The sequence below is a fragment of the Rosa chinensis genome, chromosome 4 (assembly GCF_002994745.2).
Source record: "Rosa chinensis cultivar Old Blush chromosome 4, RchiOBHm-V2, whole genome shotgun sequence".
NCBI classification, from domain to species: domain Eukaryota; kingdom Viridiplantae; phylum Streptophyta; class Magnoliopsida; order Rosales; family Rosaceae; genus Rosa; species Rosa chinensis.
The window spans coordinates 6,414,419-6,486,507 of NC_037091.1; the positions used below are offsets into that span (position 1 = coordinate 6,414,419).

The window sequence follows — 72,089 nt, forward strand, 5'->3', positions numbered from 1 at the left end:
TCTTTGCATTTTACCTATAATTTGTTTTTTTATCCTTTTGTTTTAACTTTTCCTTAACCAATTTAAGCTTAGTATTGAAATCCAAATCCTTTTTTTTCCTTTACTTTCTTTGACTCTGATGCAACCTAAGTTTATTCGTTTATTTATGGAACTTGAATTAATTGCACGATGATTTGATTCAGATGGGGGAATGTTGTTGCAGGGGACATTGCAAACTTGATGGTCCAATCTTTCGGTGATGGAAGTAGGGATGACCAAGCAATTGCTGGTGTCAAGCAACCTTTAACAGGAAAGGACACACCAGCTGCAGAAACAAATATGGAGTCTGACGTGGCAGATAGTGGGTTTGAGAGAATGAGATGCCCAGATACTGTTTCAAAATTGCATGTTAAAGATGCATCAAATGAAATGGAGGCAACTGCAACTAGGGTAGACATACTTGATAACAAAAAGCCCTTAAAGAGAAAGAAAACTCATGTGGCAGATAGTGGGTTTGGGAAGATGAGTTTCTCAGATGGCGTTTCAAAATTGCATGTTGAAGATGCATCAAATGAAATGGAGGCAACTACAACAAGGGTAGACATACTTGATAACACTAAGCCCGTAAAGAGAAAGAAAACTCATGAAGACATAGTGTTAAATTCAATGAACTCTGATACATTAGAAGCTGCACTTTTGGACTTGGAGGAACTTGTAAACCGGATTAAATGGATGAAGGGTATCTTGGAGATTGGATTACCTTTGACTGGTGCGATGCGACCCCGTTGGAAATTTCTTGGAGATCATTCCTCGTCCGCCCCAAAGTAAGGGTTTTCACTCACAGTAAGTCACATGGTATATTACAGTTTGTTATAACATGCTAAACCTCTGAATGGCATTCAGATTGCTTCTAATCCACACAGATCCATATCTAACTGCCTATCTTTATAGGCACTTATTTGTTGACCACTGATCATGCTGTAAAGCAATCACATATTGACAGGCAATGACAGCAAGGTTAAACTTTATGCAGAACTTTGGTTAACACTTCTCTTGTACACATATTTCTGCGTAAATAGTTTAACTTGAGTAGAAGCTCCGTACTATATGTCTAGGGAATCCACTTTTTGAATTTCAAAGTCTAGAGTTGCAGAAGAAATTTGAGTTTTGTGACTGTTAAATTTATGTGTAAAGAGATTTGTTTGTGATGCCTGACACATAATGAAGTGTGGAAATGAGTTTAGGGGAATTGCCAGTTTGCAAAGCTTATAATATTTTGAAATCTGGGAAGAGGGGGGGAGTTAACTTTTGTTAAAAAGCTGTCTACTGTTGGCAAATAAGATTAGTCACATTATAACAGTTGTCTGAACAAGGCATTGAGGTCATATGCTACTTCTGTGGTGTGATGCCAATGCAATAACAAGGGTTTCTGCTGTGATAGAATTGAAATCTTTCACCATTTGGTTTTGATCATGCAAATGATAAATCTTTAATGGCATTCATATTGGTTATGTTGACTAGGTAGGAAGGCAGGAGCAAATTTGACTACTACTCATCTCTGTTCATCATAGCAACTTTTTGTTGCATGTACAGTTTTTTTTTGGATGGATTGTAGATATTGATGAGTAAGTTGTTACACCCTATTATTCCACTCAACTATCATAAGTGATAAAACTTTGACTGCTTATACCTGACCCTAAACATGTTTTCTTTCTGTTGACTCGGTCTTTTGTTGGAGATTGATGGACACTTTTATCATTCTGGTCAAGATGTAGAACCACAGAAGCAGCAAAATTACCTGGATTGGGTGATCATATTTGTTTTTTTTTGCACACAACTGTTACATGCTTGCCTTATTCTTGATGTAGATTTCAAGTGCTACTGTTCATATTTGAAGTTCTAAACTGTCGCCTGATTTGAAGTGACAAGGGCCAGGTTTACACAAGAAGCAAACTTGTATACTGATTCCATGTCCATATTAGTAAAGAGTTCATCATCTCAAGTCGCTAATTTTCTTCCATGTAAATCTAGTACTGAAACTTGATGTTGGATTCATTCATACTGTTGCAGGATTAAAAAAAAAAAAAAAAAAAGAAGAAAAAAAAGGGTGTTGCAGGATTCATAGGATCAATCTCACTTGGGAGGTTGAGACAATGTTGGAAACATGACAGTGTATCAATATAAATGAAGTTGAAACCACATTGAAAACAAATGATCGATGTTCAGTTCATTTGAAAAAGTCTTGCAGAGGATTTTTGTAGAACCAAATTTGAGGATGCTTATGAGAACTGAGGCTAGACATGGAAAAGTATAGGTTCGGTGGTTGTGCCATGGGAGTATGTGACACATGACCACCTACAATGTTCAAACTCTAACCTATCTCTCATTGTCGAGAAAAAAATCAAGTACACCATATCCTATTCATGTATTTGCTTGTGTTCAATAGATTGAACATGTCATGTGACACGACTAATAATGATGAATGTAAACAGTTTGGAGAAGAATCTGTAAAATTAGCACATTATTGCGACAAGGCAAACAAAGAGCTCAACTCTGTACTTGTAACCTACACTTCATACTTCACGGTAAATATGCCGAATTTTAATTGATTGAAAAACTATACTATTAATATAATAAATGGAACCGGGCGTGGAGTTGAGCCTTCCAGCTAGACTGGGTTCCAAATCCCTTTCAAAAAAAAAAAAAAAAAAAAAACCTACACTTCATACTTTCATAGTCTTCATTGATCAAAATCTCCACTTATTTACAAGCCTTGTAAGTGAAAAACTCAAAATTACCCAAGTCCCAAACCTTATAACAAAGAACTACTCGGGGGCAATTTCGTCAACGCCGAATATCTAATCAATAAATAGGCTTTACCTAATCCATTATTTCCCTCTGAAACCCATTTCAAAATTCAAACTCTTTCAAAAATGGAGCCTTTATCTCTCAAGCTCGAGATGCTCAAAGGCCCCCGGGAGGGAGAGACCCTAGAGTACCGACCCGGATCCAAGGTCCGAATCGGTCGGGTCGTCCGCGGCAACAACCTCCCCATCAAAGACTCCGGCATTTCCACCAACCACCTCATCATCGACTCCGACGAATCGGGTCAATGGATGATCCGAGACCTCGACTCCTCCAACGGAACCATCGTAAACGGCACCAAGCTCAAGCCGGACATGCCGTTGGAGCTGAGCGACGGCGACGAGATAAAGATCGGGGAGTACACGTCCATCTCCGTCAAGATCGAAGGCCATGAAGGGGACAGGTTGAGAAGGAATCCGAGGCGCGGCGCGGCGGGGAAGGTGGGGACGGTTGAGGAGAGTCGGGGCCGGAGAGGGAGGGTTAAGAAGGAGAATGAGGTCGAAGTGAAATTGGAGGTGGAGATTGAGAATGATGAGGAAATTAATGTAGCAGCACCGGTCGCTGAGAATCGGGGCCGGAGAGGTAGGCCTGCGAAGAAGAAGGAAGAGAATTCTGAATTGGAGAAAGAGGGAGAGGAAATTGAGGTGGTGGAGAAGCCGAAGAGGGGCCGGGGCCGGCCGGGGAAAGCTAGGGTTTTGAAGAGTGTGGATTTGGTGGAGGAGGTTGCTGTGCCGGAAGTGAGTTTGAGAGCAACTCAAAGGTGTAAGGATGTGGAAGCTGTGGTTCCGGATTCGGAGAATTGCAGTGTAGAGTGTGAACAAGTGAAGATTGAACCTAAGAGGCGTGGTGGGGGTAGGAAGAGGAAGAATGTGCAAGAAGTGCCGCGGGTGTGTGAGGAAGGTAATGTTGCGGCGGAGAAAAATTTGGGAGAAATTGGTCCAGTTGGTGTTAATGGTGATAACGATGATAAAGGGGATGTTCCGGAGCAGAAGGATTCGGGGGGAATAGGTCCAGTTGATATCAAGGAGAATGGCGTGTATGATGATGATGCTAAAGGGTTGAATTTGGGGGATGAAGAGGCAGCAGTCGGTTTTGATGTGGCAGAGAGTGGCAATGATAATGAGAAGGCAAAAGGGTCCGATTTGGGCCATGAAGAGGCAGCCATTGACTGTAATGTTGGAGAGAGTGGCGATAAGGTTGGAAGTGGTAGTTGGAACTGTTTTGGTGTTAATGGTGCTAAGGATGTTGATAAAAAGGGGACTGACTCTGGTGTTAAAGAAGGTTTGAGTTGGCAGGAGCCAGATTTGGAGAAGATGACTTTGGACGATTGGTTTGATTATGTGGAAGATTCTTTGCCGAAAGCGGTTAATAATGAGATTGACAAGATTTGTTCCGGAATGAGAGAGAAGGCTAAGCTAGTCCAGGAGTATATAGCACAATACAAGAAGGAGAAGTGTCAAAGTTAACAGAAGGAGTGCCTTGTGTTTTGTCGTAGGTAATTGCAGCTTACTTTCTCTGTTTTCATATCAATTACTTACCTGGCCAATTTATGTATATGTCATTACTTATTTTTGCTACATGTAGTTGGTCTTTGATTATAAATCTTGGAATTGAATATGAAGCTGGACATACTTATCTGATGCGAATCATCCCCCTGAATCTAACGGCTATTGTCTGTTACTTGGAACTCAAAATTTCGTGATATGCTTCCATTTGTTGGATGTTTTGAAATTGGGTTTCTTAGTTATGTTGATGATTTCAACTTAGAAGATAAAGTTTTCCCATTTAGAACTTGTTTGTATCATTTATGACTCTTCCTCTTTTTTCTTTACTCTTCTTAGGAGTTCATGTTTTGGATTTCTGGATATACACCATTTCACTATGATATGTATAAGAGTTAATGAGGTCATTTTCTTTAGTTGAATTGATTTATCTTATGCTCATGTGGAATTTAATGTTCAAACTCCTTGGTATTTTGTCTTTTTGATAATTTCTTTTCTTTCTTATTACTTATGTTTAGTTATAAATGGTTTCCATGGTATTATGTTCAAACCATGTTTAGTTATAACTGTTTGCATTGTCAGAATGGTTTCTTTCCAAAGGGATTTGGTGTTGGATGACTTCTGCATATCTTTCATCTCAGTCCAAAGGTTGTTGTCTTCCTGTTTATTTTTGGTTTGGTTGGATAATCTGTGGGAGGTTAGGGATTTTTTTTTTTTTTTTTGTTGGTATTTTATCAATTGAGGAGTTGTTATTGATAAATTTCAATTTCTGCCAACTGATATCTCTTTCCCCCTTTCTTTTTGTCATAGCTTTCTTTCCTTTTTGTATGTGTATCTTGGTAAGCTCTTACTAGGTGTTTCCTTGGTACTTATTATGTATTACATTACAAATAGATGAATATGGAGTATCATCTTAGTTCCATTTTACCATAAATTCATTCCATGTCGTTAGCATATATTGAACTTCATTGGTAGTTGTGTTTTATTTTATATTCTTTTTTCTATTTTGTTTGTGATTAGTGCTGTTTGCAATTGTAAATGTCCGCAATCTCTCCTCTTCTATTTTGGCCAGTTGTGGTTCTTGGGTGGTTGTAGTGATGCTCTTTGTTTTACTTGATTGATCTTATTCTTGAATGATATTATTCACAAACCATTGTGGTTAATGTCTTTTCTACAATTAAGAGCCAGACTCCCCATTAAGTAGAATAAATTGGAGCTGGGGAAATGCAACCAAGCTTTCCTCCTAGAGTTATTGGCGAGTATTGTTTTATCACTTCGAGAAGCCTAGACTGGGCCTGTAATCGATTCCTCTGTTAGTGATGTATGTTAAGCATGAAGCCTTTATCCTTAATATAGGAAGTCCTTTTTACTAGCATGTGTGGTCCTCCTACTTCAACTTTTCTAAGGATGTTTTCCTCTTGTCTTCTTGTCATTAGTGGCTATATAAGATGGTTGAAAACTATGGTGGAGGGTTAAGTGTGCTAAACAGTTAGTAGTTGTGATAATCAATCATGTTGAGGGAGCTTGATTAAGTTTGCAATTCTTTCAAGTTCATTGCCTATTATATATTACTGATGGCAATTAGACTTGACTTTATGCAGCCTTTCCTCTGTAGGGTAGGTTGATTGTGTGTTGATTTATATGTTTGAAGTCGGTTTTTGCCTTCCTCTATTAATGATAAAAGGACTGATCTATATATAGAATAGAAGAAACAGTTTATGATTTAGGTAGTCTAAAGTCAATGGCTTGTGCTTGTCTGTTCATTGTGTTATGAAAGAAATAACCAGCTTCTCTATCGCATTTTCACTAGGAAAGCCTATAGAACTTTGAACATTGTTCTATCGTGTCTATGCAAATGAAGTCAACGGAATATTCCCTCCCTTCTCTGTCTGTGCAATCTAATGTTGAATGGAAACAATTGAAAGCATTCAGTAGATATAAGCAGTGAATCAGATACACATCCAATAGTGGATTTATTTGTTCTACTTAAGGTTTCTGATTTGGTACTGGTGGAGATTCAGGAGAATTTCAGTTGATATAAGCAGTGAGATTAATATAAGTGCTGAGTAGATATAAGCAGCAAGTCAGTAGAACTCATGATTTCTGATAAGAAGGCCTCTAGAACTCACATTCTTCTTGTGTGCCTATACAAGGGAGACACTGATATCTCTTCCATCTATCCATGCAATCTAAAGTTGACTGGAAACCAAAGCATTCAGTACATATAAGAATTGCGTCTAGCTTATCTAAACAACCAATTTGTGGATTTTCTCCTTTAGCCTTCTACATGGCTTGCTTTAAATTTTATCAACTTCATCTATAGAGAACTAGGAATCATGGGACTTGCATGTTTGACTGTCTTGCTTTAAATCATGTCAACTTCATCTCTATAAACCAAGGATTCGTGGGAGTTACTTGTTTGACTGTTTGATTTTATTAAATAGATTTTTGGGTGTCGTAAAAATTTGTCCTCCTGGAATCATTTCCCAATTATTGGTTCAACTTCCACTCCTTGACCAAAAGTCGAATTCCTGTGCAACACTTTCAGTAATCTGAAGTTGATTTCATATATTATTTTAGTTCGTCCAAATGTGAAAGTCTTGGTCATCCACTACTTTCCATGGCCCTTGAATTACTGGTTTGTAGCGGTGTTTACATTTGAACCAAATGGATTGTTCAGGTGGCCGAGTGTAAATCACTCTAGGACATAAATCCTGGATCTGCATTTCTTGTTTCTATATCTTTTGCTTGGACTAAAGGGACTCCTTTATACCTCACTATTTTTCTCAACTCTCTTTGTTTTCCAGGATTTGGTGCATGCATGCTATTGACCCCTAGCTTCAAAACTACCCTCAATCTTTTACATGGGACATTACTCGTCTCTCTATTCATACAGGAGAAGATACTTAGGGTTGTTTTTAGTAGTGCAGGCTTTGTCAATTATCAAGGTGATTATGTGATACAAGCATTTATGTTATACTGAAAGTAAGAACCTAATATCATGGTGGCTCTTCCTCATCCAACAAGTAGAGCAACCCCCGGTCTCATCTGGACTGAATCAGATAGACCGAATGCATTCTAGTTGTTTTGACCAATGGTTATTAGGTGCTTTCCTTCTAATGTTGGTGGATCCACTACACCCCATCAAGAAAAGAACAAGACAGAAGCCTAAATGATTTTGTGAGTTGAATTTGATGTGGCTCAAGATTTCGGGACTAACCACCGCGGCTCTTCCTCATCCGTATAATGTACAGCTCTGAGGAGTATCACATCAGAGAATTGATTGGGAAGTTACAGGTATCAGATTTTAGGGAGGTAGACCCAATGGGTAGATGCTTGCTTTAATGGGCTTTTGAGAGATAATGTTGGTGGACTCACAAACCCATTTGTAGGTCAGAATATAGATCGAGATAATGGTCGGAAAATTCAGACATAAACGCGACCTAATTAATCTCAAATTCAACTAGTCTATTAAACGAGTCATTCAACCTGACCAGCCTAACGGGTTTAGTAAACTTAACTAGTCATGCCTGCGCATTCTAGCTATGTAAATGTGTTCAAAAGAATCATCATTGTTTACATATGATATGCACTAAAAGCCATAAAAAGGTCAAATTATAAAAAGAAGATTATTTAATTTTTACATGTCTAATGCAGATTACCTAACTTGACAAGTTGATCATAAACTCACAGTTTATGAATCATGTTTTGATCGGTTAACCAATAATTGATGTATATTTTAATCATGCAAGAGCAACCTAATTTATTTCGCATGGGTTTCTACTTTCTAGCGGTAGTGGAATTAATGGTCCTAGTTCAAAGTTGTACATAACGTTATTTAGTTTTGCTTAAAAACATTCATTTCAAGTTGTCTGATCATATAACCTCCTATTTATACTGCATATAATTTTCATATCACACATTTTTTTAAAGGATTTCTATTTAACATAACTTTAATCGCCTCTCTTTCTTTTTGAAAGGATGTTTAAGCCTCTTATGTAAACTAGATTAAACATAGCCCCTTCTTATAATTAGATGAGGACCATTATCAGAGCTCTCCCTAAATCATAGCGAACTTTCGCCACTCAATATATGCAAGAGAGAGCCTCAAAAAGGTCGTGAGATCATTTCGTTGGGAACCTAAACTATCCTATCCTCTTCCCTTACCGGCCTCTTAATACTTTTCCAAACCAATCATTCTTACTGATCCTTTCCACCCTATATTCAGTCGTTGATCAGATTGAATGCTGGATTAGGACATCCTCTAAAGGCTGAGCCATAAAAACAATACAAACAAGAATCACATCAAATCATGAACACGTACTCCATCGTAAGACTGCTGGATTAATGAACTTCAATTTGAATTCAAACATTTTGTAGTAATTGTGTAGACTGTTTGAACCCAAAATTAACATTTTTTCCCGACAAGGGGGACTCGAAGAAAACCGGGCTAATATTCGTGGCCCAAGCTATATATTTTCGACAAGTTCAAAATATATTGGTTAGAGGCTAAACAAAGCCTATTTGGAGATATATAGAATTAAGTTAATCCTTAAGGGATGCCTCAACTCTCCCCAAACCCTAGCCTCTGGAGCTCTGCGCTCCATCAATGGCGGTCGGCGTCGGCCTCCCTCCTAAGCCATTTATTGATGGCCCTCCAACGCCGATCTTATGCGGCGACCACCAAATCAAGCCTGCAAAGTTTCATCACGATATTTGCTTCACGTCGGAGTAAAATAGCTGATGTCGAGAAGATTTTTCGGGGGTCTAATCTGATGACACCAAGGCTAGTTGGGTGCGAGAATGAGTTTTGTCGATTCGCCCGTGTAGGGCGCGGCTCAAATCGGATATGATCTTGGTTGGAGGAGCGCATAATGGATCAGCGGGGGCCAGCTAACCTCTTCTCCGATCTAATTCTGACAGCTGCGGGGAACTGCGGTGCTGATCCGGGTGGTCTGAAAGCCATGGGTGGCCAGTGGAGAAAATTTTCCGGCCCCCATACCAATGTGACGGGCGTCGTTGCGCTCCAACCTATAAGTGTGACCGGTGGGGTGGTTGTACCGATCGGAACTGTGCACATTAGAGGAGCAAAAGGTGTCCGATACGCAAACGAGATGGCGGAAACCTCCCATTCAATGGCTGAGGTAGCGAGTGGATTTATTTGTGCAGTGATTGATCCTTCTATGTCTCAATCAAACCCGGAGCTGGCGAAGTTGAAGGCAAGGATCGATGTTGCAGCCGGTGGTGGGGTGCTCAAATTTGGTTGGGTGCCTAGATCAGCCGTGTGGCCCAAATCACTTTGGTGGCCCAATTATGTTAGGGTGCCCAATTCCTTTTGGGTGCCCAAACAAATTTGCAAAAACTTAATTCGGATTTGAAGCTCAAAGATTTGGGATTTGGATCTATGGGGTTTCAAATTTGGGATCCAGGAGGCTGGACCCAGTCAAATCTCCTAGCCTTAACTTGGATGGCAAGGAGAGATTTTAGTTTTTTGTTGAACTATGCCTATGTACTGTGTTCTAGTTTTGTCATAGTTATAGGCTTGTTTTCATTTGTAAGCACTGATTGTCTAATGAGTGGTGCTAGCATGCCACGTCCTAAACTTGCCCATAGATGGTAAGGGAAGGTATGTATCCGTGCCATTCTGGCTTGCGTTTGAATGAAAGTCGTCTTTGAATAAAAAAAAAGAAAAACCTATTTGGAGATCAAGCAATCTTGAGGCAAATCTGAATATTCATTAATTTACTATTTAATTATCAAGATATTTGATAATTAATGGTGATTTGCTTGGTTGCCAAGACTGTGCGAGACGGGAAGATTATGCAAGCCATCAAGAGCGCGAACAGTATGGGTAGGAATCAACCATCTTGATTGCAATCATCAAGGAAAGTATGATTTTATATATATATATATATATATATATATATATATATATATATATATATAGTTGCCCATGCAATTAAGTCCTATGCCCATGTCATGCAAGCAATCAAGTCTCCCATGCGAATAAGGATTCATGGATGTGGTACAATTCAAGAAGCATGCAATCATGCTTAATTGCAATAAACAAGGCTTTCTGATTGCATGTCACTATGCTACAGAGTCCTCGCTAAGATATATATGCAATTAAGACGTGCATATCCTACCAGATTAATTAACCTTGCCTAGAAGATTGCTACGACATAGTTAATCTATTACTTACAATATAATATCAAAACTATTAAGAGTTTTGATTTGATTCAAAGGCCAATAACTGTGGCCTAAAATATAGTATTTCATTTCTATTTGGAAGGTGAATCTGCAGCAGCCTATATATAGAGGCTAAAGACGATATAGAAAATACAACTCTTCAATCAACTAATCTCAACGATTATCAAAGTCTCTCCGGAGCAAACCTACTTGCAACCTAGTTGCAAACCAGCGAAGCAAGGGTAACGCCCTCGCAACCCAGCGAAGCTAAAGTCACGCTTTAGCAAACCCTTGCTTTCTCCAAACTTCCCAATGATTGCTCTGCTTAACCTACAACGTTAAGTATCGATTCGGTGAACGCAAAAAATCACAACCAAAGCCCTTACCCGTAAGGCAAAAAGTCATTTTCCGAAAGGCATAGAAAAGAACCTGGTGACGAGGTTGGTGCTCTCCTCGTCCACATCGTTTGAGAAGAAGTCAAGTCAAGGGACTCCCCGACGACTGTACCCCTCGGTGCTGGCACGCTCGAGCACTCAAAAGAGACAATTTGCAACCAGACTGGTTTTGGAGCAAAACATAGACATTGTCGGAATGTTCTTGGAAACCAGCTTCAACAATTTACCTTGCTTCGCAAGATAATTGACTAAAAAAGGCTTCAGGTTTGGGCAGCACGCATGCAATGACACGAATTGTATTCGTTGAAACTGCCAATCAACAAAGTCTTCAGAATTTTATTACCGTACCACTGTCTTTTTGACTAGAAATGTCAGAAAGGTTGAAGATCATATGAGACGTACTCGACTATCCCAAGCAAGGTCGGGAACTGCCTGTGACCAATTTTGAAACGTAAGGCATTGAATATTAACATAAAGACAAAGGCTGCTATACTTATTAATATAACATCTATACAGTTAGAAACTGAGCACTTGTAATACTATACGGTGTATTACTATGGCACATAACCTTGACTAAATTAAAGTTTAACACTTAACACGTGTATGACTTCTTCTAAAAAAACACGTGTATCACTGTAAATTCGGAGGCAATATGACATATGTAGAAATTTACATTCTGAAAACATGCATGTTTTAACTTTTAACCTTAACCTAAGTGGAAGTCATCTGCAAATGATTTATTCAAAAAACAAATTATTGACGTTAATGTGCTGGGATTATACTGCAGAGAGATTATTCAAAGCACCGCCGTGCACTTGCACTAACATAAATGAATGGTTAGATTGCATTAAATACACTTTTTATTTATTAAAAATAAAGTTCATAATAAATATCAAGGGTTGAGATTATTTTATAAGAGTTTGGTCACTTACACCGTCGGTGCATAGAATAATTTCCATATACTGCAAATGGAATCAAGTTGACCGCGGCTTGCTTTGTCGAATTCCAAGACAAATACCCCTTTATATTTCCATAATGAAAACATATAGGACATAATTTAACTCCAGATTTCCATAATGAAATCATATAAGATATTTACTCCAGATTTCCTTGACTTTCTAGCTCTTTGGAGGCTAGCATGAAGCTCCTTTATAAGGAGTGAAGAAGAGAGGTAGCCACCAAGCTCAAATCACAAAAAATAGTTAGAGAAGCTATGGATCAGAGTTCTAATGCCCCCATGCATCTCTGCCATGTCAACAAGCTCACAATCTTCATTAATCGAACGTATACAGTCATATACTCCGTCGCTTTATCATTCTTGCTTTACTATAGAGCCTCTTTCTTCTTCCATGACACCAAAACACCCATCTTACCATCTCTTATTGTCTTTGTGGCCGAGCTCCTCTCTTCCTTCGAGTGGCTTCTAACCCAGGCATATCGGTGGAGGCCCGTCTCTCGAACTGTGTTCCCGGAGAGATTGCCGGAAGATGACAAACTTCCTGCAGTCGATGTGTTCATTTGCACCGCTGATCCGGAGAAGGAGCCACCCGTGGAGGTGATGAACACTGTAATATCAGCCATGGCACTCGACTATCCACCCAAGAAGCTTCACGTGTATTTGTCAGATGATGGCGGTGCTGATGTGACTCTGAATGGTATGAGAGAGGCTTGGACATTTGCAAAGCGGTGGATTCCATTTTGTAAGAGGTATAAGATCAAGTGCAGGTCTCCAAAAGCCTATTTCTCAGCAGCAGAGGATGAGAATGAAGATGCTGCTTTGGGGGTTACTGATTTCATACGAGAGAGGCAAATTATTCAGGTTATAAACATGACTCGAATTAATTTTGTGACAGTAGACATGCAATTTAGTGAATATTTGAGTTAATAGGGTTGCTTAATTTGGTTACAGGAAAAATATGAGGTGTTTAAGGAAAGAGTGATAGAATACGCAAGGCATAGTGACACTGGGAGCAGTAAGCGTCGAGGTCATTCTGCAGTGATTGAGGTATTATAATAGAGAAGCAATAATATAAAAACATTCTGCCATACATAATTTAACATTAATTTGTCATTAAAAATTATTCCAATATTTTCCCCATATTGTACTTAAATTTGATACTTACACATACCTAAATACCTACCTACCATTCCAATGGTTCAAATTTCATTCACTCTTCTACCAGAGACTTTTATAATTAACTAACATTTCATCTACTCATATTGCATAGTGCGCGCTAATCGAAAAAGTTAAATTGAACTGCCCACATAACATGTCAAAAGAAATAAAGAAAAAAAAATTACCCATTCCAAACAGAAATCCATGATATGATATAATTTGGAGGTGTTGCATGCAGGTGATACAAGATAGTTCTAGTAATCATGCATTTGAAGAAAATGAGGCAAAAAACATGCCTCTCCTTGTTTATGTCTCTCGCGAGAAAAGACCTTCTCATGCCCATCATTTCAAGGCTGGAGCTCTCAATGTTCTGGTATGCACATCTCTCCCTTTCCACTTATGTATAACATACATGTATTTATGTTAAATACCTGGCCTGACATGAACACAAAACACAATTTGCAGCTTCGAGTATCCGGTGTGATTAGTAATTCTCCCTTCATATTAGGGCTTGATTGTGACATGTATTGCAATGATCCAAGTTCAGCTCGGCAAGCAATGTGTTTCCACCTTGATCCCAAGCTCTCACCTACGCTAGCACTTGTGCAATTCCCTCAGAAATTCCACAACATCAGTAAGAAGGACATCTACGACAGTCAGTTGAGAGAGACGTTTACGGTATGGATACAAAAACAAAACTATTCCTCAGACATATGCATGTAGTATTTGTATTTGTATCATTCATCTTTGACAAGTAAGTTGGTGTTGAACGTTTAGGTGCTATGGCAAGGTTTTGATGGACTTCAAGGGCCATGCGTGTCCGGTACTGGCTATTACATCAAGAGGTTATCCTTGTATGGAAAATCCCTAAAGGAGGGTATGTATATTAATGGATTGTGTACAAATCAGTCATTATCCTTGTTTAAGAACCGCAGGCCACTCAATAAATATTAATCACACCATTGTTTTCTTGGTCAATAACCAAACCGTGTTGTTACTTTCCGTTATATGAAGGGTGCCAACTTATGCAATATTGCAATGTGAAGTTTTTCCTATATTGTACAAGTGATTATCTTTTTAACTTGAGTGCATGTTGGTTCTATGTTCTATGTTACTCACTTTGCTTTGTTTGACAAAATTTTGTGTAGATCATAAGGATCTTATGGAACTTAGAACATCTGTTGGTCCATCAAGTGAGTTCATAAAATCCCTGCTTGGAAACTACAATCCTAATATGAAAATGGCACAGCTAGCTGAGACCCAACAACTAGCCTCCTGTACCTATGAAGATGGGACAAAATGGGGTGAAGAGGTAAGTCCAACAACTGATGAAAGCTGAGAAAACCTTTTATCAAAGAAGTATAACTAACAGACCAGTTTCTCAAATCTATGGCAGGCTGGTTTCTTATACGCGTCTGTAGTGGAAGATTATTTCACAGGGTTCGCTAGCTTGCATTGCAAGGGTTGGAATTCAGTGTATTGCAATCCACCAAGGCCTCAGTTCTTGGGCAGTGGCACCACTAATTTGAATGACTTTTTGGTCCAAGGGACAAGATGGAGTTCTGGGTTGGTTGATGTTGCCATCTCCAAATACTGCCCTCTTATATATGGTCTTACTAAAATGTCTTTCCTTGAAAGTATGTGCTATGGATGGCTAGCAATTTTCCCTATTTGCCGGTTCTTCTCACTCTGGTGCCTTGCAACTATACCTCAGCTTTGCCTAGTCAACCGCATTTCCCTGTACCCTGAGGTAAATATTTATGTTCTTTTATGTAGAGGACCTTTTAAAAATATACGCATTATAAATTTAAAATATTGAGGACTTATAGAAACTATGAAAATTTTACCGCATGAATGGGTCCGAGCACTACTAAATACTAATTAAGAGTTGGAACATTACTCAAGAGGGTTCGAGCAGTACTGCTCCAGGAGTAGAGTGGCTAAATATGTTCTAACATGTTGGTCATTTTCCTAATGTTTTCGCAGGTCTCAAATTCGTATTTTTGGATATTTTCTTTTGTATTCCTCTCGTCTGTTTTGAGACATTTATACGAAGTCCTCACAACGGAAGCATCATTACAACATTGGATATACGAACAAAGAATATGGATGATGAAAGCAGTTACATCTCACTTATATGGTAGTCTTGATGCTTTTATGAAGAAATTTGGTTTGAGGGAAGCAAGCTTCTTCCCGACAAATAAAGTTGATGACGTTGAGCAACTCAAGCGGTACAACGCGGGGGTATTTGATTTTCAAACCTCAGCACTTTTTCTTGTTCCATTGGCTTCACTGGTTATCTTGAACATGGCCTCCCTTTGTGTGGGCATTGCCAGAGTGATCTTTCTGGGGGAATTGGAGAAGTTGTTTATACAAGGCTTCGTACCATTTTATGTGGTGGTGGTCAATTACCCTATTATAGAAGGAATGCTAATAAGGAAAGACAATGGTCGCATTCCACCATCTGTCACCCTATTGTCTGCTATAGCTTCAATCATTTTCTGCATTTTGGGTTCAATTATTTTCATGTAGCAAGGTTATTTAACCTGCCTATATATTGTTTTTTCAGAGTCAATAATATATGTTACTTAACTTCTTTCTTCAACTTTTTGGGGGAGAATGTATTGGTGGCTTCTTTCAATATACATGTGTACTAATCAAAGTCATACTAGTCTGACTTTTGTCGCCACATTTTATTCGCTCACCTAGAGTTATTTCCAAGAATAAAAGAAAAAAAAGGAAAAACATTAGAGTTACTAGTACTCTTGCATGTTCCATTTTTATGCATTTTAATTTTTTTTTTGAATTTCCTAGTCATGCATGCTAGTCAGCTTGTCTCATTCATATAAATCTTGTTCATATCAATATAGCGTACCCTCTGTTCTAAAACTCAGCCGCCCAGGCCGCCTAAGCGCTCGGTGGTGCCTCTCCGCCTCGACTAATGAAGAATCAGTGATTCTGGGCATTTGGATTTTAGTCGGGCGCCCAGGCGGCTAGGCGGTAGGCGGGCTTCCAGGCAGCCTAGGCAGATTAGGCGGGCGCTTAGGTGGCTAGGCGGTAGGCACTGCGCTTGGGCGTTTTTTATTATTATTTTTTATTTTTTGTATATTTGTATGCTTATTACTTAACATTCACTCCCTATTTTGATTCTAGAGGACTCTTTTGAAATTTGAATATTCTAGATGCAATTTTATTACTCTTCAAGCCTTATATATTTTTAATTATATAAACAAAAGCTATAAAAATAAAATAAAAATTACAAAAATACAAAACCGCCTAGGCACCTGCCTAGGTGCCTGGGCGATAGTCCCTTGGCCACCGCCTGACTAGCGCCTAGCGATTTTTCGAACTTGCATATATGTTAGAGAAGGAGGATGCTTCTTTTCTTCTTTGGAGGGGTAAATTAGTTTTGTTTTCCACCCTCTGGTTACACATATGAGATATTGGAGGTAACCTAAACATCGAATCAGGGACGGAACCAAAAAATCATACTGAGGGGGCTAATCAACCTTATGTTGTTAAGTTCTTCCTCATGTTCTTCTTCTTTTTTCTTTTACTGTTCTAATACGTATATTATTGAAATGGGTAGGAATTCTTATGTATTGCTCACTATGAAGGTAATTGAAGTTTGGCTATTCAAAACTTCCAAAAGAGTGACTACGACAATTACATTGATTGATTAGTTAATTACATTAGAAGCATGAATCACATGATCCACAGTTAGAGCCTCATCAGGTTCTTGATTTCGATAAGTTAGTTGCTGCTAGTTTGTCATAGTTTGGCTCTCATCTTTGCTAAAGTTAATATTAATGGTTGAGTTGACAGGCTTAATTTGAGGAATTTGATATATATATATATATATATATATATATATATATATATATATTATCCAGAGCGGATCTCCGCTTTGAAATTAATGTGTGAAGTTCGAGTTTTTGGTCACTTTTCGGTCGCATATCCACACCTCGATCATTCAGTTTTTAGGTACTAGTGTATAGATCATCTCTGCAAATTTTCAGCCAAATTGATGATCGTTAAGGTATCTAACTCGCTTAAACCAATAGACGGATTGAATCTGTCAACCTGAACCATACTAGCTTTAAGACAATTATCAATGTCTTAACGATTATCATTTTTTCCTTCAAAAAATTGGGGTAGGCTGCAGCACAAACTTGCCCCACCCTAGTTCCATGCCTGAATTGAATATAACTTAAACTTGCCCCACCTGATTTTTTTGAATCTTTTTTTTTTTTTTTTTGGAATGAAGGTAATAGTTTCATTTATGGGAAGCTCAGGCCAGAATGACACCATACATAGTTCCCACCAGGGGTGATAGGTGCCATCAAACTTAAAAAATTCCGCTCCTTTTCCGGAGCCTAGCAGAACAACATAATTCTATTCTAAAATAATAGCAGACAAAGTTCCCTGTGCCAATGTGCTCAATTGCGGTACACCAAAGAACTTTGCACCTAAATGTGTAGAATCACCGATCAATCTGTAGGCTGAGTACAAAGCATAGGTCCCTAAAAACTTAGGGAATTATTCAAAGTAAACTAGCTACTAATATAGGATCCCGAAAATAGGAGAATAATATGGGCCTAGGGCACAAAACCCCAGCCCCAATACCTAAGTCCAAGAAGCAGCCCGAAGAAAAAACAATGGGCTCAAAACCCAGCAGATCGGCCCAACAGGCCCCACCCCAATCCTTTGTACAGCAGCCATACATGCACAACTGAGCACCGCCACCGCCGAACTGCCGAACTAGCACCACCAGAACCACGTCGCACCACCTGAAACATGTCATTGCCGATCTCAGATGCCGTCAAAGGAGCGTCACCACCCATCAAGATCCCCAAAATTGGAAACCCAGCAAACCCGACAAGGGTTCACCCAAACAACTAGATCGAAGCCACCGAGAAGAGGTCGGCAACACCACTTGGAAGGAAAGCAAATTGGGATCCATCTGCCTCCCATCCCAATCCATCACCCACATCACCAAAATTGGAACATCGGCCACCGTAAGTGAAAGGAAGAGGGACAAAAAAACCACCTAATCATCTGCCAAGCCTTGAGTAGCCAGAGCCCCTAGGAAGCTGCCTCAAGCCTTAATCACATCACCTGTCTGACAGCGGAACAAACGACAGGAAGGCCAGAGGCCAGTCCAGCCTCCGCGCGCGGCCGAACGAGCATGATAGAAACAGGGAAAAAAATCTTCTGTAGTTAGGGGCGCGTGTAGCGCGTACTAGAGACTTGGTAGAGCTGAAATTCTTTTGTACCCCTAATTGAACTCACGGAAAAGTAGTGATTTTTTTGAATCTTAGTTTGTTTCTACATTAATGTAATTAAAATGAAATTTAATCGAAAATAGTAGAAGTTGAAAAACTCTTATAGTATGTAGGTAAAAACCACAAAACATGTAATCGATCCAATTGACAATTATGGTTCAATCTAGATCTTGACGATTGTATTCCGATTCAGATATTAATGAGTATATCCTGATCTTGACAACATTTTGTTCTCGACATTTTCGCTAAAAAAAGAGGAAGCCAAAACCAACCATTGTATATGGGCTTTAATTTTGGTCAGGTCATGATATACATATTAAAAAACTATAAAATAAAAAAATAAGCCATTCAACTTTGTTTTATCTGTTTAAAAAGGTCCTCATAATTTTTTTTTTTGATACAAAGGTCCATAATTAATAGGAGCCTCATAACAACATTAGATAAACAAGGAGAGAATATGGATGATGAAGTCTATTACTTATATAGCAACCCTCGTTGCTTTTATGAAGTAATTAAATTGGCATAAGAGCAACAAGCTTCGTATCAACAAATTAACAATTTTGGGGACATCGAACAACTGAACCATTACTTTGCTTTCCAAACATTAACGCCTTTTCTTGCGCCACTGACTTCACTAACCATCTTGTTCATGGTTTCGTTTGTCGTTCTTTTATCTTGCAGTAGCAACTAGCAAGGTTATATCATACCTTTGACTTCACTAGCGTTACTTTTGCTGTAATGATACAAGGCGTCACTGTAGATCACGTGATTGGCACGTGATAACTAATTGTAAAGTTGGAACCGGCTGCTCCCAGGCTTTGTATTAAGCTTCTTCAAGATTATTCTACCTGGTTGCAGCACTAAGCATTTAGTAATCAATTTTCGTGCATTTTCTTAAATTTTGTTAAAGATTAAATACTAGTTACTCTTTATACTTTGCTCCCTATAATAGTTCGGTTATTCACATTTGAAATTGAAAAGAATCCTCAATTTCTCACCCAATAAATCCAAAATATCTATTATATCCTTCACTTTTTTTTTTCCTGCTTACCAATATATAAAGAGAAGCATCATATACTTTATATATACATATAATAAAAATATTTTTTTACTTCAATAGTAAAAATCAGTGGATGTATAATATATGCATTAAAAAGTATTAAAATGTAATTTACATGCAACATATATATAGGGAAAAAAAATTAGGAAGTGAGAGGTATAATAGAAATTTAGACATATATTTAGTCATGTTTACTCATTGTTTATAATACGTTGCAGTGATACACATCTTGATAATATGTTGCAACGATACACATCCGATAGAGAATCGAGTTACCGCTTACTCATTGGTAAGCATTTGTCTTGTACTATGCATTGTCCTAAATCTTAATCACGTGTTAGCTAGATAGTTCTCATATATTGTTATTATTTATTCTAACATATAGGGGCTAGATCAAGATTGAACCTGATCGGTTAAATTAATAACCAACTATTTTCCTACTACGTACCAATTATGAATGTCACTTGTAGTTAAGGAAAGTTGGGTCTCCCACAGAGGATTATTGGATCTAAATGTTTCAGAAAAGATTTGATTTTGGATTGGTTTTGAAAACAAATAATTAAGAATAAGAATTAAAGAAATATCAAAATATGTTATAAGAAATCAATGAGAGAAAAGAGCTAGGGAATGTCTACACCTCTAAACAATCAATCAATGGCAATTCACTTAACTCAATTTCATGCAATTGGATGACTATCTCCACGATTAAACCTAGGGTTTTAAGGTCAAAACCATATTAGATACTCTCTTAGTTGGCATGTTATTATGTGAAGGGTGTTATCACACCATAACTTGATATGCAACAAAATGGTAAAGAAGGGCGTTATCAGTACGTAAGATGCAGCACTCATTAAGGAAGAAAAGTATACGAACATAACAAGATATCTAATGAAGGGTGGTATAACTAGGTTACCTAGAAATTGGCTTCCACGAAGAGGGTTAAGTTCCTTGGTTGTTTCTTATTAAACATGCATTGATTAGGTGGTCATCTACATGCTTAAAACAATAGACCCTAGAACATGCTTCTATGTTGGCCTCCATAGAAAACATATACAAAAATCATCAATGAGAAACCAGAAAACCAAGATGCATCCAATTTTCCTTCAAAAATTGGGGTGGGCTGCAGCACAAACTTGCCCCACCCTAGTTCCATGCCTGTATTGAATGTAACTTAAACTTGCCCCACCTTATTTTTTTGAATCTTTTTTTTTTTTTTTTGAATGAAGATAATAGTTTCATTTATGGGAAGCTCAGGCCAGAATGACATGATACATAATTCCCACCAGGGGTGATAGGTGCCATTACACTTCAAAAATTATGCTCCTAATCTGGAGCCTAGCAGAACAACATAATTCTATACTAAAATAATAGCAGACAAAGTTCCCGGTGCCAATGCGCTCAATTGCGGTACACTAAAGAACTTTGCACCTAGATGTGTAGAATCACTGATCATTCTGTAGGCTGAGTACAAAGCATAGGCCCCTAAAAACTTAGGGAATTATTGAAAGTAAACTAGCTACTAATATAGGATCTCGAAAAATGAGAATAATATGGGCCTAGGGCACAAAACCCAAGCCCCAGTACCTAAGTCCAAGAAGCAGCCCGAAGAAAAAACAATGGGCTCAAAACCCAGCAGATCGGCCCAACAGGCCCCGCCCCAATCCTTTGTACAACAGCCATACGTGCACAACCGAGCGCAGCCACCGCCGAACTAGCACCGCCAGAACCACGTCGCACCACCCGAAACACATCATTGCCGATCTCAGATGCCGTCAACGGAGCGTCACCACCTATCAAGAGCCCCAAAACTGGAAACCCAGCAAACCCGGTTCACCCAAACAACTAGATCAAAGCCACCGAGAAGAGGTCGGCAACACTGCTTGGAAGGAAAGCAGATTGGGATCCATCTACCTCCCATCCCAATCCATCACCCACATCACCAAAATTGGAACACCGGCCATTGTAAGTGAAAGGAAGAGGGACAGAAAAACCACTTAACCATCTGCCAAGCCTTGAGTAGCTAGAGCCCCTAGGAAGCTGCCTCAAGCCTTAATCTCATCACCCGTCCGGTAGCGGAATAGACGACATGAAGGCTAGAGGCCAGTCCAGCCCTGCGCGCGGCCGGACGAGCACGATAGAAACAGGGAAAAAAACCTTCTGTAGTTAGGGGCGAGTGTAGCGCGTACTAGAGACTTGGTAGAGCCGAAATTCTTTTGTACCCCTAATTGAACTCACGGAAAAGTAGTGATTTTTTTGAATCTTAGTTTGTTTCTACATTAATGTAATTAAAATGAAATTTAATCGAAAATAGTAGAAGTTGAAAAACTCTTATAGTATGTAGGTAACAACCACAAAACATGTAATCGATCCAATTGACAATTATGGTTCAATCTAGATCTTGACGATTGTATTCTGATTCAGATATTAATGAGTATATCCTGATCTTGACAACATTTTGTTCTCGACATTTTCGCTAAAAAAAGATGAAGACAAAACCAACCATTGTATATGGGCTTTAATTTTGGTCAGGTCATGATATACATATTAAAAAACTATAAAATAAAAAATAAGCCATTCAACTTTGTTTTATCTATTTAAAAAGGTCCTCATAATTTTTTTTTTTTTTGATACAAAGGTCCATAATTAATAGGAGCCTCATAACAACATTAGATAAACAAGGAGAGAATATGGATGATGAAGTCTATTACCTATATAGCAACCCTCGTTGCTTTTATGAAGTAATTAAATTGGCATAAGAGCAACAAGCTTCGTATCAACAAATTAACAATTTTGGGGACATCGAACAACTGAACCATTGTAACGCCTTTTATTGCGCCACTGACTTTACTGACCATCTTGTTCATGCTTTCGTTTGTCGTTCTTTTATCTTGCACTAGCAACTAGCAAGGTTATATCATACCTTTGACTTCACTAGCGTTACTTTTGCTGTAATGATACAACACGTCACTGTAGATCACGTGATTGGCACGTGATAACTCGTTGGAAAGATGGAACCGGCTGCCCTCAGGCTTTGTATTAAGCTTCTTCATGATTATTCTACCTGGCTGCAGCACTAAGCATTTAGTAATCAATTTTCGTGCATTTTCTTAAATTTTGGTTAAAAATTAAATATTAGTTACTTCTTATACTTTGCTCCTTATAATAGTTCAGTCATTCACATTCAAAATTAAAAAGAATCCTCAATTTCTCACCTAATAAGTCCAAAATATCTATTATATCCTTCATTTTTTTTTCCTGCCAACCAATAAATAAAGAGAGGCGTCATATACTTTATATATATACATATAATAAAAATATTTGTGCCTTCGTCAAAACGACTGACAGAGAGGGAATCAAGGAATCAGTGAATACCATCAATCAGCGCAATTATGGATCAATCATCATTTAGTATCATTAATGTAATCGATATTTCCGTTGTAATTCTATCCCTATATAAAGGGACTATGAAATGAAATGAGTAGACCAATTCCAATTGTCATTTTACTTTAACACGTTATCAGCACGCTCAGAGCCAATAGTCAATTTCTAGTTTCGTTCTTCTTCCTTCCGAAAAAAAAAAAAAAAAAAAAAAACTCAAACCCTAGAAAAGAAAAAACTCTATTCCTTTTCTTTCTGTCACCACCAAATATAAAAAAAAAATATTCCCCAGACCGGCCTCATCTCTGCCTCTCTGGCCGAGCATCCGGCCAAGCACCACAGTGCCTAGCCCAGCACACGGGCCTCCACCCCAACCCACCTGCACGCGGCATCCCCCAGCAGTCCAACGCCTGCAATAGCAGCATCCCCGTGCGGCCGTGAAACCTCATCGATCCCAGGCAAGAGCAATTTGCTCTTCGCACCCAGCCCAGAGCAATTTGCTCTCTGCACCCAGCCCAGAGCAATTTGCTCTCTGCACCCATCTTCCTCTAGCGAACACACTGCAACCCATCCCCTCGCTCATCCACCTGCTGCTGTTCGGTCTCCAGCCTAGCCTGCACAGCTCGTGCGACCTCCCTGCCTACACCGACCTCTCCCCTTCACCTGCAGCAAAAGTTCCACGGTCGATCAGACCGAGCCCTGCATCTGCCAGCACAAACCGAGCCCTGCATCTACCCGCACAGACCAGAGCCTCATCTGCAGTACCGATCCTAACCTCCTGCAGCACTGCCTCCGCCTTGCACCAGAGCCTCACCTGCTCCCCTTCACCGGAGCGTCATCTGCAGCACCGATCCCACAGATCCGCACACACGCCTAGCCTCCATCCTCTGGCCTAGAAGAAGAATAGAGAACCAAAAGAAGAAGAAGAAGAAGACGAGGAGAAGAGAGAGAGAGAGAAAGAGAAAAGAAAAAAGAAAAGAGAAAAGACAAAAAGAACAGAAAAAACTGGGACCCGGCCCAAAGTAAAGAGCTGGTCCGAAAGAAAAGAAACAGGCCTGAGGCCCAAGAAAAAAAAAGAGAAGCAACGAAAAAAAAAAGGCCCAGAACAAAGAAAAAAAAACAAGAACAAGGCCCACTGCTGAAAAGAAAGAGGAAGCGGCTCTATTTTCTCAAGTCCAAAAACATCGCTACGCACGCCTGCATCAACACGCCCGTGCGCTATTTTTTTTTTTTACAGTCGTATCTACTGTGATAAGAAAGCGCTCTTAGTTCAGTTCGGTAGAACGTGGGTCTCCAAAACCCGATGTCGTAGGTTCAAATCCTACAGAGCGTGATTCCGTTCTTGTTAGGTTAAGATCATGAAAGAGGCGATCAGAATGGTACTCAAATTGGTCGATGGTGTGAAAACACTTCCTGATGTCGAATTCCAAAAACCAGCGAGAGGTTCCCCCTGGGATTTTAGTTCAATCGGTCAGAGCACCGCCCTGTCAAGGCGGAAGGACCAACCCAACCGGCGATTTTTTACAAGTCTTTCTTCTTTTTTAGAGCAAGAAGCGGAACTACACGTTAAATCTGTAATGGAGGACGGGAAAGTCTAAGACCTTGGATTGTTTTATTTTTTTTCAAAATCAAGTATGTTTTCTTTATTTTTATTTTACTATTTTAACCAAGCATGTGAATTTTATTTATGTTTTCTATTTTTAAGCATGTTTTATACTTTATTGTTTATGCTTATAGTTTGTTATTAAGCATGTTTAGTTAGATAATTTTGATCATTTTAAGCATGCCTTATTATTTATGTTTTATATGATTTATAATTATGTTTAAGCATGCTTTATGTTTTATTGCTTATTTGAGCATGTTTTATTTTATTTACGCTTATATAAATTATGTCTACGCATGCTTTATATTATGCTATTGTTTACATTTTATTTTACGCATGATATATTCCTGCTATTATTATGTGTAACATATATTTTGGTGTATATTTGTGAATTTTTGAGCATGCCATGTACTTTATATATATTTTTTTATATATGTTATGTTTTATTTATTATTACATGTGTTATGGTTAATTTTAGAATGCAACATATAAATTCCGCTTTGCCATGATAATGAAAATTCATGAGCATTATATATACATACTTACTGTGATAAAGCATTTTCATATAGCATCGAAAGAAAGAAAAAATGTGACCATTACGAATCTTGGTCTTGAAATCTAATTTATATTTTTGGAAAATAATTCACGTGGATGTCTTTATGACTGCGTAATTTATTTCTTCTCTCTTGTTTATGTAGATGGCTGATCCAACTCGACCTGAATTTGACATTTTGGACTCAGACGGACTTGAGTACCACCGTTGGGTTTCGATGTAGAAACTGCCTTTGTGGCAAGATATTACACTGCCACCATTACCGATCCTAAAGACAATGGACCGTCTGACAAGGTGAAAGCAAATGCCTTAATGTTTCTGAGGCGACATATTGATCCTAGCCTCCGCTGGGAATACCTTCAGTTGAAGACACCCAAAGAACTGTGGGATGCCCTTAAGGGACGTTTTGGGAACATTCATGACACATTGCTCCTAGAACTAACCGTTCAGTGGAATGAAATCCGCTTGCTTGACTATAAAAGGGTAAATGACTTCAACAAGGATATGTTGCGCCTAAAAGCACATCTAAATTTCTGTGGAACGGAACTTACAGAAGATGATATGATCCAGAAGACTCTTTCCACTTTTCCTACTTCAGCAATTATACTAGCGAACTAGTATAGGCTGGAGTATGATAACAAAAGAATCACAACCTTCAACAAGCTGATCAACTTACTGCAAGTGGCTGAGAGGCATAATGAGGTTCTTTTGAACAACAATGCCAGGCCGGTTGGGACAAAGAAAATTCCTGAGGCTAATTATGGCAAAGTGAAAGGTGGAAAGAACCCCAATGCAAAGGGGGTTAGACGTGTTGATCCCTACCCACGTGGCAACAATGCACCACGTGGCAAGGGACATGGGGGTCGTGATATGGGCCATGGAGGCCCTCCCAATGTATGGCGCAGAGATGGTGGTGCTGGCCTTAGTGGTCATGGAAAAAAGATGCAAAGGGCACCTAAGAACCCTTCAGTCAAACAGAATAGAGTTGGCAATGAACCATGCTATAGGTGTGGAGTCATTGGGCATTGGTACAAGAACTGCCAAGCAAGCAACAGAGTGGCAGCCAATTACAAGAGGTATAGGGAGTCTAAAGAACAAGAGGCTCGCTATATTGAAGAAGGAGGCCATGACCCAGACGTCAACCTCACAATTGCAGACTTTAATGGCAACAAGGAACTTGCTCAGTCAACCGATGCCCCAGATTTTGACTGATCTGCTTTATTTACTTTATTTTCCAAAAACAGTTGTGAAGGCATAATGCCTCATTTTTAATTAGACTATTACTTGGTCTTAAAGTTTATTTCAATAATGGTTTGATGAATTAGAACAAGACCTTGATTTGATTATGGTTGGCTCATTAATAAATTTTGAATTTTATTCTCAAGCACTGAATTTATTCAAATTTATTTACTACACATATTTATATGGTTCGAAATTGCAATATAAAGATGTAAAGCAATACATCTAGAGAAAAAATTATTATTAGAATGAAAAGATTATCATTCTACTAAAATAGAAATACTTTAAAGAATCTGAGATATATTTAAAGTCAAAGACGCTCTGTATGCACTAAGAGCTAATCGAACCTTGTTAAGTTTCAAAGATATTCATGTCAACGGTTATCATGTAAAAACATACTGTGAGAATGGAACTGAATACATTTATATTACCTCTAATGAATGTGGAAGGAAACACATTTTAGAGAAGCTCATGAGTCAATCTAGTGGACTGAACCTCACTATGATTCGGATCATTGAATCCTAAATTGTCACCCATAATGAAATGTGGGACACTGCCTCATTTAGGCTTTGGCATGACCGCCTAGGGCACCCTGGTCGTGATATGATGATCTGTATTTTAAAAAACTCATATGGACATCCCTTCTTTCGAGTGAAACATAAAATGGGACAAAAATCCGTCACACTGCAAAGTGTCGGTTCTAGTATTGTTCAAATGCAGTCATTGCCTTCTGAAGTACCAGAAGCACTACCTCCCTCCCATTATGCCTCACTGACTATCTCAAAGGCACATCACTCGTTTTTCAAAGCCTTCTCTTTAGCAAAAACAGGATCGAGACCTCCCTATGCTAAAGATATAACATAAAACATTCCATTCTTACAAAGGATACAAGGCCATATCTGTGGACCTATCCATCCAGAATGCGGACCATTCAAGTACTTTATGGTTCTGGTGGATGCTTCGACACATTGGTCACATGTCGCTTTATTGTCCACAAGAAATGCTGTAAAACTCCTAGCACAGATTATACGTTTAAGGGCTCACCACCCTTATCGCCATATCAAGTCTATAAGGCTTGATAACGCTGGAGAGTTTACATCAAAAGCATTTGATGAATATTGTATGCCTATTGGGATCGATGTAGAGCATCCTATACCCCATGTGCATACACAAAACGGTCTCACAGAAGCCACCGTCAAAAGGCTACAGATGGTGGCTAGAGCATTGGTTATGCGCACCAACCTGCCTATATCTGCCTGTGGTTATGCAATATTGCACGCAGCTTTACTTATTCATTTCAGACCCATTGCTAGCCAATACCAGTTGGTAACTGGATATGAGCCTGACTTACGCATATTTGGTTGAGCAGTATATATGCCTATTGCGCCCCCACAGCGCATCAAAATGGGTCCTCAGAGACGATTAAGTATTTATGTTGGATACGAATCTCCAATAATTATCCTCTACTTGGAACCCTTGCCAGGCGATCTCTTTACCGCTAGATTTGTGGACTGTCACTTTAATGAGACAGTCTTCCCATCATTAGGGGGAGATAGGAAAAAGGATTTTCCAAGGGAACGACAGGAATTGTCGTAGTTTGTCCCCACTCTGTCTCATTTTGATCCCCGCACTTCACAAAGTGAAAGTGAAGTGAAAAGAATAATCGATCTTCAGAACGTAGCAGATTCGATGCCTAATGCGTTTACTAATATCGCAAAAGTGACGAGATCACATATACCAGTTGCAAATGTGCCTGCAAGGTTAGCAGTCCCCAACAAGGGGCACGGTGCCGCAGATAGAGGCACTGCAACTGCACTTAATGGAGGTGTGGTTGAGGCGGTGGCTCCCCAAGGAAGAGGGGGAGGCCACTAGGTTTGATTGACACTCACCCAAGGAAGAAGAGGGTGAGTAAGGCACAAACCAATCATCAATGTATAGAATCCCTCTCATGAGATTGTCTCTGATTATAGTTATGTCCATGAATCAATACTGGAGGACGCTCCGATGTTTAAAATGATTCCAGAGAACAAAGAAATCTCAAAGGATTATGAGAGTGTGTATGAGTTGATAGAAAGATCTTCCATACACATTGATGATATATACTGTTGCTCAAGGAATCATAGAGCACGATGATATCGAACCACACTCTGTTGCAGAATGTCAACAAAGAGCAAATCGGCCTAAACAGAAAGAAGCAATCCAGGCAGAATTAGATTTTCTGACAAAGAGACAAGTATTTGGTCAGGTAGTGCTAACCCCACCAAGTGTAAAGCCTGTAGGACATAAATGATTCTTTGTCAAAAAGCGTAATGAGAAGAATGAAGTCCTGAGGTACAAGGCTAGCCTTGTGGTGCAAGGTTTCTCACAACGCCTTGGAATTGACTACGAGGAGACATACTCTTCCGTAATGGACGTTATAACGTTCCGCTACTTAGTTAGCTTAGTAGTTTCCAAAGGACTGGAAATGCAGCTCATAGATGTGGTTACTGCATATCTCTATGGGGATCTGGATTCAGAGATATATATGAAAGTGCCTGATGGCCTTACATTACCCAAGTCAAGTGACTCTAAACCACGGAGTGCATTTGCAATTAGGTTGAAACGCTCACTTTACGGATTGAAACAATCCTGGCGGATGTGGTATACCCGTCTAAGTGACTACTTGATTGGGAAGGGATATAAGAACGATGAATTATGTCCCTGCGTATTCATAAAGAAAACAAGTTCCGTATTTGCAATTGTAGCAGCATATGTCGATGATATGAACATAATAGGTACTCTTGATGAAATAAGAGAAACCGCGAGCTACTTGAAATCCGAATTTGAGATGAAGGATCTTGGGAAAACTCGATTCTGTCTAGGCCTTGAACTAGAACACCAAGTTTGTGGAATACTAATCTACCAGTCTGCATATGTCCAAAAGTCAGGCAATTTAACATGGACAAAGTGCATCCTGCTAGCACTCCCATGATCGGTCAAAGTTTGGATGCAAGGAAAGATCCATTTCGTCCAAAGAAAGATGACGAAGAGAGGTTGGGAGCTGAAATTAGCTATCTAAGTGCAATAGGCGCATTATTGTACTTAGCCCAATGTACTCGACCAGACATTGCATTCTCAATGAACTTGTTAGATTTAGCTTAGCGCCAACATAGCGTCACTGGAATGGTATCAAGAACATTTTCGATACCTAAAAGGAACCATTGACTTGGGACTGTTCTTTCCCTACAGAGAGACAAGCGGGACTGCATATGGAACTGCAATCCCTAAAGGAAATGTTGATGGCGAAAGCGTCACTCACTACACCGAAACGCCAAATAACGTTTTGGTTGGTTTTACTGATGATGGGTACCTCTCTAACCCACATAAAAATCGTTCCCAAACTTGTTATGTATCTACCATTGGGAACACGGCGATATCTTGGAGATTAACCAAGCAAACCCTTGTGGCTACCTCCTCGAACCACTCAGAGATCATTACTCTACATGAGTAAGAAATATATGTGTATAGTTAAGAACTATCATTACACATATTCGAGGGACTAGTGGTTTGAATTTTACCACTGAAGAGCCTGCTTACATTTATGAACACAACGCAGCTTGCATCGAACAGATAAAGCTAGGTTATATTAAGGGTGATAACAAAACACATATCGCCAAAGTTGTTATACAATCAGCAACAACAGGCTCTCCTCAAGATTCAAGTGAATCAAGTAAGGTCTGAGGAGAATGTGGCAAATTTGTTCACCAAATCATTGCCTAAGGCCATATTTGAGAAACATGTGAAAGGCATAGGAATGTGAAGACTTTCCAAGCTCCCTTGATTAATGTAAGGATTAGGAGGAGGTGTAGACATTAGGGGGAGTCTAACACACACATGTCATCCTTAAATGTAAAAGGTGCGTTGTGCTCTTTTCCTTCGACCAAGATGTATTTTTTGTCCCACAGGGTTTTTATTGTTACTTGGCAAGCTTTTTAGTGAGGCAACAACTCTTGCACCATTTCGTCTTTGACTTGGCACAAGGGGGAGTGTTAAAGGAAAACCACATTGTGTGCCTTCGTCAAAGCGACTGACGGAAAGGGAATCAAGAATCAGTGATTACCATCAATCAGCGCAATTACGAATCAATCAGCATTTAGTATCATTAATGTAATCGATATTTGCGTTGTAATTCTATCCCTATATAAAGGGACTATGAAATGAAATGAGTAGACCAATTCCAATTGTCATTTTACTTTAACAATTATATCCTTCACTTTTTTTTCCTGCCAACCAATATATAAAGAGAGGCGTCATATACTTTATATATACATATAATAAAAATATTTTTTTACTTCAATAGTAAAAATCAGTGGATGTATAATATATGTATTAAAAAGTATTAGAATGTAATTTATATGCAATATATATAGGGAAAAAAAAATTAGGAAGTGAGAGGTATAATAGAAATTTAGACATATTTAGTCATGTTTACTCATTGTTTATAATACGTTACAGTGATACACATCCGATAGAGAATCAAATTACCGCTTACTCATTGGTAAGCATTTGTCTTGTACTACGCACTATCCTAAATCTTAAGCACGTGTTAGCTAGATTGTTCTCATTGTTATTATTTATTCTAACATATAGGGGCTAGATCAAGATTGAACCTGATCGGTTAAATTAATAGCCAACTATTTTCCTACTACGTACCAATTATGAATGTCACTTGTAGTTAAGGGAAGTTGGGTCTCCCGCAGAGGATTATTTGATCTAAATGTTTCAGAAAAGATTTGATTTTGTTTGAAAAAAAAAATTAAGAATAAGAATTAAAGCAATATCAAAATATGTTATAAGAAATCAATGAGAGAAATGAGCTAGGGAATGTCTACACCTCTAAACAATCAATCAATGGCAATTCACTTAACTCAATTTCATGCAATTGGATGACTATCTCCACGATTAAACCTAGGGTTTTAAGGTCAAAACCATATTAGATACTCTCCTAGTTGGCATGTTATGTGAAGGGTGTTATCACACCATAACTTGATATGCAACAAAATGGTAAAGAAGGGCGTTATCAGTACCTAAGATGCAGCACTCATTAAGCAAGAAGAGTATACGAACATAACAAGATACCTAATGAAGGGTGGTATCACTAGGTTACCTAGAAATTGGCTTCCACAAATAGGGTTAAGTTCCTTGGTTGTTTCTTATTAAACATGCATTGATTAGGTGGTCATCTACATGTTTAAAACAATAGACCGTAGAACATGCTTCTATGTAGGCCTCCACAGAAAACATATACAAAAATCATCAATGAGAAACCAGAAAACCAAGATACATCCAATAAACATAGAAAAAAAAATCAAGTATCATAAAGCTATAGAAATCATATCTAGGGCTTCAACAACCCCTAACCTAGATGTTTAGTTACACATGGTTTGGATTGAAAGCACACAAGAGCTCATAAGAAAGAAAACAGAGAAATCCTAAAACTGGAGTTGAAAATTGTTGGAATTCGACTAGTCTAAAATCGCTCTATTCAGATTCTTGTGCTCGGATTCTCCGCTTGATTCTCACGAGTAAGAGTCTTCTCATTTGCTTTTCTAGCCATTTTATAGTGCTCTTGAGTCCTCTTTCATTCCTTTTTTGTTTGAGATTCCTTGAGGTGTAAAGAAAACCAACTTCTTGATTTTCTTATTGAATTGGAATTTCTCCACATCACCTCGTCCAATGAGAATAAGCGATGTTAACACTAGTATTTTCTCCTTTATTGTAGCGATTTTTCCATGATCTGGGCTTCTTGATCCATTAAGGTTTCCTACTCGGCTCTAGACTCCAAGCAATAATATATAAACATTCTGCCATATCATTCATTTGTCATTATTATTGTAATATTTTCCCCATATTGTACTTAAATTTGATACTTATACACATACCTAAATACCTACCCATTGTTCCAATGGTTAAAATTTCCTACACTCTTCTACCAGAGACTTTTATAACTAACATGTCATCTACTCATTGTAGATACCTCTACTAGTGACACTAGTTTGCTATCTCACCAAGCATAAGTAACACCCTCTTTGGGACACCCACAAGCCATGGTGAGGCCCAACCGAGACATGCATGTTGTAGCCCTATGTTCAAGCTATGCTACGGTATCCGAAAGTCGCAAATCCGTCGCCGGGAAGCCACCTTCCCGGCCTTGCCAAGTTGCCTCCACAATATGCTTCTTTAGACTAGAATAGTAACTTTGAGTCCCACATCTAAGAAAATGTAAATGAGGGGGCTTCCTTCACCTATAAAAGGAATGCCTCCTCCCACTTAAACACCATCCCATTACATCTTTTGTAATCCCCTTTGGGCCGCAAGGCTCAACACACTAGTGTAACATTCAAGTGGACGTAGTTTCTCGCTACGGCGGGAGACGAACCACTATACATCTCGTGTCACTCTCTCTCTCTCTCTTTCTCTCTCTCTCTAAAGCTAACTAGAGATCCCACGGATCACTAACGTTAACACTCATATTGCATAGTGCTAATTGAAAAACTAAAATTGAACTGCCCACATAACATGCCAAAGGAAATAAAGAAAAAAAAGTACCCATTCCAAATAGAAATCCATGATATGATATAATTTGGAGGTGTTGCATGCAGGTGTTACAAAAACATTCTAGTAATCATGCATTCGAAGAAAATGAGTTAAAAAACATGCCTCCCCCTGTTTATGTCTCTCGCAAGAAAAGATCTTCTCATGCCCATCATTTCAAGGCTGCAGCTCTTAGTTGGAGGGATAAGTTAGTTGAAAAATGATTGTTGGTCACTTGGCCTTAATGACGTTTAACATTTGTGGCCTCAATCTTAATGGTCATGCCATGTCACCTACACATGTCACCTATTTGCCAAATTATGTCATGTAATTCTTGGAAAAAAAAATCATCTTATCATTCTAAAATCTTAAGGCTAGGCGCGGGTCTGCCCTTCTCAGTTTTGGGTTTATCCCATGTTCGACCCATATTCATCGGTTCCACTAAAATCTAGGCTGAAAACTGTTTCTAAATGAGTTGGGCTGAAAAATTTGGGTTACCCGAATTTTGAGTCCAGATAGGTGCAAGTTCGGTTCAATTTGGGCTTTTTTACTGCACTTGTGGCCCATTTTTAATTGTAAGGCACAATTGGCCCATTTTTGTTTAGAAATCATTCAGCAACTAATTTGCTGCAAGTTTTGCAGTAAATCAGAGGGGTCTTAAACCTGTCAAGTAGTAAAAAGTAGTAAACAAAAATAAACTTCACAAATTTTGCAGAAAACAAGTATTGTAGCAAACATTCAAAAATTGAAAGTTCCAAACTTGCCTATAATCAACACTAGTAATGAAAAGTTAAAAACAATATGTTCAAACTTCAAAGTGCAGAAACTTGAAGGATAGTTCAGAGTTCAAACTTCAAAGTGCAGCCTAAATGCAAAAACTATCCAGAATACGTACAGAAACTTAAAACATACAAACTTCAAGAGTTATTATAGACCCAAATAAACTAGATTAAAGTGTTCAAAGTGCAGACTTAAAAGATTGTTCAAATGTTGATAAAAATAGAAAATGTAATTATGCAAACACAGTAGTGAAACTGCAATCCTTCTATAGCAGCACAACCGTTCTTCACGTACTGTTTATTGGGATACACTTGAGTTACGATAGATTCTAACAAAAAAAGAAAAAGAGATAAAATTTACAATAAATGAACACTTTGAACATCAAAAATTATTGAATCACTTTGAAAATAAAGTTAACAGCAAAATTGAAACTAATTGGGAAGAAATGGCAGTTACCTGACTCAAGCTTTTCAAGCTCACCATAAACCTCCAGCTCCTACTTAGTAGGCTCTTTGTACTCATTAAAGACTCCAACCCCTAACCAATCATTGAGGCAAACCAACCCATCAACCATCTTAGGAGTTAAAGAAGCTCAAAATGGGTCGACAACCTCCTTTCCTGGGTTGAAAGTAGCCTCTGAAGCCAGTTTTGAGGCTGGAATAGCAAAAGACATCCTTTACAATCTTGGAGAGAATTGGATACATAGGAGGATTATCCTTCCACCAATCTAAAATTCTGAAATTTTTATTCGAAGGGTCTTCAACAGCTTGAAGCAAATATTTGTCAACTTCATTTTTTATCTCAACCACATTTTCTCTTGCATAAGCTTCAAAAACAAATTCATTTATGTAGTGTGTGAATCCTTATCAAGGTCAGAAGCTAAATGATCAACACGAAGCTATGTTAGATCATTTGAGGCTTGCGCAACTATAGGATCAATAAGTTTATACTCAAGTAAAGTTGCAAGAGGCTCTTCTTGACTTCATCTATGAAATGGACAGTGAGTACAAGATAATTGATATTATGGATCAAAGTTCAGGTATTAGTGGTAAGTGAAACCCTCAGATTACCCCTAGATAGAAACTCTCTTATCTTTTCATTCTCTAACTAGTAGAGATCCCAGATATATCTATAGATTGTTCTACGACTAGGAACTGTGAACTTTGGCTAAGCAATTTACATAAAATCTCGAAATCTCTGCCCATCTACAAGACTTAATGGCAATTTATTCCTAACAATCATACTAGCATATGCTCTTCTACAATTCATGGGATCATAAGCTAAAGCAACTAAATTACCACCTGAGGAAGCAAAGTTGAAAGCAAGGTACTTCTGCCTTTTTGATGGGATATAAGCTGGGCTCTTCTTGCATTTGTACAGCATATGTGTCCTTATCGATGTTGTCCCATTGGCTTTGGAATTGTATGCATAGGTCTGGGGGCAGTACTTGCACTTTACACTTGGTTTCGCTATCTTTGAACCAAATAGATTCTTCATCTTCATTAAATTGTCCTAGAATGCTGACTGGCTCTTCCTTTTTCACAAGTCCTTTAGCTTTAATGGATAGAGCAAAAGTTGGTGTTTTAGAGGCATGAGGAGTTTTTCGGCTACAGTTGGAGCTGGTGAATTTATGATACTGGAATAAGTTGGAGTAGGTGTCAATGTTGGGGGGTAAAATGCAACAAATTTTATATGCAATCCTTTACACTTTTCTTAGCACTTTCCTTTAAAATGTCCAATTTAACTCTGTTTTCATCTTTGGTAGTTCGAGAAGCAGTTCAAGAGAAATAGGAGCTTAAAGGGAGCAATGAAGCCATGGATCATGAGGTACTGATGCAAAGGACTAAGTTTGATCACTCATTTGGCAAGAAATCACAAAGGAAGTCCACATAAATAGTTGTGCAAAACAGTTGCTGCAAAACAAAAAACTATAATTTCATAATCAGCTTTTTGGGAAGTGTTTACGGAATTGATCCAATTGCACCTTTGCTTAAAGAAAAAGAAATCCTTGAAGATCAGATGTTGCACTTCAACATGAGTGAAAGAATTTGTTAGAAGCGTCAATGAGGCAGCAGCAAATCAAGCTCAAAATAGACTTCCTAAGAAGGCAGAAACTGTCAACATTTCACTGATCTTTTTGGGATATCTTTTATGGAGACTTACTTGGAGTTTTACTAGAAGCTTATTCATCACTATAGAAGATATGATGTCATAGAACTTGTAGAAGTTGAGAACCATCCAGAAACATAGCAAGATCAAGTAGTTCCTAGTCCAAGAAAGAAGCTTCAAAGACAGAATTTGAATCTTAGTCAAAACATGGCAGTTTGGCCGAGAAGCTTTTTTGGATTATTTCTTGTGCGTTTTTGATAGGTTATTGATGCTACAATTATCAGGGAGTGTCCTACAAGATTTTGGGAAGATGAGTAAGGCTTGAAGGCAATTAAATTGTGCACCTAAATGTAAGTGTTGTAAATGAGGAGTCTCAAGTGTATTCTCACACCTAAATGTCCAAGGAGTCTCAAGTGTATTCTCACACCTAAATGTCCAACATGCGTCAAGTGTATTTTACCTTTGAGATGGTATTTATGACCAGATAGAGTGGTAAGTTAGACACACACACACTCACTCATGTGAGACCTATGGTAAGTCATGGATCTTATGTGATGCTGACACTGAGTTAATAATTTGCTTATGTGAATGTTCGTTTATAATCCGATGGCTCTCTCTTGTTTTTTTATATTCACGTGCCTCGCAAGTCGCACTGCACAATAGATATTTCAGTTTTGTTGTATTTGCATGTGTAGATTCTAGGAAACCAGCTTCAACAATTTTAACTTGCTTTGCAAGGTAGTGACTATTAAACTCTTCATGTTTGTACACCACACATGCAATGACACGAATTGTATTTGGTGAAACTGCCAATTATCAAACTATACCATTGTCTTTTTAGATAGAAATGTCAGAGAACGGTTGAAGATCATATGAGACATAATCGACTTGCCCAAGTAAGTTAAATTAACTTTTAACCTTAACCTAAGTAGAAGTCATCTGTAATAAAACAAACATATGATTTATTCAAAAAACTAATGATTGATGCCAGTGGTGGACACAGGTTAGGACGAGTGAGGCTGGGGCCCCCAGTAGGCCTGCCAATTCAGCCCATAACCTGTTAACCGCCCGCTAAAAACCCATTTATTTCCCCGTGATAACTTAACGTGTTAATGGGCTGCCAACCCGTTAACAACTCGTTAGTTAATGGGCAGAAACGGGCTGCACAACGGAACACATTGAGCCCGGTTAGAAGGAAAAAAAAAAAACCGTCGCTTAGATTTTGAAAACCTCAATTCACACAACCTCGCTTCCTCATCACTTAGTTGATTTTGAAGGAAAACCTCAATTCCTCTTCTCAACCTCACTTCCTCAATTCCTCTATAGAAACTTCATTGCCTCCTGCAAGATTTCTCTTTCAATAATTCAACGCCATTGCTCATGTACTTACATAAGCATTTGCCTAACTATAATTAGATATAATGAGCTACGCTCATATTACCTCCAGCGGTACCAACAACTATTAAGGGTGTAACCTGAGAAAACACTACCAAGCAGGCTATCACCTGAGCTCCGGCTCAGCCCAGGATCACCGTTGATGCGCCGCGCCAAGGTCACCTCACTGAAACATCATAAGCTGAGAACTGAAGCACATCAGTTCCACATCGAAAACAAGGAAGAGATCTGTCTCTCCCTTGCCTATAAAAGGGTAACTCCTCTCTCCTCATTAACTATGCATTTACGACTTATCTAACGTTATTCTATCAACATAAATACATTGACTGACTTTGGCATTAGAGTAGAGAAGACTGCCAACTGCGGTCTCCCGCTGACGCCCTCTGTATTTTACTTGACATGTGGTGGAAGCATTGCGATCTCCTCAGCAATGGTCCAAGCTTGGACCAGTGTTAAACAAGATTTAGCTATCATTGAATCTCAAGTCTTAACAGCTGAAACCCTCAACTCGACCACTTTAGTCTTCAGGTACTGCTCAATTTGATATTGTATTACAACTCGATGGTTTGTTCTTTTCTATTTTGGGTTCTAATTCGTTGACCCTTTCAGCTAGGCTTTACTTACTTGCCTGACTTGATTGGTATTGTAATGGTGTTGAATCGATGTGGGTTTTGTATTGGAATTTTGAGCAAGTAGTTGATGTTAGCTGAATTAGAGTTTAGATAGATTTTCCTGGGTTTTTGTTGTGATATTTCTGGAGTAGAAAACAATACTTCAATTTAGGGTTTAATTTGATAATTCTATTTATCCCACAATAGGCGTATATATACAAGTACAAAGGAGGAGTCTAACTCTAATACGAAACAATCCTTCATATAATTACAGGATATCCTAAATAAATAAGAATCCTAATTATATACAGTGATTCTACACTCCCCCTCAAGTTGGTGCCTAGATATCTATTATGCCCAACTTGTCAACTGAGATGTCAAATATCTTCCTGGACACTCCTTTAGTAAGAACATCAGCCAATTGCTCCTTTGATTTTACAAATGGAAAGCGAATAACCTTTCTGTCAAGATTTTCTTTAATAAAATAACGGTCAATCTCCACATGCTTTGTTCTATCATGCTGAACTGGATTATGTGCAATCTCAATGCATGGCAACTTTATTATCACAATACAACTCCATAGGTCGTTTAAGCTTATAGCATAGGTCTTTTAGGACATTACGAATCCACAACATTTCACAGACTCCATGTCCCATACCTCAAAATTCAGCTTCTGCACTTGATCTTGCAATGATTTTCTGCTTTTTGCTATGCCAAGCGACAAGGTTTCCTCCTACAAAAGTGAAGTACCAAGATGTAGAACGCCTGTCAGTTTTATCACCAGCCCAATCTGTATCTGTGTATCCAACAACTTCCAATTCATCCTTTTTTCTCAAACAGTAACCCTTTACCTGACACCATCTTTAAGTACCTCAAAATCTGAAAGACTTCATCCATATGCTCTTCACTAGGACAATGCATAAGCTGACTAACAACACTCATAACATAAGCAATATCAGGTCTAGTATGTGAAAGATAAATCAACCTTCCTACAAGACGTTGATACCTCCTTTTATCAGTTGGAACTTGATCAGGATAAATAGGAAGTCTGTGATTCATCTCAATGGCTGTCTCTATTGGACTACAGTCCAGCATGCCCGTTTCAGCAAGTAAGTCAAGAACATACTTCCTTTATGACAATGAAATCCCCTTCTTAGACCTCACAACTTCAATACCTAGAAAATACTTTAGTTGTCCCAGATCCTTCATTTCAAACTCCTTTAATAGATACTTTTGCAATTCATAGATCTCTTTCGGATTATTCCCTGTAACAATTATGTCATCAACATGCACAATAAGAGTTGTATTCTTACCATTCTTGCGCTTGATAAACAAGGTATGGTCAGAATTGCTCCGTCTATATCCAAAGGCTCTCATGGACTTTGAAAATCTTCCAAACCAAGCTCCTGGAGACTACTTCATGCCATAAAAGACTTCTTTAAATTACACACCTTGCCAACTTCACTTGAGGTAATTCTTAACATCTGAGGGCACATCCATGTAGACTTCTTCCTCTAAATTCCCATTAAGAAACGCATTCTTCACATCAAACTGGTGCAAGGGTCAATCTTTGTTTGCTCCAAGTGAGATTAGAATCCAAACAATATTGATCTTTGCCACAGGTGCAAAACTCTCCTCATAATCAATCCCCTAGCATTGTGTATATCTCTTAGTAACCAACCTCGCCTTGTATCTATCGATAGTTCTATTGACATTAAGCTTTACATTAAACACCGAACGACATCTTATAGTCTTCTTTCCAACCGACATAGGTACTAGCTCCTATGTTGCATTCTTCTGAACAGCTTCCAATTTTTCATTCATCGCCTTTGCCCATTTTGGATCCATCAATGCATCCTGCACGTTACTAAGAATAGATACGTACAGTAGACAATTGATCAACAAGTGCACGTGACCCTGAAATCCTATGATTAGACATAAAGTTAGCAATAGGGTATTTAGCATTGGCTTTGATATCTGGTTCAAATTTTTTTTTTAGGAATTCCCTTTGTAACCCTTTGTGATTTCCTAGGTTCAGCACTTTCTAACCCAGAAGAGTCATTAGAGTTTAGGGGTACCCGAGGTGGATAATTCTGAGCGGAATCTTCAGTTGGTGATGTAGAAGGGGAAATATCTTGTGTGTGAGCTTCAGATATGTCTTGATTTTGATTCAAATTATCCAAAAAATGCAGGAAATGATCGATCACTAGGGACCAAAAGATCGATTGTTTGGCTTTGAAGTTTATGCCTGTTGAAAAGATCGATCGCAAGGAAACGATAGATCATTTAAACCTAACGATCAATCATTTTGTCCATTGGAAGTTTCTATCTCTCGAAACAATTGATCGTTTTTGGCTGTTGTAGAATTTCTTCCTTCAAATCGTTCCTCCAAATTTTTCAAGTCTTCAAAAACAACAATAGAACAAGGATTTCCTTCACAACCTCTCTCCCCCTGAAAGGAAGACTGAGAAGCTCCCCATGAGTAATATGGCTCAAATTTCCTAAATGAGACATCAAGAGATATATGTAATGTGTTGGTGAATGGGTCATAACATCTATATCCCTTCTGAAACTTTCACTATGTCAAAAAATGCTTCATACCATACCCCTCAGACGACAGAAGACGTTTTTTCTGTTGTCTGATTTTTTTGAACGTCTTCAGACAACATATTTAACTATTTATGTCGTCTAAATGGCACAAAATCAACACCAATTCAACTTTTTCAAGTTTGTTATAATTTAGAAAATTCAGACAACAGAATCTGTTGTTTGAGTAAATGGAAAAATTATTGGTTGAACTAAAACTTAATGTGAACTAAATGCCTATACCCCGAGTTTTCTCAACACTCAGTCAAAAAAACCGAAACCTTCTTTCCTTCTCCCTGAGCTAGACCCCGGGCAACTTCAGCTCCCCTTTTGGTTCTTCTCCCCTAATCAGAGACATTCTTTCCCTTTCCCAATTATGGTTATTCTCTCCCTGATCTAGGTTTTGTACACAGAAGAGTCTCATCAACCTCTCCCCGATCTAGGTCAAGAAGACACTGTTGGTGGAGTTCTTCGATTTCACGGTAAGTCTTATTCTTCGTCTTAGGGTTTCGACCTTGATTTGTGTTGGGTTTTAGTGCTTCCTTGGGATATTGATTTGGGGTTTTAGGGTTTCTTTGGGATATCGAATTGATAACGATTTAGAGATGGGGTGATTGAAATAGAATTGGGTTTTATTCTGGTTTATGGATTTGGGGATGGTTTATGGTTATTCAGAATCCAAGGCTCTGACTCTTCTCCAATAGTGCTCCTCCCTCTCAATCTTCAGCCTCCATGACTCTATATCTGATGCCTGAGATTCAGTTCCTCGTTTTTTCTATTGGGTTTTTTGAAATTTTCTCTTTTTATTGATTGGGACATTGGGTATATGAAATCTATGTTTGGGTTTATTGATTGGATGTTTGGGTATATGAAATCTATGTTTGGGTTTTCTGAAATTTTCTCTTCTCTCTCTCTCCCTCTCTCCCTCCATTTTTGATCTAACCCATCTCCGTTCCATTTCACAGAACGCAGCAACCTGCAAGGCTGTAACCAGCAACCCATCTCCGGTCTCCGAGCTCTGCCTCCAGCCTTTCAAGCCCCACCGGCCACCGCCGAACTCGGGGTTGGAGACTTGGAGCACTCTCGAGTCCCGAACACAGAACACAACGAGCAAGGCTGTAACCAGCAACCAGCATATTGTTCGATTCAATGGAAAGTCTCCGACGAGATTTAATATCTAGTCTTGATAGTTGTTCGAATTGTGAAGATTCACCAATTATCATTTATTAGTTTTGTTTCATGACTTAACTTGGCGAAGCCCTGGCTACCTCGTTCCTCTTTTTTCTGCAATTTTTCTTTTGTTTTGAGATGATAGGGCTTTTTCTGCTAAGATATGTGTTTCTGTCTTCTGTGAAATTGGAAAGGATTTCAGACAAATCAATTAGTTCTGTTTTAGTTTCTATTGATAATATTTGTGGATACCCAATTCAATAATCATGAAAAGTTTCAAGCTTTTGTGAGACCGGTATGATGGTTTTGATATTACGGTTTGTGTTTTGAATTGGAGTTTGAGGAGGTTGGAATGAAAGAGGCATACCAAAAGAAAGTGATTGAGAAAATTATAGCAGAAAGGGACTGTTTGATTGTCATGGCTACTGGAAGTGGCAAGTCTTTGTGGCAGGTACGTTGTACTGATTTGCAGGTTTGAGATGAATTTAGATAAGGCTGATGAAACTTTGACTTTTTTTATTCTAATGGGTCATTGAATTTGTAGCTAAATTTGCATATGGAAATGAAAAGTTGAGATTTTTGTTCTAATGGGTTACTGAATGTGTAGCTGAACTTGCATATGGAAATGAAATGTTGAGATTTTTATTCTGATGGTAATTGAATTTGTTGGGTTGCAGTGAGGCAGATGTGTAACTTTTCGATGGTTGCATTACACCGTGGAAATTCCCAAATGGGAAAGACCTCCTTTTTGTGAGACCTGATGCTGTGTTTGATGGGAAGAAACTGATCAGGTTGTTTCAAATTTGTGTGTGCCTTTTCTTTTCTACTTGGTTTTGAATTTTTAGAAATAATTTGGGTTCTTTTTGGTTTCAATTTTGAGTCTTGAGTGGCAATGAGCTTGAATCTAAAGGTACCTGTTGGGTTTCGTCAGATACTAACTATATCTCTCTTTGGATAGTGGAAGAGTTCCACATTGTTTCCCACAGTTTGGACCCATCCCTATGAAGCCCAACTTAAAAGCAACTTTTAGATTCTTTTATTTTTCCTTTCTTCATTTTAAATGAAAAAAAAAAAAGAACAAAAAAAGAAAAGATTCTTGTCCTGCCAACAAGGATACCCTTATGGAGATCTAGTTCTTTCTTTTACTGCATGATATTGTAACTGAATTATTCTATCTTCTGATATTGTTCTAAGATTTGGAGATTTTGTTCAATTAATAGCATGGATTTGCAAGAAATCTAGATTGGTCGATCGTTGCTTCTGAAAATGTGCAAGGAGATCATATCTGAAAGATGGTCCTTACAGTCTTGCAGTTTGGGATTTCAGTTTTCAAGCTTTGTACAAGGTCAGTTTTCATATTCCTATATGAAAATGATGCTCGTCTAGTTCAGGTGGTAATTCATTTCCCTCTTGGTGTAAAGACTGCATGCATAAAATTGTAACTTTGTAATTGTAATTTGTTGTCTACTTTTTTGTTATGGACAATGTAGATTGGAAAACAAATTTCTAACTTCGTATGTATCTCCCCGATTGCAGATCACTTTGCAAACAAAGAGTCTTTCCACCGAACTTGTTATTAAAAATACAGATAGCAAGCCATTTTCATTCAGATTGTAATTGAGGCTAGAGACCAAATTGTAAGCAATGCGCAATTGGGGCTGGCTTTTCCAATTGGTATTTGTTTGTATGGAAAGATCACATCTTTAAAGGATATGACTTATTCTTTTTTTCCTTTGTGGTTCATGTCTGCTCTCTGTCCAATTTGGAGTTGCTCATCAAAGAGAGGTGAATATATACCTCATTTATCATGATCGTTTCTACAGATCAATTAATGTTTACACTTTTACTTTTTGAATATACATGTTTGTTCATTCAGATCTGTCATGAAATACTTATGTTCTATATATTGATGCATTTATATGATTGGGAGTTGTGACAACTATACTATTAGCTATTCTTTCATCAACCTAGAGACACATATACTGTTATGAGTATGTCCTGTTTGTCATTTGAGACCTATGCATGTAATTTGGAATTCTATTTGTAGTGCATGTAACTTAGACTTATGCATATGAATATTCATCCGGATGTCAAGGTTCGTTACATATTTGTTTCTATGTAGAATGTATTGCATAAGTCAAAACAAATAAAACATTCCTTATTTCTTTTTTCTTCTTTTCTTCTAGTTTTCAATTGAGTTCAGAAGTATGGCAGTTTATTCTAAGCATTGGCTTTGGCCTAGCAAGCATAGTTCCAGTAGCATTCCATTTAGTTACTACAAATTCTCCTATGTACACTGACATATATGCTTTTGCAACTCATCCTCTAGGTGAAAGGTGCTCTTCATATCTCATATTCAGGTGAACCAAGCCAGGATGCAGGGGCGTCACACATACAGCTCTGTAGTGTTTAAACTGCTCTTCCCATGAACTTGGGTCTCATTCATTCATTTTTTGTGTTCCTTTAGGATTACTCGCAGCAGCCCCCTATGCAGGAACTAATTGCAAGGGATCTTCATGATAACGAATGGAAATTCAGACATATATTTCGAGGTAAGTATGGAACTATGGATTTGGCATTCTTCAAATCAACTACTCTAGCTTTAATGTTGAAGAAAGACCTGAAGATTTCTGACTTTCCGTTAGAGGAGGCTTGCAACAACACTAGAGTAATTGGTACGTGAAATAGATCGAGGAAGATCCCTGCAAAGTTTATCTTGAAGTAGAGGAAAATAACTAACTTTTAAATCTTAATTATCTTGTAAATTTTGTTTGACAACGTCTATTTTATATGCATTCAAAAATTCACAGGTAACATGTTTGACAACGTCTATTTTATATCCATTCAAAACATTCACCAGTATGCCTGGTTATGCATTATGGCTACCACCAGTACAATCACATTATTGACTTAAAGAAGACATGTAGCGCAAACCTTTTCTCCTCATCAACTAGCTGCATTACTTCACACATACACATCAACACACATGTTTACCAGTATGATACTTATAGTTTCGTATTTAAGAGTGTTCAGATTTGGCGTTAAGCAAGTCCCTTATTATGGTTATGCATTGGTAGGCGATGGGTCATCAAGTTAATTGCTGGAAAGTGTTCAACTCTGCAAGAGATCGTCACCAAAGAGTCTGAGCTGGTGGAGAAAATAGCCGAGGTTTATATTCAGTTCAGCTGGTGTTGATGAACCTAAATTATTCATGCAGTTGCTCTGCCTAGCTACTCTTTCTTTACCTTATAGGTTTTTGACATGCTTGGTGCAATATTAGGTAAATGATCGAGATAAGATGGTTTTTTGGTTCTCTCGATCATTATGTAACTGTTGACTAGGTTTAGAGTTGGAACTATGGATTGTATTTTGGATGATGTTGATGCAATGAAACGTAGGCATCATTTTGAATGCTGATTTTAGTCCAATTTTATGGTTTTGATGATTGTAAATGAATGATGTTGAAATGGTTGAAAGGCAACAGATATATGCAGGTTTCACAATTTATGTTGTATCAAGAAAATATAAACAACATAATAGAAACAACATAAACAAATGATCATCTGTTGTTTCTACCAAGTTCAAACAACATAAAAGCAGAGTTCAAAGAGCTCTCAAACAACAGAAGTAGGTGGTTGATATGTTGTTTCTACCAACTTCAAACAACATAAAAGTATACTTCTAATCACTCTCAAACAACAGAATTAAATGGCTCCTATATTTCTATTAACACTCAAACAACAGAACATAACTAAAACAATGGTTGAAAGTCCAAACAAACAACAAAAAAATGAGATTGAATATTACTTCAGACAACAGAAATTTGAGTAAGACTATACTCCAAGTGACATTCAAACAACATAATAAAACTAAAGCTGTAGTTGGAAATCAAATCTAACAACAAGAATCACAATTATCTGTAGTCCAAACAAATCTCAAACAACATAACTCATGGTATAAATGTTGTTGTATATGAAATCAGTCGACATGTAACTGTCATTGTTCTTCAAATCAGACGACAGAAGCATATATGGGTTCAATCAAACGACAGAAACAATAAAAACTCCGTCATCTTACATTAACTACATCGACAGTTATTTGTTGAATCCGTTGATGAAGTGAATTTCCAACAACATAAATATGTAGTGGTATGGTGTTTCAGACGACAGATACACCCCGATTCTTCAATATTAGGTACTTCAGACGACAGTACCTTAAACTGAATCTGTCGTCTGAGTGCATTATCAACGACGGAGAATATCTGTCGTCTGAGTGGCTTAGAGATGGCAGCCACCTAGACAACAGATTTTTACTTCATCAGACGACTGATCTGATCTATCGTCTGAAGGCTTTTTTGGCATAGTGTTTGCATAACCCACAAAGATACACTTCTTTGCTCGTGGATCAAGTTTGCTCCGTTGTGGCTTTGGTATATGGACATAAACTATGCACCCAAATACTCGGGGCTACAAATTAGGCATAGAGAGGATGGTCAAAACTGTATGAAGTTTTTGATGAGGATTCTGAAACTTAATTACCCGTGAAGGAGTACGGTTGATGAGATATGCTGCTGATTTCACTGCTTCTCCCCAACAGGACCGAGGTACATTCATGCCAAACAAGGAAGCACAAACAACTTCCATCAATTGCCTATTCTTCCATTCTACCTAACCATTCTGTTGAGGAGTATAAGAATTGAAGGTTTGATGACGAATCCTATGTGACCGGCAAAACTCAATCATAGGGCCATTCACAAACTCTCTACCATTGTCAGACTGAAACACTCTGATGGATTGTTGATACTGAGTTGCCACCATTTTGAAATTTGGTAAACATTCCGAATATATCACTCTTATTCTTCAGTAATGACACCTATGTCATGCGAGTGCAATCATCAATAAATGTTACATAATATCGAGCTCCAGAAAGAGAAGGAATTTTCGCAGGACCCCAGACGATAGAGTGAATTTTCATAAAAAGAACATAACTTTTACTAAGACTTGGTGAATATGATATACGATGGCTCCTGGCCAGTTTACAAATGTCACAATGGAAATCCAAATTACTAACAACCGGAAACAAATGAGGTTACAGCTTCTTAAGATAACTAAAAGACAGATGACCTAAACGGCTATGCCATAACCATTTAGCTTCCTTCGCATTCTCTAGCCATTAATCTGATTAACTTGCCCTAAAAGATGCTTCTAGTTCTCTCCAGTCTCTGTTAGATCCAGGTAGTATAGTTTTCCCTTCTAACACCATAACCAAGACTCCGCCGAGTCAGAATGTCCTGAAACACACAGAAAGACGGATAGAAGGTCACAATACATGCAAGAGCTAAAATAATTTGACCAACAGACAGGAGATTATAAGCTAATGTTGGAACAATTAAAACAAATTCAAGGGTTAAGGCATCAGATAAAGCGATAGAACCTTCTCTGGTGACCAGAGTTGGAGTACCATTAGCAGTAGAGACAACAATTTGAGGGGAATGTCTATGGTTTTTCACATGATTTGGGTCATTGGTCATATGATCAGATGCACCTGTATTAATTATCTATGTATTATTCAAAATAACCTTACCCTTCATACCTGACTCGTTACATTAGCGGAGGCATTGTCTAGATGCTCTTCCTCCGTAGTAGCAACGGCTGCCTTGCCTAGATTCTTTTGTGGTTTCTTGGTGAAGTCCCACCAATCAGGGTAACCAATCACTTCATAGCACCGCTCCTTACTTTGACCTAATTCCCCACAGATAACGCATTTTTTGTTTGCATATGGGTTTGGTTTACCTTGAGGACGGCGTGGAGAAGGACCTGAGAAGTCTGGAGGAAGACCTAGTTTGTGTTGAACAGCCATAACAGAAGGTTCGGTAGGTACCAAACGCCCCATAAACTGTTTCTCTGATTGCACCTTGCGAATGTAAGCATAGCTCTGCTCCAAGGAGAATTTAGGTTCCTTGTGTAGGATTTCTCCACGCACCTGATCATATTCTGGGTCAAGTCCACTCAAAAACATGTGAACACGCATCTGGGACATCGCTGAAGTCTTTTAAACTACAGCTGCAACATTACCATTTTGAGAGGTCACCCTTTGACCAATCTCCTGAAACATTGCCACTAACTCATTGTAGTAGGTTGGAATGGGCCGTCCCTTCTGCTTTGCTTCAAAACACTTTTTGTTCAACTTAATGATTCGAGTTTCATCAGAATCATCATAAAATGTTTTCTCTACAGATTCCCAAAGATCTTGTGCAGTAGGAAGACTAATATACCTGTTCATAAGAAAGGACTTCATGGAGTCAATGAGCCAACTTTTTACCTTTTCATTTTCTGTGGCCTAAGCTTCATACTTTGCAGAATTCATGGTGGGTTCAGCCTTCACTCCTGTCAGATAACCAACCTTCCCTCATGCTCCAATGCACATCAGCATGAGAGGAGCCCATATGGTGTAGTTGGATTTATTCAAGACAACACTTGTTGGAAACGCAGAGTTGTCTTGTTGGGTGGTGTAGGGGTGATGCATGACTTGTGAGGATGGCACCATTGCCTTCTTGGGACTTGACTGTTCACCTTCAATTACAAGTCCAGCCATTAAGGAATTTGGGATTTTTTCAGGACTGGGTTTCTAGGGTTTCAAAAAAAGGTGGTTTGAAATTCAGGGATGATTTGATTTTAATGGTGGTGGTATGTAGCGGCTCTTGGTGTTCTTCGGGATTCAGGATTTAAAGGATGCAGTGCAAGTTCAAAGGATTGAACCTTCTCTGATACCAAGTAGAAAAGAATACTTCAATTTAGGGTTTAATTTGATGATTCTATTCATCCCACAATGGGGGTATACACACACACACACACAAATACAGAGGAGTAGTCTAACTCTAATTGGAAACAATTCTTCCTATAATTAGCTTGTGGTAAATGAGGTGTCGTTTCTCTTTGTTTTCGGATTCTTGGGTGAGTTTTATTTGCCACTGCATTTTATTGCTGCAAAAATTTCAGCTTTGTGTTATAGGTTGCTTGGCAATTCAAAATGGGTTTTCTTGGGAGAGTTTTCTGAATTGGGTTCTATTTGCCTCTGCATTTTATTCAGATATAGGTGCTATCTGAATATCGATATGTTTTTGCTTTGCCTGAATAACTTTAATGATGAATTCCTGGTATTACGCCAGATGAAATGGTTTGAGTAGTTTAGATCGTGAAGAACTAATTGTAGATGCTCAAGACCCATGTACGTAGAGATATATTGCACCTTTCAAGATACATTGCAGAACTGTAGAAATATATGTTCTCTCCCAGTTAGACTGGGTTCCAAACCCCTTTCAACAAAGAAATATATGTTCACAGTCAAATTGAAGATAAAAACGTTTCGTTCATGTAGAGGAGAAGATGTAATTGCTTTCTGATTTTCTATATTATATGTCCTTTCGTGAATGATGAAGATCCTAATTTAGTCAGAGTTCAACAACTTACTGGTAACCCTTGGATTAATTAATTAATGAAGTCAAATTCTTGTGTTCTATATACTGTTGGCTAGCTGCCAATTATGAATGCATATGATGGCTCATGGTTTCTATGTATAATAATTATTAAGTAGCCCATCCTTTAACTATCATCACAAAGTGTACTAAAACATCAATATTCATTTAAGAAAAGAGCAATATTATACATAGGGTATCTCAAATATCTTGTTGCATCTTCCTGGCTGCTCATAGTTTTGCGCCTCTCTTATCAAGCATTCTAATTCTCAAATAACATGTTTATGTAATTTTCTTTATGCCATTGCCTCTTGTAACTATTATAACTGTTATGCATCCGCAGAAACTATTGAAGAAGCATAATCCGGTTGCAATATTGGAATCTGACTGTAATGAAGATTACCTAAGTGTTCATGATGGTAAAATTTTACAGATGTCTATTTTCAGTCTTATGTATGTTCATGATGGTTATTGTATTAATTTCTTGTCTTTTCATCATGTGAATATTTATTTTAATTTGTCTCTCTTTCTTTTTGTGTAATTTAGACCAAGACTAAACTGATCTGGAGTAACTCACTGAAGACATGTTGTCAAAAGACGTGTTGGATTTGACATTGGACGGACAAAGCCACACCAACTAAAGACCTTTTTAGTTTCATGTAAGGATTTGATTTGAATTTGTAATATTTTAGTTTCACATAACATTGGATTTAACTTATTATGAGAATTGTGAGCCTAATATGTATTAACTTTTGGTAGTTCAATTTAATGATTTTCTTTGAATTTGTTGATTTTCAAAGCAACAATGAAAAAGAGTTTTAATGGGTAATGGGTTGGAAGAGGGTTTAAAATAAATAAATAAATAAAACTTTTTATTTATTTATTTATTATTTTTTAGAAGAGTTTTAATAGATAATGGGTGTGAAAAAGAGTTTTTAAAAAATGCAAAAAAAAAAAATCATTTTTATGTTAGCGGGTTTCAATGCCCAATTTATTGTTAACGGGTTTTAGTGAGTAATTGATTAGAAAATAAATTTTTTTTTTTTTTAAAAAAACAACCTTAGTAGTCTTAACTGGTTCCAACGGGTAACCCACGAACCTATCGAGCTCAACCTGTTATCTTAACGGATTGAGCCAGTTAAGTCAGCCCATAACCCGCCCATGACCACATTGTTGCCAGGCCCCCCATTGAACTTTTTTTGTTTGCTAAGCATCTTCATACATTGGCTATGTTCATCGGTTTTTGGCGCCAGAGGTGTAATCTTCTACGTCACAATATTTAAACAACGGAAACTTACACGTGTAAATTTATGCAAACATTTAGCTTGTTTGCAAGTCTTTCGCTTCTTAATTGTACATTTCTAATTTATAAGAGTTTCACATATTAGGTGCATAATTTTAATTGTACATTTCTAATTTATAAGAGTTTCACATATTAGGTGCATAATTTCATAAATCATAATTAATCAATTTTGACTTTTCTTTAAGAACTACATGATGCATTAAATTGTAATATGGTTTTAAACATCTTTTTTATTACTTGTTTTTTTTTTTTTTGAAGCGATTACTTGGTTTTTATACAAGAAGATTGGATTGCTGGTGACTGGTGGGTTTCTTTTTAATGCATGCTTATTTTGCATTTTCATTTTATTGTTTTGGTAGAAAATATAGTGAATGTATTTTTTGGCAAATAGATGGAAATAAAAATATATGTACCGAGAAATATATTGATCTAAAGTCACTTTATCGGTTAGGAACTTAAGATATGTATTCATTAAAAATATTATAAATAATAAAAATTGAAAAGTTATATTTCATTCATCATAGTTTTTTATATTTGTTTGTTCGACTTTTTTTTTTTTGCCCCCACGGACGAAAATTTATGCATCCACCGCTGATTGACTTTAATGTTTTGGATTATACTACGAATATATGGAATCAAGTTTCACTTGTCGAATTCCAAGACAATCATATTTTACTTTTTAAGTGACAATTATCCTGATAAGTTTTGTGGACTTTCAAGACAAATGCTTCCATAAAGATGCTTGCTCCAAATTTCCTTGACTTTCTAGCTCTTTGGAGTCTAGCATGATGCTCCTTTATAAGGAGTGGATAAGAGAGGTAGTCACCAAGCTCAAACCACAAAAGAATAGTCAGAGAAGTTATGGATCAGAGTTCTAATGCCGCTATGCATCTCTGCCATGTTAACAAGCTCACTATCTTCATTAATCGAACGTATACAGTCATACACTCCGTCGCTTTATCATTCTTGCTTTACTATAGAGCCTCTTTCTTCTTTCGTGACACCAAAACACCCATCTTACCATCTCTTATTGTCTTTGCGGCCGAGCTCGTCTCTTCCTTCGAATGGCTTCTAAGCCAGGCATATCGGTGGAGGCCTGTCTCTCGAACTGTGTTTCCGGAGAGATTGCCGGAAGATGACGAACTTCCTGCAGTCGACGTGTTCATTTGCACCGCTGATCCGGATAAGGAGCCACCCGTGGAGGTGATGAACACTGTAATATCAGCCATGACACTCGACTATCCACCCGAGAAGCTTCATGTGTATTTGTCAGATGATGCCGGTGCTGCTGTGACTCTGAATGCTATGAGAGAGGCTTGGACGTTTGCAAAGTGGTGGATTCCATTTTGTAAGAGGTATAAAATCAAGTGCAGGTCTCCAAAAGCCTATTTCTCAGTAGCTGAGGATGAGAATGAAGATGATGATTTGGGGGGTGCTGATTTCATAAAAGAGAGACAAATTGTTCAGGTTATAAACATGATCCGAATCAATTTTATGGCAGAGACATGCAATTTAGTGAATATTAGAGATAATAGGGTTGCTTAATTCGGTTATAGGAAAAATATGAGGTGTTTACGGAAAGAGTGAGAGAATACGCAAGGCATGGTGACACTGGGAACGGTAAGCATGGAGATCATTCTGCAGTCATTGAGGTATTAAAACATTTTGCCACACATAATTTAATATTGATTATCATTAATTATTATTCCAATATTTTCCCCATATTGTACTTGAATTTGATACTTACACATACCTAAATACCTACCTACCATTCCAATGGTTAAACTTCACTCTTCTACCAGAGACTTTTAATTTATAACTAACTTGTCAGCTACTCATTCCAAACTTTCCTTCACTCTAATTGAACTGCCCACATAACATGTAAAAAAAAAAATAAAGAAAAAAAGTACCCATTCCAAACAGAAATCCATGATATGATATAATTTGGAGGTGTTGCATGCATACAGGTGATACAAGAAAGTTCCAGTGATCATGCATTTGAAGAAAACGAGGCAAAAAACATGCCTCTCCTTGTTTATGTATCTCGCGAGAAAAGACCTTCTCATGCCCATCATTTCAAGGCTGGAGCTCTCAATGTTCTTGTACGCACATCTTTCCCTTTCCTCTTTTGTATAACATATATGTATTTATGTTAAATTCCTGGCTTGATACGAATGCAAAAAGCACAATTTGCAGCTTCGGGTATCCGGTGTGATCAGTAACTCTCCCTTCATATTAGGGCTTGATTGTGATATGTATTGCAATGATCCAAGTTCAGCTCGACAAGCAATGTGTTTCCACCTTGATCCCAAGCTCTCACCTACGCTAGCACTTGTGCAATTCCCTCAGAAATTCCACAACATCAGTAAGAATGACATCTACGACAGTCAGTTGAGAGAGTTGTTTTCGGTATGGATACAAAAACAAAAACATTCCACAGACATATGCATGTAGTATTTCTATTTGTATCTGTATCTTTCATCTTTGACTAGTAAGTTGATGTTGACGTTTAGGTGCTATGGCAAGGTTTAGATGGACTTCAAGGGCCATGCTTATCCGGTACTGGCTATTACATCAAGAGGTTATCCTTGTATGGAAAATTCCTAAAGGAGGGTATGTATATTAAAGGATTGCGTACAAATCAGTCATTATCCTTGTTCAACAACCGCAAGCCACTCAATAAATTTAAATCACACCATTGTTTTCTTGGTCAATAACCAAACTGTGTTGTTACTTTCCGTTATATAAAGGGTGCCAACTTATGCAATATTGCAATGTGAATTTTTTCCGATATCGTACAAGTGATTATATTTTTAACTTGAGTGCATGTTGGCTCTGCGTTCTATATTACTCACTTTGCTTTGCTTGATAAAATTTTGCGTACGTAGATCATGAGGATCTTATGGAACTTAGACAATATGCTGGTCCATCAAGTGAGTTCATAAAATCCCTGCTTGGAAACCACAATCCTAATATGAAAATGCCACGGCTAGCTGAGACCCAACAACTAGCCTCCTGTACCTATGAAGATGGCACCAAATGGGGTGGAGAGGTAAGTCCAACAACTGATGAAAGCTGAGAAAACCTTTTATCAAAGAAGTATAATTGACAGGCAGGTTTCTCTAATCCATGACAGGCTGGTTTCTTATACGCGTCTGTAGTGGAAGATTATTTCACAGGGTTCGCTAGCTTGCATTGCAAGGGTTGGAATTCAGTGTATTGCAATCCACCAAGGCCGCAGTTCTTGGGCAGTGGCACTACTAATTTGAATGACGCTTTGGTCCAAAGGACAAGATGGAGTTCTGGATTGGTTGATGTTGCCATCTCCAGATACTGCCCTCTTATATATGGTCTTTCTAAAATGTCTTTCCTTGAAAGTATGTGCTATGCATGGCTAGCAATTTACCCTATTTGCCGGTTCTTCTCACTCTGGTGCTTTGCAACTATACCTCAGCTTTGCCTAATCAAGGGCATTTCCCTGTACCCTGAGGTAATATTTATGTTTTATTTAGAGGACCTTTTAAAATGCATGTAAAAAGAATTATATTTGGTTAAGGAAACTACGTACTAATGATATAATTAATTGGTAATAAAGACTACTTAACTAATACTAATTTTGCAAACTTAGGTTAGAAGGTTTTGTTTTTAATAAGGAAAAAACTTAATTTTCAATTGTGTAATTGTCCATTAATAACAAGCATTAATCAAACATTAATTCACTAATAATAAAATTAATTAGTAATATAGACTATTTAACTAATAGTAATTCGGTGAACTTAGGATAGAAGGTTCTTTTAATTTTTTTTGAAAAAGGAAAAATCATAATTGTCAATTGTCAATTGATAATTAAATATTAATTGGCTTTATTGTTTTCACTATCTTTATTGTTTTCAATTCAATTAGTAGTTTGTGTTAACATTTTTGCTTATTGGAAATGAGTAGCAAAATTAGAAAGGCCAAGGGCTAAACAAGTTACCAATTTGTTAAATATTTTGAACCATTGGATTAGTAATATATCCAATGGTCTAAAATATTTAACAAAATGAGGGTATGGCAAACACCAAGGTACCCAAGAATTCTCCTTAAAAATAGACGCATTATAAATTTATAATACTAAGGACTTAAATATAGAAACTATCAAAATTTTACCACACGAATGGGTTCGAGCACTACTTAAGAGTTGGAACATTACTCAAGAGAGTTCGAGCAGTACTTCAGTAGAGTGGCTAAATATCCTTAAAAGGACATTCTAACATGATGGTCGTTTTCCTAATGTTTTCGCAGGTCTCAAGTTCGTATTTTTGGATATTTTCTCTTGTATTCCTCTTATCTGTTTTGAGACATTTACATGAGGTCCTCACAACAGAAGCGTCATTACAACATTGGATATACGAGCAAAGAATATGGATGATGAAAGCAGTTACATCTCACCTATATGGTAGTCTTGACGCTTTTATGAAGAAATTTGGTTTGAGGGAAGCAAGTTTCTTCCCAACAAATAAAGTTGATGACGTTGAGCAACTCCAGCGTCACATCGCGGGGGTATTTGATTTCCGAACCTCAGCACTTTTTCTTGTTCCATTGGCTTCACTGGTTATCTTGAACATGGCCTCTTTTTGTGTGGGCATTAGCAGAGTGATCTTTCAGGGGGAGTTGGAGAAGTTGTTTATACAAGTCTTCATACCATTTTATGCGGTGGTGGTCAATTACCCTATTATAGAAGGAATGTTAATAAGGAAAGACAGTGGTCGCATCCCACCATCAGTCACCTTATTGTCTGCTACTGCTTCAATCATTTTCTGCGTTTTGGGTTCAATTATTTTCATGTAGCAAGTTTATTTAGCCCGCCCACTATTTTTTCAGAGTCAATAATATTGTTACTTAACTTCTTTCTTCAACCTTTTGCGTGATAATGTATTGGTTTCAATGTACCTGTGTACTTATTAAAGTCATACTAGTCTGACTTTTGTGGCCCCGTGAAACCAATACTAGATTACTAGTCATAGTACTTATTAATACATTCTCCCGCAAAAAGTAGAAGAAAGAAGCATCTTCATTCTCTTAGAAAAATTCTACAATATGTTAACGTATGACATGCATACGATTGCCTTAAAAGTGGTCAAATGAGTCCTCAAAATAGTAATATTAGTCTTCAAAGTAGTAACATATATATATATATATATATATACATATCCTATCCAGAGCGGAGCTCCGTTTTGAAATTAACGTGTGATGTTCGAGTTTTGGATCACTTTTCAGTCGCATATCCACATCTCGACCGTTCAGTTTTTAAGTACTAGTGTATAGATCATCTCTGCAAATTTTTAGCCAAATTGATGATCGTTAAGGCATTGATAACTGCCTTAAAGTTAGTACGGTTCAGGTTGGCCACTGACTTCACTGGCCATCTTGTTCATGGTTTCGTTTGTCGTTCTTTTATCTTGCAGTAGCAAGGTTATATCATATCTTGAAGCCAGTTACTTTTGCGTAATGATACAACGCTTAACTGTAGATCACGTGATTGTCACGTGATAAATAATTGAAAAGTTGGAACTGGCTGCTCCCAGGCTTTGTATTCTCCCACACGTGTGAATCCTAAAACCTTCTTTTATGAAGGACATAAACTCAATAAAGAGGCATTACCGGTGTATGAATTTGTTGTTGCTTCTTTGGATCAGCTTCAGGTTCTTTTAGTACTTATTGGTTTCATGGAAGATTGCTAGTTTGTTTGTGCTCCGGATCGAAACTACCCCTTTGTATGATTGTTTCTATTCTTTTTCTAAACAAATTGTCATTTACTTTGATATAGGAAAAGAACTGGTGAAGATACCCGGGAATACGTACTGTTGATAGGGCAATGGGGAGGGTAGGGTAAGGGGATTAAATTATCATCCTCGTACCCGACTTCATTCCAGTTCCCCTTACTCGCCCCAATCCCTGTAATAAGATACTGGGGATTCCCCATCCCCGTCCTCATTGGGGATTAGGTCCCTGTACCCGCCCCAATCCCCGCTAACAATATTATTAATTTAAAAATTAATACAAAAACTTAGATTGTAAAATATGAAGTTAAAATCAACTATCAAAATAAAATAAATTTCTTATTTCAATCAAGGAAAATTGACATGTTGATAAAAATATTTTATTAAAAGAATCTTCCTTTTTTTGAACATGTTTATTAAATAGAATTTACATATTGACAAAAAGATGAAGTTTACATAAATATTTATTAATAAATAATATCTTGGGTTATTATCACAAATGGTACCTGAACTTATCATCTATTTTATCGATGGTACCTAAACTTCAATTTTGATCACAACCAGTACCTGAACTTTTCGATTTCATTTTAAATGGTACCTAAGGCCACCTTAGGTCACTATTCCGGTCAAAAAAACCAAATCTAAAAAAACAAAAAACAAAAAAACAAGTTCAAGGCAAGTCTATTATCAAAAAAATCATCACTATATATGATTGCAACCCTCGAAATCATCAAAAATCATCACTATGATCGCCTCCCATGCCTTTTTTAGTCGGAATAGTGATCGGAGGTGGCTCTAGGTACCATTTAAAATGAAATTGAAAAGTTCAGGTACTGGTTGTGATCAAAATTGAAGTTCAGGTACCATCGATAAGATTGGGGTATAGTTTAGGTAATATATTTGTGATAATAACCCTAATATCAAATAAATATAATAAATAATATATTATATCTATATATATTTCAGATAATTCTTATTGGGTGGGTATGGGGATGGGGAACAAAATACCATCCCCGCCCCGTACCTGATTTCAGAATTCGAATACTGAAGATCCCCATTCCAGTTACCTGATATTCCCCAAATTTATCCCCGTTAGGGTCGAATACCCGATGGGGATTTTTGCCATCCTTAGCTGTTGAGGAGAAAAAGTCTAGCTTCTTCAAGATTATTCTACCTGGCGGAAGCACTGAACATTTAGTAATCAATTTTCGTACTTTTCTTCAATTTTGTTAAGATTAAATACTAGTTACTCCTTGTACTTTGTTCCTTATAATAGTTTAGTCATTCACATTCGAAATTTAACAGAATCCTCAATTTCTCACCCAATGAGTCCAAAATATCTATTATATCCTTTGCCTTTTTTTTTTTTTTTTTTTTTCTACTTACCAATATATAAAGAGAAGCATCATATACTTTATATATACATATAATAAAAATATTTTTTTACCTCAATAGTAAAAATCAGTGGATGTATAATATATGTATTAAAAAGTATTAATGTAATTTATATGCAATATATATAGGGGAAAAAAATTAGGAAGTGAGAGGTATAATAGAAATTTAGACATATATTTAGTCATGTTTACTGATTGTTTATAATATGTTTGTCACGCCCCTGATTTTACACACATGAAAATCGATATATATAACCCCATAATTATATATGCGTGAACGTCCAGTCATCAATACAAAATACCTGAAATCTTTTTCCCTTAAACTTACACACATATTGATGTCCTGAACCCCCAAAGTTAATATACACTCGCATCCAAAGAGTTATATATTACAAAAACTTACGAATTAAATTGTCAACAACAAAATAAAACGTAAGGCTACTCAGAGTAACTATACAACGGAAGTCCTTATCAAAAGTAAAGTCACAAAGGTGGCTTCCTACCGTAAAGCTGCAAGCTCGCTGCCTCAACCTCGATTATCCTAACCTGCAGGATTAACCCCTACACCGTTTGAATGGTGTACTGGGTTGCCACACAACAAACCCGGTAAGCTTTTGCAAGCCCGTATGAATAACTCAAAACCACACATGCACAACTCGCCTAACGAGGAAACCCATCAACTCATAAAAAGGAACACACACCATGTTTTCCCCAAAACAGCACATTCTTTTCCCAAAAGAAATAATAAAGGTCACACTGTGACCAAATCATATAAATTGAAACTCTGACAATTAAATATGATAAACAAGTCCTCCCAGGACATTTAAAAGAAAGAATCCCCGAAACTCCCTTTTAAAACACATTCTCAAATCAACACAAGTCACCCCGTGACAAAATCATAATAATTGAAAATCTGACAATTAAATATGATACACAAGTCCTCCCAGGACATTTAAAAGAAAGAATCCCCGAAACTCCCTTTTAAAACACATTCTCAAATCAACACAAGTCACCCCGTGACAAAATCATAATAATTGAAACTCTGACAATTAAATATGATACACAAGTCCTCCCAGGACATTTAAAAGAAAGAATCCCCGAAACTCCTTTTTAAAAACATGTACTCATGAGCATCAGATAGCTCCCCGCTACCCCCCATGATGTACTATGGCAACAGACTAGAGCTCTAACTGATCGTATCCACAAACCCGGCCAAAGGCGTGAAGTCCCGATATATATGCCTGAGGTTACTCCCAGCAACCCCAAATCCTCAGACCTCCCAGGTCGTCAGATCAAAACCTTTCAAAATGGTCACTCAGGACCCAAAAGTTACTCAACTCACCCAAAAGGAGATGTCACCCTGTGACCTCCAATCATCAGACCTCCCCGGTCATCAGATCAAAACATTAAATCAAACCAAAAGGAGAAATCACAACCTGTGACTCTCAGATCTTCCGACCCCCGGTCGTTAGATCAAAACATTCAAATCACATCAAAGCAACTCACACCAAATCTTGACACTTTTCAAAACAATAAAAATTCCCAATTCCCACAAAATGTTTCCCGAAAAGTCAAGCCCCCAAACAATAGAATGAAACCCATCAATACCTATTGCTTCAATTCACTCATCAACCCACAAGAATATACATATTCCACGTAAATATATATATAAGTGGTCATTCACTCAGGAAGGCCACTAATACCAACTATAGTTTGCAGTTAACTAAATAACTCTCAAAACAATAAGGTCAACCCGTTCGTGAATGAACTTCGTGAGATTACTCACCTCGAACTCCTGCTGCGTCTTCAATACAGAACCGAACCAAATCTATCACCAATAACTCGTCCAAATACTTCGTCAAGTACCTAATCACAATCGGTTTCCACTTAGTAATAATTCACAAACGATTTAAGCCCGAAACCCCTGTTTTGAACTAAAATCCCCAAAGTGGCGCCAATCGAGGCGAAACCACATCCGAGACCTCCCAAAGTCTCCGGAATACGTCCACGATCGATGTGACCAAACCACAAGTCGATCGGACGCTCAAATCCTCACGGATAGAATAAATTAATCGGTATGAAACTGCAAAAATCATAACAATTCCAAACGAACTCCAATATTTGCATATTATATATCGAAACGCTCGTATCGACGAGTAGAAGACATATAATATCAGAAACAGTCCCATACATGGCCGGAACACCGCCGGAACGCCGCCACAGGCGGTGGCGCATTGCCGCCGGCCAAAACTCAATATTTCACAAAACTCCCTACATCAAAGTTCTTCATCTAAGCATGCTTGTGAATTCTCATAACTAGCTCGAAGTCAGAAAACAAGCTTAAGGGATCGAAAACTACCTCACAAGCCGTGAACAGTAATCCCAACTGAGTTGATCGAAGTTTCACATGAATCGATCCAAACAGCCACCAAGGATCGATCAACGAGGCTGCTCTGAGCTCAACCAAGAAGACTTGAAGCCTCGTTGACGTCGGAACAAGGATTTCCGACCGGGTCCGAAAACGCCAACCTGCACCGCCTTCTACCGCCGCCACCACCGAGAATCGGTGCTAGAGGACACCACAGGGATGACCAGACGGAAGAGACGAACTAATCTGGAAAGTTTCGTCGCTGGAGATAGCCGCAGTTCGCCGGAAAAGTCAGGTTGGATCGTCCGAGTTCGGGTCGGGTCAGCCGGATAATTTCGATACTGAAGGTGCGAACGAGAGAGAAGAATGTTTCCGGAAACGGAAATAATGAAAATAGTAAGTTTCCAACTTGGGAAACTTCTATTTATACCAAAATGGAAATTCCTTCCAATGGCCATAACTTCCTCATATGAACTCCGATTCTCGCGTTCCACATGTCCACGAACTCATATCGACGCGCTCTACAACTTTCGTGAAAGAAGTTTTTGGAGAATCCCTACAAATAAAAATTCAACCTTTGTGCCACCCCTAAAGTCACACTTTTCAAATAGAATTTCGTCCGAAACACTTCCGCTCCGTCCACGAGCCACGAAACCGTCCAACAACCATAAATTAGATTCCGGAAATTCCTCGGAAAATAATTACGAATTTCCGGGGCATCACAATGTTGCAGTGATACACATCCTGATAATATGTTGCAATGATACACATCCTAATAATATGTTGCAATGATACACATCTGATAGAGAATTGAGTTACCGCTTACTCATTGGTAAGCATTTGTCTTGCACTATGCAGTGTCCTAAATCTTAAGCACATGTTAGCTAGATTGTTCGCATTGTTATTATTCTTCTTACATATAGGGGCTAGATCAAGATTGAACCTGATCCGTTAACTTAATAGCCAACTATTTTCCTACTACGTACCAATTATGAATGTCACTTGTAGTTTAGGGAAGTTGGGTCTCCCGTAGAGGATTATTGGATCTAAATGTTTCAGAAAAGATTTGATTTTGGATTGGTTTTGAAAACAAATAATTAAGAATAAGAATTAAAGCAATATCAAAATATGTTATAAGAAATCAATGAGAGAAATGAGCTAGGGAATGTCTACACCTCTAAACAATCAATCAATGGCAATTCACTTAACTCAATTTCATGCAATTGGATGACTATGTTCACTATTAAACCTAGGGTTTTAAGGTCAAAACCATATTAGATACTCTCTTAGTTGGCATGTTACGTGAAGGGTGTTATCACACCATAACTTGATATGCAACAAAATGGTAAAAAAAAGGCGTTATCAGTACCTAAGATGCAGCACTCATTAAGCAAGAATAGTATATAAACATAACAAGATACCTAATGAAGGGTGGTATCACTAGGTTACCTAGAAATTGGCTTCCACGAAGAGGGTTAAGTTCCTTGGTTGTTTCTTATTGAACATGCATTGATTAGGTGGTCATCTACATGCTTAAAACAATAGACCCTAGAACATGCTTCTATGTAGGCCTCCATAGAAAACATATACAAAAATCATCAATAAGAAACCAGAAAACCAAGATACATCCAATAAACATAGAAAAGAAATCAAGTATCATAAAGCTATAGAAATCATATCTAGGTCTTCACCAACCCCTAACCTAGATGTTTAGTTACACATGGTTTGGATTGAAAGCACCCAAGAGTTCATAAGAAAGAAAACAGAGAAATCCTAACACTGGAGTTGAAAATTGTCGGAATTCAACTAGTCTAAAATCGCTCTGTTCAGATTCTTATGCTAGGATCTCTGCTTGATTCTCGCGAGTAAGAGTCTTCTCATTTGCTTTTCTAGCCTTTTTATAGTTCTCTTGAGTCCTCTTTCATTCATTTTTTGTTTGAGATTCCTTGAGGTGTAAAGAAAACCAACTTCTTGATTTTTTTTATTGAATTGAGATTTCTCCACATCACCTCGTCCAATGAGAATAAGTGATAGGTTCATAATTTCAGACATTTTTATACCCTTAAATGTAAGATTCTAGATTAGTTCTTATCATTTTTTAGTCATTTACTTTGTGTTTGTGTTTTGTAGGTTAAATTGGAGAAAAGAAAGATTTGGAGCTTAAAATCAAACGCAGGATTGAAAGGGTACTTGCTATCCTGAGCGTCCAGAATTGTCTCTGCTTTGCGTCAACTTCACATATTAAACTGTACCTTCTCAGAAGTAATTAGCAGGAAAGCCTTATACCATTGGAAAGATACAGATGTCAGCTTTCTGAGGAATTTTACGGAAGTGGATTCCCATTCTTGTGGAGGAAGTTATGATGATTTAAGTGAACCTAGTTCGGGAAGGCAGATTCTGACGGATTTTGCATATATTTTCGGAATCTGATTTGTGAGGCCCAAGTCCGTTGATCTTAGCACCCGAATAGAATAAGACTGAACGTGTTTGACATACTTGGAGTAATTACTTGCATTGACTATAGTAACCTTGCGTTTTCTTTGGAGAGAATGAAGCAATTCCAAGTTGGACTAGAAGACTCAAGAAGCCCAAGTCAAATAGGAATTATTAAAAGGAGATATACAAGGAGAAACCTTGAACGTTTTTTGGAGACACAAGAGGGGCCTGGAGAGCAGATTGGAACGCAATAAGAGCAAGAGGAGTTACCTCCATCTTTATTCCTCCTTCACTATATTTTTCTTAGTTATTGTTATCGTTTCTTTTTGTTAAATTCCTAAGCTAGGGCTGAGATGAAGCCCCTAGTATGACTATTCTATTTGTTTAGTTGGGTTGCTATTGAATTTCTGGATTTCTATGTTAAACTCTTAATCACTGTTTCAATAGAACTTTTATTCAAAATCTTTGCTCGGAATCAATAAGACCTAGGTTTTGTTTATTAGTTATTTGGTTGGAGAACATGATGCTTGATCAAAGAGTAGATGTTTTCTAGGGTGCCAAAAGATAATTCAATCTTGTGATTAAAGAGTTGTGGATTAAGAATACAAGTGCTTGATCATAGTCGATATTCTTGTTTGCATGATTTTCTAGTTCTTTTGTGCTTAATGGAGTTGAACATGTTTGCTTGAACCTGATCATTAAGTGAAGTAAATTATAGTTTGGCTATTTGAGTTCTATATGGGATCAATAAGTTAGAATTCATAAGTTAGAAGAACTTTGGCATATGTCCGGGATCAATAAGGCTTATGTACGGGAATCATTAGCTGAAATCTAGGGAATTCAATGGTTGTCAGCTAGCAATAGAGTAGAAGTAGTAGGTGGTGGATTCAAAGTCTTAGCATTCAACTCTCATATTTTTCAACTTTCTAAAAAACCCTTCTCTCAATTCTTTTGTTTCTATTCTTAGTTGTTTAGTTATAATTTCAATCATCACAATCTTCCCCAAATGTTTGTTTATTTTTGTGTTCAATTGGTTATTTGAGTTGGAATCAATTCGAGTTTCAATCCTTGTTGGAACGACCTCGTGCTTGCGCTAACTATACTACAATCGATTCATGCGCTTGCGAGTAATCATTTAAAACACAACAATAAGCCATGTCAACACTAGTATTTTCTGAATATTTTCTCCTTTATTGTAGCGATTTTTCCATGATTTGGGCTTCTCGATCCATTAAGGTTTCCTACTCGAGTCTAGACTCCAAGCAATAATATATAAACATTCTGCCATACATAATAAACATTAATTATCATTCATTTGTCATTATTATTGCAATATTTTCCCCACATTGTACTTAAATTTGATACTTATGCACATACCTAAATACCTACCCACCATTCCAATGGTTAAAATTTCCTATACTCTTCTACCAAAGACTTTTATAACTAACATGTCATCCACTCATATTGCATAGTGCTAATTGAAAAACTAAAATTGAACTGCCCACATAACATGCCAAAAGAAAAAAAAGTACCCATTCCAAACAGAAATCCATGATATGATATAATATGGAGGTGTTGCATGCAGGTGATACAAAAACATTCTAGTAGTCATGCATTTGAAGAAAATGAGGCAAAAAACATGCCTCTCCTTGTTTATGTCTCTCGAGAGAAAAGATCTTCTCATGCCCACCATTTCAAGAGTGGAGCTCTTAGTTGGAGGGATAAGTTAGTTGGAAAATGATTGTTGGCCACTTGGCCATAATGAGGTCTAAGATTTGTGGCCTCAATCTTAATTATCATGCCATGTCACCTACACATGTCACCTATTTGCCAAATTATGTCATGTAATTCTTGGGAAAAAAAAATCATCTTATCATTCCAAAATCTTAAGGCTAGGCACGGGTCGGCACTGCTTAGTTTTGGGTTTATCCCATGTTCGACCCATATTCATCGGTTCGACTAAAATCTAGGCCGAAAACTGTTTCTAAATGAGTTGGGCTGAAAATTTTGGGTTACCCGAATTTTGAGTTCTTATTGCTGTAAGTTCGGTTCAATTTTGGCTTTTTTAACTCACTTTTGGCCCATTTTTAATTGTAAGGCACAATTGGCCCATTTTTGTTCAGAAATCATTCAGCAACCAAGTTGCAGCAAGTTTTGTAGCAAATCGGAGAGGTCTCAAACCTGTCAAGTAATAAAAAGCAATAAACAAAACTAAAAATCACAAGTTTTGTAGAAAACAAGTATTGCAGCAAACATTCAAATATTGAAAGTTCCAAACCTGCCTATAATCAACACTAATAATCAAAAGTTAAAAACAATATGTTCAAACTTCAAAGTGCAGAAACTTGAAAGATAATTCAGAGTTCAAACTTCAAAGTGCAGCCTAAATGCAGAAACTGTCCAAAATACAGAAACTTAAAACATCCAAACTTTAAGAGTTATTATAGACCCAAATAAACTAGACTAAAGTGTTCAAAGTGCAGACTTAAAAGATTGTTGAAATGTTGATAAAATCAAAAAATGCAGTTATGCAAACACAGTAGTGAAACTGCAATCCTTCTACAGCAGCACAGCCGTCCTTCATGTACTGTTTATTGGGATACACTTGAGTTACGACGGATTCTAACCAAAAAATAATAATAATAATAATTTACAATAAAATGAACACTTTGAACATCGAAATTGATTGAATCGAGAAAATAAAGTTAACAGCAAAATTGAAACTAAATGGGAAGAAATGGCAATTACCTGACTCAAGCTTTTCAAGCTCACCATAAAGCTCCAGCTCTGACTTAGTAGGCTCTTTGTACTCATTAAAGACTTCACCCCATGACCAATCATTGAGGCAAACCAGCCTATGAACTATCTTAGGAGTTAAAGAAGCTCTAAATGGGTCGACAACCCTCTTTCCTGAGCTGAAAGCAGCCTCTGAAGCCACTTTTGAGGCTAGAATAGCAAAAGACATCCTTTACAATCTTGGAGAGAATTGGATACATAGGAGGATTATCCTTCCACCAATCTAAAATTCTGAAATTTTTATTCAAAGGGTCTTCAACAACTTGAAGCAAATATTTGTCAACTTCATTTTTTATCTCAACCGCATTTTCTCCTGCATAAGCTTCAAAAACAAATTCATTGATGTAGTATGTGAATCCTTATCAAGGTCAGAAGCTAAATGATCAACACGAAGCTGTGTTAAGATCATTTGAGGCTTGCGCAACTATAGGATCAATAAGTTCATAGTCAAGTAAAGTTGCAAGAGACTCTTCTTGACTTCGTCTATGAAATGGGCAGTGAGTACAAGATAATTGATATTCTGGATAGAAGTTCAGGTATTGATGGTAAGTGAAACTGTCACGCCTCGAATTTTGAATAACCAATTCAAATCTGAAACATGAATAATTACAATTACAAATACCAATCTAAAATTTTCTTTCAGAGTAACACGCCTCACACCACTCAATATTACAATACCCAACTACTCAATTTCTTATTACAGCACACTCTCACAAATTCCAAATGGTAAAGTTCGAAATGAACATATCAAAACTCACAATAATGCTGTGACTCGATTGCTGCTGCCCTAAGTAGCCCGATCTGCCCCCTGATTCTCCTAACCTGCAGGATTATCCGCTACATCATTTGAATAGTGTACCGGGATTGCAACAACACAAAACCCGGTAAGCTTTTGACAGCTCGTATGAGTAAACTTAAGGATTGCACAAATTTAAATAACGATTTCAACTCAAGCATAGAAATTGTAGAAATATCGCAATCACAACGACCACCACAAACCACGTCACTTATATACACACACACACACACACACACACACACACACACACACACACACACACACACACACACACACACACACACTTATGAGTCACAAGTAACTCCACGTTACCCTCATAAGATCACTCAACATTTGACTGACAGACTAGAGCTCTAACTGATCGCAACCACCGGCCCAGCGCGAGAGCGTGGTTCACGACTTAATACTATTAGTAACCACCGACTTGGTACAAGAGCGTGATTCACTAATAGATGCCATGGTCACCCCCGTGACCTATTGATCTCCACAGATCAATATATCTCCACAAATCAACAATTTATTGTTTCTCAAACAATAAAACTCAACACCTTACTATATGGTTTCCTCAACAAAATCCATCAATACATATATATTTTTCATGTAAATAATATATGTACATAGACATTCACACAGGAATGCCTATTAATACCAACTATAAATCTCGTACAATAAAGCAATAAATTCCTTTTTATACTTAAAATCATTTTCTTACCTGTGAGCCGTAGCCCATATGAACCGTAGTCGATCGAGTTCATATTTTTCAAAACAATTATTTAATTCAAAACAATTTCCACAAATAAACATAAATATTTAGAACTTCGGTTCGTGAATGAACCATGTACGGTTTACTCACCTCGATACTAACGCTGCGTCTTCAAATTAACACAATCACACCAAACTCACTCGCCCAAGTAAAAACCGTCAATCACCTAATCAAATGTGACTTGAATTTAGCCCACAACTCATAAAATAAAATAAACGACGATCTAACGGTCGGATCGAAATTATATGATGATCCAACGGTCGGATCCTCACGGATCGCCCTTTGGATCATCCTCCCGAAATTATCACGAAGATCAATGGTCAGATCTTCCTGAATCGCCTTTACTAACATCTCCTCAGATTTATATGAAAATCCGACGGTCGGATTCCCACGAATGTACTTCCAAAACACTAATTCACAATTATACGAAGATCCAACGGTCGGATCTTCGCCCGTGACCACACAAAGTCATCGGGACAGTCATACGATCAACATATCAAAACTACAAGTCCATCCGACGGTCTGATCTTCACAGATCACTAATCGAACGATCGAAATCGATTGAAATGTAAAAATTCATAACTTAATCATACGATATCGAAAAATTGCGTATAATATATCGAAATGATCGTATTGAAGTATAGAATATAAAAATGTACAGAAACTGTCCTTATGACCCCAGGAGGTGGCCGTAAATTTCCGCCGGAGTTAGTGGCAGAGCCCCCGCCGACCACCTCCAATGGTGTAGGGGCTAGGCTGCTTCGTCTCATCAAGCCTAATGACTTTCATAACTAGAATGTAAGCTGAAAATGACCGGAAGGGATAGAAATTACCTCGAACCAGTCGGGTTGGTTGGAAAAAAACTCAGAAACCGGCGAGCTCCTAGTTCGACGTAAAAACTGCAACCTCAGGCCTCGATCCCTTATGGAAAGTTGTTCACCTCCTCACTCTGAGTTCACCAGTCCAAGAAACACTCAAAACGACGTCCTGTAGCTCAAAATATTTGGATCCTTTGCTCCGTTTCGATCCGATCGGGGTTAAGCTCCAGCCGCCTCCAGAGACAGCTCCACTGTGCAAGGGTGCTTCTGGGAGTTTCAGATGGTTGAAGCGAACCTATGGATGGAGTTTGAGAAGGTTTCGTGATCGGTAGCTCGAGCTACCATGCTTGGAACCAAATCGGGGCTGGATGAACCCGGTCTCTTCGCCGCCGCTTCCGGCTGTGCCGTGACCCAAGACCGCCGCAGGTAGCTTCGCAAGACTAAGACGAAGCCACTGGAGGTTTTCCGGCGTCGATTGATGCCCGGTGGAGGAAGGGAGAGAACGGAGAGCGTTGCTCTGTTTTTGTGTTTTCGGACGAGAGAGAGAGAGAGAGAGAGAGAGAGAGACAGAGAGAGAGAGAGAGAGAGAGAGAGAGAGAGAGAGCCTTTGATCTGTTTTTGTTTCTGGTGTCGGTCGATCGAGGGTGTCGGCCGATGATTAACAATTCTCAAGCAGACAAAATCATGAAAGGTAAAGCCTTAAAACATGGAAAGTAAAGCAATGCCATAATTATGTTTTTGCTTTGATTAAAGAAAACAAACGGGTATTACAGAGGATTACCCCTAGATAGAACTCTCTTATCTTCTCCTTCTCTAACTAGTTGAGATCCTAGATATATCTACAGATTGTTCCACGACTAGGAACTGTGAACTTTGGCTGAGCAATTTTCATAAAATCTTGAAATCTCTGCCCATCTACATGTCTAAATGGCAATTCATTCCTAATAATCATACTAGCATATGCTCTTCTACAATTCATGGGATCATAAACTAAAGCAACTAAATTACCACCTGAGGAAGCAGAGTTAAAAGCAAGGTACTTCTGCCTTTTTTATGGGATATAAGTTGGGGCTCTTCTTGCATTTGTACAGCATATGTGTCCTCATCGATGTTGTCCCATTGGCTTTGGAATTGTATGCATAGGTCTAGGGGCAATACTTGCACTTTACTCTTGGTTTCGCCATCTTTGAACCAACTAGATTCTTCAGGTGCTGACTGGTTCTTCCTTTTCACAAGTCCTTCAACTTCAATGGATGGAGCAAGAGTTGGTATTCCATAGGCATGAGGAGTTTTCCGGCATCAGTTAGAGCTAGTGCATTTATGATGTTGGAATCAGTCGGAGTATGTGTCAATGCTGGGGCATAAAATGCATCAAATATTATATGCAACCCCTTACACTTTTCTTAGCTCTGTCCTTTAAAAAGTTCAATTTATTATGTTTTCATTTTAGGTAGTTCATGAAGCAATTCAAGAGAAATAGGAGCTTAAAGGGAGCAATGAAGTCATGAATCATGAGGTACTGATGCAAAAGACTAAGTTTGATCACTCATTTGGCAAGAAATCACAAAGGAAGTCCACGGAAATAGTTGTGCAAAACAGAAAACTGCAATTTCAGAATCAGCTTTTAGGGAATAGTTTTGGGAAGTGTTTATGGAATTGATCCAATTGCACCTTTGCTTAAAGAAATAGAAATTCTTTAAGATCAAATGTTGCACTTCAACATGAGCGAAAGAATTTGTCAGAAGCGTCAATGAGGCAGCAGCAAATCAAGCTCAAAATAGGCTTCCTAAGAAGGCAGAAACTATCAACTTTTCACTAAGCTTTTTGGGATATCTTTTCTGGCTATTTACTTGGAGTTTTACCAGAAGGTTATTTATCACTATAGAAGATATGATGTCATAGAACATGTAGAAGTTGAGAACCATCGACATAGCAAGATCAGGTAGTTCCTAGTCCAAGAAAGAAGCTTCAAAGACAGAATTTGAATCTTTGTCAAAACAGGGCAGTTTGATAGAGAAGCTTTTTTGGATGAATTTCTTGTGTGTTTTTGATAGCTTATTAATGCTACAAGTATCACGGAGTGTCCTAGAAGAATCCTACAAGATTTTGGGAAGATGGGTAAGGCATGTGTAGATTCTGGGAAGATGGGTAAGGCATGTGTAGAATCCTACAAGTCTCAAGTGTATTCTCACACCCTTTATTTATCTCTATCTATCTCATGTGAGACCTATGGTAACTCATAGATCTTATGTGATGCTGATACTGAGTTGTATAAATAATTTTCATATGTGAATATTCATTTATAATCAAATGGCTCTCTCCTGTTTTTTTATATTCACATACCTTGCAAGTCGCACTGCACAATAGAATTTTTGATTTTGTTGTATTTGCATGTGTAGATTCTGGGAAACCAGCTTTAACAATTTTAACTTGCTTTGTAAGGTTGTTGACTATTAAATCCTTCATGTTTGGACACTGCACATGCAATGACACGAATTGTATTTGTTAAAACTGCCAATTAACAAACTGTACCATTGTCTTTTTAGATAGAAATGTCAGAGATCGGTTGAAGATCATATGAGATGTAATCGACTAGCCCTAGTAAGTTAAATTAACTTTTAAGTCATCTGTAATAAAACAAACATGATTTATTCAAAAAACTAATGATTGATGCCAGGGGGCAGACACAAGTTAGGACAAGTGAGGCTGGGGCCCCCAGTAGGCTTAGCTATTCAGCCCATGACCCGTTAACCGCCCGCTAAAAACCCATTTATTTCCCCTTATAACTTAACGTGTTAATGGGCTGCCAACCCGTTAACAACTCGTTAGTTAATGGGCAGAAATAGGCTGCACAAAGGAACACATTGTGTCCTGTTAGAAGGCAAAAAAAAAACGTCACTTAGATTTTGAAAACCTCACTTCACACAATCTCGCTTCGTCATCACTTAGTTGAGTTTGAAGGAACTTTGTTAGGAACACATGATTGATTTGACTCTATGGGATTATACAGAACTATTTCTTGACAAGGGTTTACCTGTGGGTGAGTCTCCTGGGAAGTATCCCCACACAATGGTGTAGAAGGGTGCAAATCAGCTTCTTCTTCAGTTCGTTCTAGTGGCCTGTTCAACTTGTCGAGAATATTTGGTGGATCAAAAAAACCTTATGAATTGGCAGGAGCTGCTGGAAAACCCTCTGAATTAGCAGGAACAGCTAGAGTGGAATTTCACGAGTTAGTGCCCTCCTTTGAAGGGTCGGAATTTGACTAGTTAGTGCCCTCCTTTGAATTTGACGTGTTCATATTAATATAGCTGTACCATATAATTAGCACTTGCATATATATAAGAGAAGGAGGATGTTTCTTTTCTTCTTCGGAGGGATAAATTAGGTGGAAAATGATTTTTGGCGTTGCATGAGGTCTAAGATTTGTAGCCTAAATTTTAGTTGACATGTCATGTCACCTACACACATCACCTATTTGTCAAATCATGTCTTGTAATTCTTCAAAAAGAAAATGATAAAACGGCGACAGAACTTCAGCCTCAGCGTACAGGTTGAAGCAGTTGGGCTCGGCGTTGCGCAAGACTATAGATCGAAACTCTATGACTCGGTGTGCAATCAAGAATCGAGAGGCTTATTCTCATTGGCCACTTAGGGTTACTTGGTGATCGGGTAAGATGACACTACGCGCAACATGATTTCAGCCACTCATAAAATTAACACATAATATAATTAATAAAAATATATATAAATATAATAAATCGGTCAGTTCAGTTATTTCCGGTTGGTCCAAAGAATAAACCTAGTTCTGACCCGGTCCGGTTTGGAAAACTGAACATTTTCACACTGTTTTTTCCAGTTCGGTAGCCACAACCATATTTTCAGCTTGATTCGGCCGATATTGCTTGCCTGGTTCTATTTATGCTCAATTCTAACTTATTTGACCACTAAGATTGGCGTTAGGATAATCCTGCCTCAAAATATTTGCTATCACAAAAGCATATTTTGGAGCCTCTGACAAAGATCTCACCATTGAGTACCCTGTTTGAAGATGGTAGAACTATATTTAGACATTTAAAGTGAATAGTTGGAATAACTTGTTTAGATATTACCTTTCGTTGGATGTACCATGCAAGCAGCGGCACCAAATGCCATGTTCTTTTGCTCTATATTTTTGGTAATGACCCCTCACCTGGAATCCAAGACCATTTCATTAATTATGTAAAATTATACCCCTCAGTATTGATTATGAAAGAAGAGAAAGTATTTGAATACCACGGTTAATTCCTCTAATGGATGAAGATGAATATTGTTAGCCAAATAGTCACCCTCAAGTATAAATGGTACAATTAATAGTATAGAAATTTAAGAAAGATTGTCGAACCCATGAGGATTGGATTTCTTTTACTAGCTAGGGTATTAACTTAAGGAGAGTTAGAATATGCAAATGTTTAATCACAAGCCTAAATTCACAAGGAAATCTTGGCTCACAGTGAGTATGTGCATTGTGGTGGTAGTGAAATTGTTTGTTAGACAGAGTAGTGAACCAAATTAAAATAAATGCTCAAGTGTAAACTAAACTAATAATATAATGGATGAAGTTAGGGGTTGGATTGTCTACCACTAACCTCCCGTACAAGTATTGAAGTTCAAATACAAGTGATGTTATTCTAATTTCCCAATTAACCTCTTTGCATCCGGATAAGACTACAAAGGCTTAACTCCTTTCATGTTATCAATTCTAACAGGATAAGTCTAGAATTAACAACCTAAGAACAAATCCTATTACTA

At 37.9% G+C, this 72,089-nt stretch overlaps 4 protein-coding genes, 1 non-coding gene and 1 pseudogene across 19 annotated transcripts in view; all 6 read left to right on the forward strand.

Moving 5' to 3' along the window:
• LOC112197880 overlaps positions 1-1,989 on the forward strand; it is an 8,145-nt gene extending 6,156 nt beyond the window's left edge. For 7 of the 14 annotated variants that reach the window (XM_040518951.1, XM_040518950.1, XM_024338814.2 and 4 more), the window contains 2 exons: positions 203-803; positions 931-1,493. In XM_040518951.1, the coding sequence (XP_040374885.1) occupies positions 203-803; positions 931-952 (623 nt within the window). In that variant the 3' untranslated portion in view covers positions 953-1,493. The other 7 variants (XR_005810229.1, XR_005810231.1, XR_005810230.1 and 4 more) reach the window with 7 other exon arrangements.
• A 735-nt stretch (positions 1,990-2,724) lies between these two features.
• LOC112197879 lies at positions 2,725-7,655 on the forward strand. The gene is made up of 2 exons (XM_024338811.2): positions 2,725-4,339; positions 7,154-7,655. The coding sequence occupies exon 1, from the start codon at positions 2,913-2,915 to the stop codon at positions 4,308-4,310; it is 1,398 nt and encodes a 465-aa protein (XP_024194579.1). The 5' UTR covers positions 2,725-2,912; the 3' UTR covers positions 4,311-4,339; positions 7,154-7,655.
• Positions 7,656-12,020: 4,365 nt separating this feature from the next.
• Positions 12,021-15,687, forward strand: LOC112197350 (cellulose synthase-like protein G2). The gene is made up of 8 exons (XM_024337973.2): positions 12,021-12,749; positions 12,840-12,935; positions 13,285-13,419; positions 13,512-13,724; positions 13,824-13,923; positions 14,195-14,358; positions 14,443-14,796; positions 15,033-15,687. Exons 1-8 carry the CDS (start codon positions 12,144-12,146, stop codon positions 15,576-15,578), a joined length of 2,214 nt encoding a protein of 737 aa, XP_024193741.1. The 5' UTR covers positions 12,021-12,143; the 3' UTR covers positions 15,579-15,687.
• An 8,341-nt stretch (positions 15,688-24,028) lies between these two features.
• On the forward strand, positions 24,029-24,102 carry TRNAW-CCA. The gene has a single exon. It is a non-coding gene; the product is annotated as a tRNA-Trp (tRNA).
• A 17,638-nt stretch (positions 24,103-41,740) lies between these two features.
• On the forward strand, positions 41,741-43,005 carry LOC112198692 (annotated as a pseudogene).
• Positions 43,006-50,952: 7,947 nt separating this feature from the next.
• LOC112197348 (cellulose synthase-like protein G2) lies at positions 50,953-55,113 on the forward strand. Of its 2 annotated transcripts, none has more exons than XM_024337969.2 (8): positions 50,953-51,632; positions 51,722-51,817; positions 52,133-52,267; positions 52,350-52,574; positions 52,679-52,778; positions 53,054-53,217; positions 53,302-53,655; positions 54,450-55,113. In XM_024337969.2, exons 1-8 carry the CDS (start codon positions 51,027-51,029, stop codon positions 54,993-54,995), a joined length of 2,226 nt encoding a protein of 741 aa, XP_024193737.1. In that variant the 5' UTR covers positions 50,953-51,026; the 3' UTR covers positions 54,996-55,113. The 2 variants fall into 2 exon arrangements, with proteins under 2 accessions (XP_024193737.1, XP_024193738.1); XM_024337970.2 differs by having other exon boundaries at positions 50,955-51,632; positions 52,362-52,574.
• Positions 55,114-72,089: the final 16,976 nt, after the last annotated feature.

Excerpts from the sequence above, each read along its gene's own strand:
- LOC112197348 (XM_024337969.2), top strand. The coding sequence starts at position 51,027 with ATGGATCAGAGTTCTAATGCCGCTATGCATCTCTGCCATGTTAACAAG. Across the intron at positions 51,633-51,721 it reads AAGAGAGACAAATTGTTCAG|GAAAAATATGAGGTGTTTAC; the intron begins GTTATAAACATG and ends ATTCGGTTATAG. Across the intron at positions 52,779-53,053 it reads TGGAAAATTCCTAAAGGAGG|ATCATGAGGATCTTATGGAA; the intron begins GTATGTATATTA and ends TTGCGTACGTAG.
- LOC112197879 (XM_024338811.2), top strand. The coding sequence starts at position 2,913 with ATGGAGCCTTTATCTCTCAAGCTCGAGATGCTCAAAGGCCCCCGGGAG.
- LOC112197350 (XM_024337973.2), top strand. The coding sequence starts at position 12,144 with ATGGATCAGAGTTCTAATGCCCCCATGCATCTCTGCCATGTCAACAAG. Across the intron at positions 13,725-13,823 it reads AGTTGAGAGAGACGTTTACG|GTGCTATGGCAAGGTTTTGA; the intron begins GTATGGATACAA and ends TTGAACGTTTAG. Across the intron at positions 13,924-14,194 it reads TGGAAAATCCCTAAAGGAGG|ATCATAAGGATCTTATGGAA; the intron begins GTATGTATATTA and ends AATTTTGTGTAG.